This window comes from Cucurbita maxima, unplaced genomic scaffold (genome assembly GCF_002738345.1).
Source record: "Cucurbita maxima cultivar Rimu unplaced genomic scaffold, Cmax_1.0 Cma_Scf00008, whole genome shotgun sequence".
Classification (NCBI taxonomy): domain Eukaryota; kingdom Viridiplantae; phylum Streptophyta; class Magnoliopsida; order Cucurbitales; family Cucurbitaceae; genus Cucurbita; species Cucurbita maxima.
In genome coordinates, this window is record NW_019272024.1 from 5,430,350 (window position 1) to 5,502,438 (window position 72,089).

At 41.5% G+C, this 72,089-nt stretch overlaps 1 long non-coding RNA gene and 2 other non-coding genes across 3 annotated transcripts; 2 read left to right on the forward strand and 1 right to left on the reverse strand.

Annotated features, from left to right (window-relative positions):
• The first annotated feature begins 3,969 nt into the window (after positions 1–3,969).
• LOC111483334 lies at positions 3,970–12,965 on the forward strand. The gene is made up of 3 exons (XR_002718344.1): positions 3,970–3,982; positions 8,796–8,799; positions 12,889–12,965. It is a non-coding gene; the product is annotated as an uncharacterized LOC111483334 (long non-coding RNA).
• Positions 12,966–25,336: 12,371 nt separating this feature from the next.
• Positions 25,337–25,409, reverse strand: TRNAK-UUU. The gene has a single exon. It is a non-coding gene; the product is annotated as a tRNA-Lys (tRNA).
• A 14,421-nt stretch (positions 25,410–39,830) lies between these two features.
• TRNAG-GCC lies at positions 39,831–39,902 on the forward strand. The gene has a single exon. It is a non-coding gene; the product is annotated as a tRNA-Gly (tRNA).
• The last annotated feature ends 32,187 nt before the right edge of the window (positions 39,903–72,089 follow it).

Below are 72,089 nucleotides of genomic sequence, written 5' to 3' on the forward strand. Positions count from 1 at the left end.
GCTGGTATAACAATCCCTTCTAGCTGCTTTTAGCAAAATCAAGAATCTAACTATACGCTTCAATTTCTATGAGTTAATATAGTGGAATACCAGGGTAGCATATACTTAGAAAAGAATACTACCTGATAACACCCATGACTTTAACATGAATGAAATGACTAAACATCAATCTAAAAGTCTTATTTATCTGGTGACTAAAATGTTCTAGTTTTTTTCCTTAAGGATTCAATCATAGGAAGTGTCATAAGCATGGAAAGCTGCTAGAAAGTCGCTTTTGAGAAAATCCCTGCAATACAATTCTAACCAAGTTTTATTGGAAACGATTTTTGAAGTGGATTCTCTCACCGACGGGCAGACCTCTCAAGATCCCGTAAAGAAAGTTGGCTTGAGACTGGATTAAATCCTTTATATATCCTATTCTTTCTCATTTCTGATTGGGATGTCAATTGAATTCCTTCTATCTTACAAAATCCGCACTATTAACTTGAATCTGGATAAATTGACTTCTTTCTCAAATTGAAATAAAGGAAGAGGTGATTTGTAGAAGAATGAATTCCTCCTCGAGCAGTGACATATCCTAGAAAGAGGGCTTTTACTGGTCGTTAAGATAGACGTTAAGATAGAGTCGGTGTCGGTAGCGGTTCTTGCAGGATCAGCAACAAGAAGTTTTCCTCCGCTGTACTTCAAGGAGATGTGATCTTTCTTACTCATATCTTGCTGGTTTAGTAAGCCTTTATGATTATTCAAAGTAATGGATAGAAAGAAAGCCCCCTCCTTTTTCTTGTTCTTTGTGTCAAGATAGGAATGGGAGCTATTTGAATGGATGCCTCCTTCTTGAATCAGCCAAGTCAGTAGCCTTTCTACGGGATTGCCTTGTTGATGCAAGGAATAAAGGGCAGCTTTCTTTGATGCCAAGAGAAGTGGAGGAATAACTGCAGCGAAATCATCTGCAGCACATTTCTTCAGGGGCTCGCTCTCAAAGGTAAAGATTATTTGTCAAGGGCAAAGAAATCTCCTCCTTCTTCAGGCGAGATCTAATAGAGGAATCCTTCCGAAGCCCGACTAGAATAAAGCGCTTGTGTCATATTATTATGATTTATATAACATAGAAAGCAAAATCAAGCAATTTGATACATTTTTTCTCTGTATTCTGTATTAGGTATCTAATCTAATATGAGTCACCTTTTATTGGATCTTCTTCTATTATTCTTATTATTCTATTATGTTTTAGTTTATATAATTTATACTTGATAGTCGGAATTGTCTTTTCGTCTCTATCTTCTTTTTCTTTCAGTTCATCCTATTTAAGTTTGTTAATTAGACCCACATAAGTCTGTTATTTCTTTATTTAGGTTGAGTATTAACCAAAAGATAATTCTGATCAAACTAATTTGCTTTTTTTCTATCAACAAAGAAATTACGCGTATATGTAATTACTTCACTCTTGTTGGGTTCATTGTATTTTGATTGATACCACTCACGGCTTACTAAGTCTTTAGCTGGACCTTTGTGTTTAAGTAGAAAAGTATATCATCATTTTGACCCACTAATAGATAGGATTTAGGTGCTAAGAAGTAACCAGTCTCTACTTTATACTCATTCATTTTTTCAATTCAGTCGATGAAAGCTCTTCTTCAAGTATTGGACTTACTGGAACAGCTGAGTCAGTATAATAATAGTATTCAGTAATAGTTTTCTCTGAAAATATATTTGTAGATATGAATAAGCTGTAATAGCAGCTGACATTTGAACAACTAATTCTAGGTGGATTCCAGTCAATGTCGTTAACATCAGCAGTCTTTATCTTATAAGTCAAAAGTAATGATCGCCCAGATTCTTAATATCGAAGAAAGATTGACTCTTTATCAATTCTTCAAATCTCTCTCTAGTGCGTATATCTTATCTCAGTTACTCTACTTTCTGGATTAATACCTAATCTCCCATATAGTATAGTGTGTTCATAAGAAGAAGAATTCTATATAAGACATAGCTTCGTCACCTTTCTTCTTAGATTGATTAGATTTTTGTCCTTGCAGTGATGAGATACATTTTGAGAAAAGGACTAGAACACTTTTCAAATCAGAATCTCCGGTATTACCTTGTAACCCAAGTTTTTTGCATACTGAACCTCTTTGCTATAATAGATCCCCACAAATTCGCCTCTTGGGAATAGTCAACTTCCACCCTCTTTATTCTTTTATTCTTTGTCTCTAGAGGGAGATAAGAAAGATATAATGACAGAGCCAAAGCTTCATGCTCACTTATTAACTAGATTCCAAAGCATGACAAACCTAAATGCCATTAACTAAATGCGTACTTCATGCCAAGCAAGCTTGAATTTAGTTCACACTTTCCCAGTTTCTGATTTTCGAGCATTGCGCTTAGTCAGTGTCCAGTTTCTGATGATTCAGCTACTATTCCTTCCTACTAAAAGAAAAAAAGAAAGAACTCCTTCCTTACCCGCCTCTCCTACTCCTACCTTCGTACTACAAACAAGCCTTTTCCTCGAACTCCCGTTACCGCTGTCCATATTGGCTTGTCTTTGCTTTCCAGGATTGTGCCATCATATTAGCCTCCACATGTTTACCTTCCTTTCACTTCGGCGTATAGCCTGTCTTGTAATTCTTAATTGGCTGATTAAGATCACTCCACCATTGGTTGTTCTTAATCTAAATCCCCTAGGTAGGAATGCTCTTGGTCTTGAGAAAACCAGATCAGGATCAATTGCTGCTATCACTCCCTATGCTTCCGCGTCCCGTACCCCAACCACTTAACCTTAACTAATAGATGCTAGTTGTTGGTAGAACCGCTGCTTGGATTATCTAAGAATAGAATGATGGCTGGAGACAGAGAGGAAACGAGGCTTATCATGCTAGGTAAAATGGAGAGTTGAGTCTTCTCCTCACCCGTGAGCCTGATGAGTCGACCAATTCCTCCACCCCCTTTCCTTCTCTTTACTCTGACTATTTTTTGATAGGGGAGACAGCCCACACTGAACACCAAGCCAATTTCACCTAAGAAGATGTGCACTACATTCGATCAATCCAGGAACATGAAACTTATAGTAAGTGCGTAAGGTACTACCTATCGTAAGAGCTAAGAGCAAGGCTAGCTTCCATCCCTTGCTTCGTACCTATCTTCCATAATTTTGCCTAACAAAAGTTGTATGACTGGTTCAGGCTCTTGTGCTGAGATTGACTTTGTGTTAAGGGGTTCAGGGTCTTATTCAATATTGTCTTAATGGACACTTTCGATAGGGAGTTTGAAAAAAGGCGCTAAACTGCTTTTCTTTTCATAGTCCCCATTGGTGAATTATCGGTGGTCTCTCCCTCGCTAGTACTACTAGTCTAGGTTTTCATTCTTTCTAGTGTTCCACTATAAACATAGAAATTAACATTGACTTCCTTTCGAGGAGCGAAAGCAGCTCTACTGAATGAGTGTAACGAAAAGATACGTATTGAAAGTAATACCTATCGTTGATAAACTCATACGTAGCCTCTTTCCTATGGACGTTATCACAGTCCTATAAGTGGTTGGTTTTCTTCATATCTAATGAATTCCGATTTAGTTAGTCTATACCTACCTTAATGGAAAGGAATCGAAGAAGAAGAGAATATAAGTGAATAAAAAATGAAGGGAAGACAAATTATCATTTCTTTCGAGCGAAATGGAACTAAGAGGGGGTCGGTGCTTAGCCCAGACTTGATCCTTATAATCCTTATAGACTATACAGAAGGGAAAGCCCATGGCCACACACATAAGAGAAGAGTAGACAGTCCGGGTGATCTTTTCTTCTTCTCCCTGAATTTTTTCTTGAACTGTAAAGATAGGTTTACTCTCATTAAGCTTGTCTTGTTGAATTTCTTCTTTCTCTGTAAAGGAGTTAAGCTAATTCATTTCCTATCCAGTCAGTAAAGGTGATTGAGTATAAGGTTCTGGAAATAGAGGTTCGGGTTCAACAATAGCTAATTCATTTATTCTTGTTTCGACTTTCCTTACTGTTCCGGAGCAGTTAAGAAGGAAGAGGAAAGAAGCCAGCAGTGAGACAAGGAACCGGGGACAGGTGATTGAGTTCCGGAGCTGATCTTTCTTTCATTCATTTCCTCCCATGTAAAGGAATAGAATATCTTATTCTTCTTCTTTCTCGTCAGGGTTTCGAGTTCAGTAGCGTCTTCATTAATTTACTCTTTCTTGAAAACAGTTAAAGGATAGGTTCAGCTTTCTTGCTTTCGGCTGGAAAAGCTGCTAATTCAGCATTTAATATCCCTTCTAGAACTGTCAAGTCTGATTAATGTGTCATCTCCCTTTAAAGGCTATTAGTGGGATAGGTTGAGTCTAATTAATGTGTCATCTCCCTTCTTTCTCTACTCTATCTCCTGTGAAGGTTCAGTAGTTCAGTCTCTTTCCTCTCCCTCCCTTATTTGTTCCGGTTCTGGTTCAGGATTTCATAATGATTTATTTCCTTCCTTGTTTACAGTTCAATCAGTTAAATAGATAGGTGAAAGAAAAAGACAAAGAACAGATTCGAGACACACCTACCTTGTTTACTGTTCAATAATAACTCACAAGAATTAAGGAGAAAGAGAAGAAAAAGAAGAAATAGGGACAGGTGAAGAAGATTGGGTTCCGGTTCCAGTTTGAGGTTGAGTCTGACAGTTCACTCTCATTCATAAGCAAGGAGTATTGCTCTTAGTTTACCGTCTTCTAAAGAAGAAATAGGGACAGGTGAAGGAGAAAGAATATGCTTTACCTAGTCTTTAAAGGTGAGAAGGAAAGAAAAGATTCGAGACACACCTTGTTTACAGTTCAAGAAGGTGAAGGAAAAAAGATAGTGAAACCCGAGTTGGATAGGTTCAGGAAAAGGGTTTCGGTTGAGTAAGTAGTGATTGATTGAGTTTACCGAGTTTACTGTGAAAGAATAACTCACAATAACGGAACAAGTAGTTTAGTCGAATGAATCGAGAGTTGAGTCTGAACTCGAATGAATCTTACTTGAGTTTTGTCTTTCAAAGCTGCTAACTCCTGAATTTCTTCTTTCACTGTAAAAGATAATTCATCTTTAGTTGAGTCTTTGTTTACTGTGTTTGAAGGAATAAATAGGGAATATCGTCAAAGGTGAAGGGAAGGTTAATCAATAAGGTAACAGGTTAATCATTAAGGTAACAGGTCGGGGAATAGAGTCAAAGGTTTAAGGTTTCGTCTTTCCTTCCTCATTACCGAGTGTTGGAATAAATAGGCAATGAAATAGCTTTACCTTGTTCAATCTGGGAGGGAGTTAAGGAGAATGAATCTTATCTTGTCTTACTTTCGGCTTTCCTTATTAATTACCTCGTTCAATCAACCATCTATTCTATTTACCTCCTCATAAACAAAGAAGGTGAAGGAGAGAAGCCTATTTACCGAGTTCCTTCAGTAGTTCAGGCAATGGAATTGCGAGACCGAGTTACATCAGTCGAATTAATCAATCTTTTTCTCTTCCATCTTTGAATTGGATTTGACCTTATTCAAGAAGAGAAGGTTCAACTTTCGTCTTTCAAAGCTCCTAATGAATTTACTCCCCTATAAAGAAAGCAACTAAGGATTGAATGAATTGACTCTCCCTACTGTCAAGGAGAATGCGTCTTTCTTGTCTTGCTTTTGTCTCCCTCAAACACAGTAAAGGAGTAAGGAATGTTTCGTCTTGACTCGAAACAAACACTTGAAGGTGAACGAGTGAAGCAGTTACAGAAGGTGAAGGAAAGCAAAGAGAGAGAAGAGACAGACCGACCATATGTTCTCTTAATTAAAGAAGGTAACAGGTAAGTAAATAGGTAAAACTGTTGCTAATGAATGGACTCTCCTTTACAGTCTTTGTTTGAAGGGAAAAGGTTTGATGAGGTTGAGTATTGACTTGTTGGAGAGGTTCAGGAGAATGCATAGGAAAGGTGAGAAGCCACAAGACCTAGTTTATCTCCATAATGAAATAATAAGGGATCAGGGAATAGAGTATAAGGAGCGGATCATACAGCCTATGTTTACTGTTCAAGAATAGGGAAAGGATCCAGATCAGAGAAAGAATAAAAGACCTAGTTACTGGGTTCAAGCAAGAAAGGATCAGAGAAAGAATCAAAGAAAGACCTAGTTACCGGGTTCAAGCAAGAATAAAGAGGAGAGCGAAGCAATGAGAGACCGTAAAATAGTTAGTTCAACCCTTCAGTCGTCGAGTAAATGAATTAGCTGCTTTAGCTGCTTTACCAAAGAGTCAGTCAAAGAGTGAAAGCAAGAAAGGAGAAAGAGCTGTTCCAGAGGGTATAAGTCAGGTAATATAGGAAAAGAAGAATGAGTAAGTGGTTCCAATGAATAAAAGAAGTATTGATATCTTTTACAGTGAATAAATAAATAGAAGTAATTGAGTTCAGGAGTTTCCCTACTGTTTAACGAACCATACATAACTGAATAGAGGAAAAGGTTAAGGTTTTCTCTTTCGTCTTTACTTCCTGTTCACTCTCATTCGTAGTTCAATTAGTCTAATTCATCAATAGGTGAATATCGGTTTCTTTTCTTCTTTCGTTTCATCTCATTCTTGTTTCGTTTCTTCTTTGTTTGGTTCCGGTTCATCTTTCTTCTTCTTCTTTTCTTTCACTCAGTCTCTCATAGAAGTTCTCTTCTTTCTTTTTCTATTTCTTCTCAATTCCGATTCGCCTTCCTCTTCTTTTCCTCTTGTGACTTCTGAATAATCAACTATACAAAAGTCCCTTCATTATCTTACTTTCTCTCTCCCTTGAAATGGCTTCCTCCCCTGCTATGAGTTCTTCTTTCGACTGGTTGACGCTTAGAGCTAAACTACCACCTAGCGCACTAAGGCACCTCATAAGGCTGGATCAACTGAATCCGATAGTAGTTGTCTCTGTCCACTAGAGTGGTGAATGAAAAGCATATTCTCCTATTGCAAGAGTGCCTGCGGAGGCACTTGCTTAGATGAGAGTGGAGTTCCTTCACCTTCAATTGCTTTCCTCTCAACCTCGAACAGCCCCACAGCCTCTCTCTCGTGGGCTAACCAATGCGCCCCTACTAACAGCTATCTAATGCAAATATCTCATTTATGAGCCATATTCGCCTGAATTAAAGGCAATTGAGAGCCAAGCAAGCAAACCTTAAGGCCCACTCGACCTGTATGGATTCCGAAGAACTATAAAATCAAATGAGTAAGCAGTATACTTTCAGTCTAAAGTTTCAGATATCAATAGTAGTGAATATCTATATTTTCCAATATTCAATTGATCGTATGGAAAGATGCCTACACAGAACCTATACGAAGGAGTAAACAAGCCCCGTACTCTACTTGAATTTGACTAGGCATTGATTCCCATCTCGTTCAATCAATCGGCCCTCCTAGGACTGTTGTTTCAAGAATCTGACATTAGCAACCTGAAACGTGAGTGGGGAAGCTGACTACACCTTAGCCCTTTGACTTGAGTTTGATTTCTGCAGTGCTCTATGAGCCGACTGCAAGCACATACCTATGGATCTATGTCACCAAAAACCCCCAGCAAGTCTACCAACCAGCACAGATCTTCCCAAGCAACTTCCAACTGCGCCAACTAGACATGTATCGAAACTTGGCCTATCTCCTCGTTCGCCGCCCCAGAAAGCCTTCCCCACCAACTCTATCTTCACTTCTTGTTCTGATTATGAGGGAAACGGTTTGAAACCCATAACTAGGAATCCGCACTCCCACTCCACTTTGCCTTCGTCCAAAAGAGCTTTGCGCCTGTGCGTGAAGGAATAGACACGCTGATGCTAAGGAAGAGATTGAAAGACACTTTTCCTTTGGAACGGATACGACTATTAATATCTTAATATAAATTCTTCTAACTCGAAATAGAAGCAACAAGCTCGCCCTTTTGTTTTGAAGATTTGGCAACGACAGCGCTACCTAAGCCCATTCTTTCTTCACTTGTGTGACAAATCAAGAAGTTGGTTCAGTGAGGAAAGATAGGGAGAATCTTTCTTGTTGTGGAAAAGCAAGGGAGACGAATATCGAGATTGGGTTCGCGCTCCATAACTAATAGAGAATTCCCTTCTCTAACAGATACTTGGCTTAGAGAGTAGCTAACGTCCTCGGCTGAAGCAAAGATAAGCTAAGCCTTGGCGCAACTCTGCCCGAATCACCCTAGTCTATTGGAAAGATCTGCCAGAACCCTCTTCTCCTTCAGACTCGACTACACGTAAAAGTTGTCTCGGCTGAAGCTAACTCTCTTTCATGAGTGCATAGATGGATGATTTCTCACTTATCACAGCTTGTTGAGGCAACTTCTAAGTTGGCATACCTTGCATACATTGAAAGAAGGACTGCTCCTTTCTCTTTCTTCAGACTTTCAAGTGACATCCATCCCATTCCCGCTAGTGCTACTCTGCCTTCTTTCCCGGCATATCTGCTTTCTTGTCGCATATGCGCTGCTACTAGTTAGAATAAGCAACTAATATGGTAGACTATCGCATATCTTCTTGAAGCTGGTGGTATACATGCGCATATCAGCTATAGAAGGAAGCGGAATAACTTAGTCAGAATCAATCTCCTTTTTAGGAAAGGAATGGCACTAGACTCAAATAGAGCAAAGCTTGCAATATGAGTGTTTGTTCTGCTTTCACAAATGGATCAGCAGTGATCTCTACGGAGTTTTCCTGCACCCGAGCTAAGGGGTTGAATGTCGAAACCAACCATCCCCAGAGTGCGGTGAAAATCCAATATCAATCTGTCTTCCGCTTTGTTAATACATTGATAGCCTGATTAGTAGAGGATTCGAACCCCATAGAATGGTATGGGCTAGATGCCTTCTGATCGTTAGATATAATACACGAATTTATCTATGCATTCATTGAATACTAAATCTCACTAAACCTTCTTTCTAAGTAGTATGATAGAGGTGACGAATGGAGAAAGTTTGATCTCTTCCGACGACAAAAGTGATCAATTGTTGGGCTTTTCGAGGTTCTCTTATTAGGTAAAGAGGTCGAATAGCAAAAATAGCGGGGAAAGACAAAGATCTCGCTTCAGTATGGCTAGGCAGTAGCAAGGAAGGTCTCTCTCGAATCTACACTTTCGAAGCTCGTGCATAAGAGCTTGAAGTGATTCCATTTCTTTGTTTCGAAGCACCACTTGTAAAGGAAGGTCCCAGTCTAATCTTATCCTTTCTTTTATTGGTTAATCCATTTTTTCGGAAAAGGGCTATACTATAACTATAGGATGGGGTCCTCTAAGAAAGAGAAAATTAGCATTGCCTCGTAGTATTGTCCTTATTCTGCCTTATATCACACCTTATCCACCCGTTAAAAGGGGGCCGGGAGTGGAAATAGAGCTCCAGCCTAACTACTAAACTACTATTGGTAGACGAGGTCAAATTCCTTCGATCAAGTGAAAGCGGCAGGATAGGCCTTTTGCTTTTGATAACCGATTCTAAGGAAAGGCAAACTAGGACGCGTTAGAAATAGCAGGTTCTAGGGCAAAAAACGAATGTTGTTCCATCCCCTTTCATCTTTTGCTAGCTCTTTGTCAAGGTCAAGTTCTCTTCGCTTTCTACTACCCTTCCTGTTGAAGTGAAGTTCTAATTAGAAAGGCATATATTTCCATGTAAGTTGTATGCTACCCGGTTGGAGTGGCCTACAAGGTAGGGATATGCTGGAAATGGAACGACATAGGTTGTGGGAATTGGATCAATTTGAACTGATCCAAATAAAAGTACCCCTTACCTCACGTATTGGCTCTCCTTATTATATTCTTATACTTTTAGTCTAATTCTCATTCTCAGCATCAAGGGGCTCTCAACTATAAGATAGTGGCTAGTAGTCGATTCTTCGGAGTTCACAACCGTAGCTGCATCAAGCCCTAGCCTACCATCCGAACTTGTTGAATCAGCATCGTAATCAGCAGTTGGAATTGAATCAGTGCTTGGTCTATTCCTCCTACTCGTTATTCCTTTCATTTTGCATTTTGACTTGTTGATAACCTTCGCTGCTTCCGAAAGCCGCCTTGGAGTGGATAAAAAGAAAAAAGAAAAGCCTGCCTTGCGCCCTGTTTCTCCTGAAAGGTCAGTTCAAGCACATAGCCTGAACTACACCTTTAAGCTATCAATTCCATTCGATCTCCAGAACTGTCACCTACGAACAACCTTATTCATTGACACTGATACAGTAAACTTTTTGAAGCAGTATGATAATAAGGCTTCCGTCACCTCTGATTGCTAGGGCTAGTTCTATGATGTTGTTTTCTCTGTATCGTATCTTGCCCTCGTTCCCCGGGCCTACTGCCAGCAGACGCCTTCCCCTCCGTTTGATAGTTCCGTTCTGTCTGCTGCCCCCATTTGCGTAGTTGCTTGTTTCATCTTTCTTGAAAAGATATGTGGTTGGTGTTCAGAATTAGCTTTATAGCCTGCCGGAACGAAATCTAGAGACAATGCAGCAAGAGCGAGACCCGGAAAAAGAGCAAAACCCAGATAGGAATATTTTGTAGCCATGATCGTGATAAAGATCAAGCCTGCTGTGTACCCAGGCAAAGGACATTGAGGCTGACGCTTCTAGAATACGGTTTAAATCATAAATCAAGATCAAAGTCAAGAAATTGATGCATAACTATTTCAGACCCCTCCTTGAACTTGTATCCATGGCAAATCCCTGATTCACTTCTCACTCCCAAGGAAAGCAGGGCATAGTGTGAGTGATATCTTTCTTTCGTTGAGGAGACTGTAGCCTGAACTGAAACCTACACTCTTTTCTTGTGTGTAATGCGTAGCTACTATTTCTAATTCTAATTCATTCTTATCGGTTTTTAACACCTCTCTTCTTAAAAAAGATTAGGGCGGGGAACTGAGGAATCAAGCACCTTCGAACCGCAAGGGCTAAGACTAGTGATCTTCTTCGCATCGAGATAGAAACTCATTGATAAAGGATCTCACCTTACTCTAAGAAGGTAGCTTTCTTACTTCGGATGTTGCAGAGGAAAGACTAGAAGGAGGGAGAGTTGGTCAAGTCTTAAGACAAGGCTCGAATAAATAAGCTCTTACAGTTAGGAATGAAACAGACTAACTAAGAGTAGGAATACAGGGAAAAGAAGTCCCCTCCACTCTGAATCAGTGGTGGATCAAAATCAGTCATTCACAACCATGAAGGGTTCCTCGAAAAGGGAAGGATTAGTCATTTTAGAAAGAGAATGGATTCGGTCTTATACATACGCGAGGAAGGTAATAAAAAAAGGAAGGAAAGAAGATGAGTTCTTCTTTTCCATATAGCTTAGGAGTTGTGCGAGATAAAAGTCTGATGCACGGTTTTGAATGAGAAAGAAGTGTGAGGAATCCTCTTTTAGACTCTGACTCTCCCACTCCAGTCGTTGCTTTTCTTTCTGTTACTTCGAAAGTAGCTGCTTCAGCTTCAGCCACTCTAATTTTCGATATTCCTTTTTCTTTCTCATCAAACGACATCTTCTTCTGGAAATCCTAGCTATTCTTAGCATGATATTGGGGAATCTCATTGTTATTACTTAAACAAGCATGAAAAAAGGTATGCTTGCGTATTGGTCCGTCAAATCGGATATGTCATTATTGGAATAAGAAATTGTTGGAGACTCTAATGGTGGACAAGCATGATAACTTATATGCTGTTCTATATCGCCATGAATGATGGAACTTTTGCTCGCATTGTATCATTTGGTCTACGTACCGAAACTGATCACATTCGAAATTATGCAGAATTCTACACAATCCTCTTTTGGCTCTCTCTTTAGCCCTATGTCTCTTATCCTTAGGAGGTCTTCCTCCACTAGTAGCAGGTTCTTTCGGAAAACTTCATTGATTCTAGTGTGGATGGCAACCTATATTTCTTGGTTTCAATAGGACTCCTTACGAGCATTGTTTCTATCTACTATTAGATCAAAATAATCAAGTGATTAATGACTAAACCAATAAATAACCCCTCACGTGCGAAATGATAGAAGATCTCCATCCTTTAAGATCAAAAAATTCCATCGAATTGAGTATGATTGTATGTGTGATATGATAGCATCTACTATACCAGGAATATCGATGAACCCTATTATGGAAATTGCTCAGGATACCCTTTTTTCGTTTAGCTTCTAGAATCTATTTCTTAGTTCAAGATCCCTCTGACTAACTGGAATCAAAGAATGAGTAGATCTGTTCCGCCCAAAATGGGAATGGGCTAGGGGGGTTATTTAGAATCTATAATCTGATGATCGAGTCGATTCCATGATTCTAAGTTCATTCCATACCGGGCCAGAGGAATAGGGCTAGGTTATATACATTCGAATTATGAGAAGGGGTCATCCGAGCGTATTGAAATAGATACTATGTATACATATGGATCCCTACGTCCTTCCATTCCATTTAGGATTAGGAATAGGCGTACGGACCTTTTACATATCTCTCGTTATTTGGGACCCTATTCTTTGGGCTTCTATTGAATCGAGAAATAGGGTTGATTGTCCATCTTTTTGATATAATAGTAAGGCATCCTCCAGATAATTCAAATCGAAGCAGTTGGATGTCCGCCTCGGACCTATATGACATGACCGAGCAATAGAAATACTCTAACACTCTACCTCATATATTCCATACATCACACTAGATAGATATCATATTCATGGAATATGCTTGAAAGATGCCTTGGTGGTGAAATGGTAGACATGCGAGACTCAGAATCTCGTGCTAAAGAGCGTGGAGGTTCGAGTCCTCTTCAAGGCATAATGTTGAGAATGCCCCTTGAATTGGAAGGAATAAGTTCGGCAGCGGATCACGAAATCTTTGCGATCTTCTCTTGAATGGGAGTCAGCTTTGGAATCGTCCGCCCTGCACCCCCGAGTGTATGTAACTTCTGGGAAGATGCCCACCCGTAACCCAGAAAGTACATTACATAGTCCGTTTTAGGGATTGGCTACTTACCCATTCAGTGACTTTGGCACTGGACGTTCAAAAAATGGGGTAGGGGTGGGTGAATTCATCTCCTTTCAGGGCCTACCCGATAGAGAATCCAGTATTTCTTGGTTGTGAATATCTGAATAGGACGAACCAACCGCGGCTCGTTGAACTGAAATGTGTATTCTCCATATAGTAGGGGAAAGGGTCTCGTTGAACTGGAATGTGTATTCTCCATATAGTAGGGGATCTTTCAATGGAGAAGATCCGAGATCCGTCGACCTAAGATGGTCTATTTGATTTAGTTATTCAGTTAAACCAATGATTCGTTATTGTAACAGATTGAATCCGGGGATCATTTGATCCAATAGCGTTCCGTTAGATTTGATCCGAAGTGCTTTTCTTGCATATTCTTGATAAACCTGCCTTTCTATATACATATAGGGTAGGGGGATCTGTTTGGGAAGTCAGCCCTTTTACATCTCTTCGTCTGCAAAGAATTCTCGATGCGAAAACATAGAGACAAAAGGCTGATCTTTGAATAGGAAAAAGAGTGGATCTGCGGGATCCCAAATGAATTGGCTTATTCGAAAAAAGTCTTGTTCGTTGGAAGGCTGATCTCGTGTCTGGTACTGCACGGTTCCACTCTGCAAGAACTTCGAATCATTCTTTGAATCAGAAATGATCTGCTTGCCCCGAAATGACCTAGCCCAATAGGGAAATCCCAATGAATTGGCCCTTTCGATACAATCAAATGGAAAGAAAGCCCCAAGGGCGCCATATTCTAGGAGCCCAAACTATGTGATTGAATAAATCCTCCTCTATCTCTTGCGGGTCGAGGACACCTTCCCCTTCTTTCCGATTCGTATTATTCATAGAGAAATCTCTTATCAACAATAGAACAAGATCCATTTTGTATCATATCTACGGGTGATTCCTGGGTTCGGGCCGAAGAAGCAATCTCACTTGATCATTATCAAATCGACTGCAATCTTTTTCTGTCTGGGAGGATCCCAATCCCAAGCCTTTCTATATGCTATGATAAGCATCTTCCTTGTTCTCTTTCGAGCTGGTTCTACCCTTTCAATCCTGACTTCCTAAGTACCAACTGGCTGAAGAGGGGCTTGACTCACTCTGAATATCCAGAGATGATGATTGAGTAAATGAAGTAGTGGCAAGGAGGTTGTTAATATACACTTTATTCACTTGTCTGGCTATAGCGACTGTTTTTCTTTGATAGCATGCTTGACTTACCACCATTGCTTTCTGAACCTAACCCTTAGAAACCCCTCCATCTAATTCTCTTTCTCTAACCGTATGTCTAGTGGCTAGAGCAAAGAATCAATCAATCCGCTTTAGCCCCAATTCCCTAAACATTGATCTACTTTCAAATAAACAAACAAAGGTCAATCAAGCTATATAAACCAAAGAGAGACCATGGATGCCTACAGCTAGCCTTTCAGCAAAGAAAGGGATTGGCCCATCCAAACTCAAATTACCATCCTTGAACCATCCTCACGCCTGAAATTAAAGAAGATGATGGATTGTGTAACGAATGAGAGTTGGTTCTTGTGGGGCTTAAAGGAAAGCTAAGAAAGACAACATAAAGAGAAGCGAGCACTCCTTAGAAGGGGAAAGACCAGGATTGAGCAACGATTTAGACCATCCTCCTAACTATGCCTGAAATAGCTAAACAAGGTAAGAGGACTGTCTTTCACGGAGCTGCTGCTACAATAAGGCCTTCGGTAGCCAGAGGTAGAGTTCTTCCATTCAAAAAGAAAGAGAATTATCCCGCTTTGAACAAGAGGCATGCTTACTGGTCTTATTCGATGATTGGATGTCCCAAAGGTGCTCTCCACGGCGAGAAACCTAGGGAGTGATGAACGGCTTGTTATCAACAATTGAAGAATGGCTTTGCTTGATTTCCTACCCCTGACTTCTGCTGTTCTCTTTCTTTGAGTGGAAAAATGAATGACTTAGTTCAAAGAGAGGTCAATGTCAATTGATCACCTCGGTCGGTAGCCAAATGTACTTGACTTTACATACACGTTGTTGGGGGGCACTCTCATTTATTTGAAGAAAGCACTTCCAAGAGGCAGTCCCTTGACCTTTACCATACATGGATAAGTCATTTGTCGTACAACGCTTGCCCCCTAGCTTCTTGACGCTAAACTACAAGATAGCCTTCCATACCTTTTGAAAGAAAGGAGAAGAAGGAGAAGTAGATGAGAATTTGATAATAGCAGGCGCAGGGGAGAGTCCGAGTATCTACTACAGGGCCAAAATGAGATAACAGGGCTCTCCCCGATGATAGCTCTCCGATAACGTGGAAAAAAGAGACTCGACTCCCTCCCAAATTCAACTTGCTGATCTGAATTTGTGCTATATTTCCCGGATGGAATTCGCGTGGAACCAACATCACACGGTCTCTCTCGAGAAAAAGAATATGTTAATTGGCTACGCCCCTTCGAGAAGGCTAGCAACCTTTACTGCCCACAAACTTTGCACCTGGGGATTAGTTATAAAGGACTTGGAGACGGGGATTGATTTCTGGCTGTCCTAACAAGCCAAATAGCGTAGCGTATAGAAGAAAAAAAGGTATCCCAGTGATCGCCTATGCCCTTTCTTTGGGTTCGTTTTGCCGAAAAATCAAACAAAGGGGTAAGATTACCTACCTCTCGCCTATGCTTCTGCCCAATGCCATTCAAGGATAAGAGGACGCCCTTACCTTACTAAAGAAAGAAAGTCATGCAGACCATTAGTGAAGGGCCGGGAATCAGTCAAAGCTCTAGCAGGAGGGTACGAATACAGGATGGGGGTAATTCATTCTCTTTACCCCAGTGGCTATTCTAGCTTTGTCTCAGAGTTTCAGACCGGGTTGCTGTTCTACCAAGCCTTCAGCCGAGGGCTTCAAATTCAACGCCGATGAAAAAAAGAACAAGTACAACTAACCATGCGCGAATACATTTCTTCTTTTGTTCTATATATAGAGAACAAATATCAGAGCAAGCACCAATAGCAGTAGATCGGGAACAGAGAACTCCGTGGGAACAAACTGCCTTTGGTCTTAATCTTAAGCTGACCTTCGTCGAAAGAGTTGAAGACGGTAAGGTAGAAGCGAGTTTATCTTGACTAGTTGCCCCTTTCTCTTAGAAGAGGATATCCACCCGGATAGAGGGAATACAAAGATAGTAGGAACGTAGGGAATTCCAGAATGAGGGAAAATAGAAGATCGAAGAAGCGTAACTTCTCAAATCAAATAGTTGGGGCAAAAGCCTTAGATTCTCTTATGATTTCCTTTCGGCTCATCTCCTCTCTTATCCTCCTGGCTATTCCCCCTGCTAAATCAGATCTAGTAGTTGTAGGCAGTGTTAGAAGGCTAAAGCATTACGAAGTTTGATAGAGCATTACTAAGTAAGAAAGACAGACCGAGCTAGCTGTCTTAGACGCCTTAAGGCTGAAGGTTAAAGCCTGACTTCAGTCATTCCTATAGCTTTCTGTTAGCCCAGACTTCCCATTGAAGTTAGTATTTCAGTGTTCTTATACAAAGCCCCTGCTTCATCTATGTCGGCAAGGCATAATACCAAAAAGGTAACTCGGGAATAAAGCCATTAATCAGACTTAGGCAAAAGCCCTTCAAATCCCTTATCTTGGAATTCCATTACTAAACCTGGTGAAGCAAGCCCTTACTTTGATGAAAGAGTTTCAAGATGCAAGTATGATTATTAGTTGAAAACCTAGTCTTTATAAGTCCCACGGTGGGAAAGAAAAGCCATCTAAGGTAATAAGCTACTTTATCAGCTAAAGGATAAGCAATAAAAGGCTAAGGATCCTATCTAGCTTCTTCTTCCCAGATCTGCTATATCTAGCCAAATCTCCTTATCTGCTAAAGGATTTCCCCTATCTGGGGAACATACGGAGGATGCTGATTTTTCGGGTCTTTACTTCGTCATGTCTCGTCCTGTAATAAGAACCATGGCATTCGCAACCTTGATCTAGTTAGTGTTAGTAGAGGCCGTACTTGGAATAAATAATAAATAGATGGGGAAGGATGTCTTTTACGGGAGGAAGTTTGAATCAATACCTATTTTTGATCTCTTTCCTGGCGAAGGCATTAGAGCTAGAAGAAGAAGCCACATGAGGACAAGAAAAGGCCTTAAAGCACAGATTTACCACACACACCCTGCTATAGAATATAGAAGAAGATCAGCTAGAAGCTAACATCTCAGTAGGCTGCTCGGAAAGCCTATTCTATTATCTGGAAGAACTCATTATAATAATAATACTTGAGGCTAGGTTGTTAGGAAGTTCATTCTAGTCTAGTAAGGTTAACGAGTTACAGGGGAGCTCCAAGTAAACCTAACTCACCACTTTCAGGTCTGGGCTATTCCCCCAGCTTCCTCCTCAAAGGAAGCAAGTCATCGTCGATCTATTGCATTCCCGTCTTTATTAGTCTAAAGTAAGGAAGTTGGAAAGTGTCAAGCTAGGGATTCTCTTCCCGTCTGTCTCTGCTCCTAGTCCCTTCTCTATTGACTTAGGAAAGGCAGTAAGAAAGTCGTCCGTCTCAGGGCCTATAGCCCCCAAGATCAATCAATCTTGCTATTGAGCTTCCCGTCTCTTATCTAGGAGTAAAGGAAGTAGAAAGAAAGTTCTCAAGTCGGAGAAAACCACTCATTCTAAGACTTATAATAAAAGGTACAAGGCCAGATTAGTCTTATAGCTTTTTCAAAGTCCTCACTTCAGCAGATCTTCTAGGCTCAAGGAAAGAAGAAAGAATCGAAGAAGATCCTTCTGAGTAAAGAATGACAGTTTCCGGTGAATGATTTCCTAGAGTTTACTATGGAATTGGAATTTAGGCTGAGCATTACGAAAGAGATTGAGCTTGCAAAGCAGTGACTTAGCTTCCTCTTTCGTTAGGGATAAAAGACAGATCTGGCCTTTCTCCCTCCTAATAACTTCAAATACCCAAGAAAATAACTGCAAAATACCTGAGGATGCATACAACATTAATGGAGCAAACTCTTACGCATACAACATTAATGGACCGAACTCTTACTCTTAAATAAGACATCAATTAGTGTTTTAACCCTTATCCTATAGAATCTCATCCAACACCAAGATCAGTCAGTTACCACAAAAGGGAGCTGACTGAGGAAAGAACAACCATAGAACTGAAGCCCAAGAGCCTGAAAGCATCCTCTTCCTCAAGAGTTGAGAGGGGGTATGTTGTTGTAGTCACGTCTGGAAGCTAAGAGGAACCTGAGTTGCAAAAAAGGAAAGCACAGCAACCTTATATAGAGGAGCGGGAAATAAGTCATTCTAAATAGTAGTGAACTTCTCAATCAATAAGAGTCGGGGATCTCGTAAGCTAAGGAATTGTATCAGTCGAAAGAACATAGATAGAGAGCTCTAAGATTGATAAAGTGCCCTAAGACCTCTACTTGAAGCTCAGCGGTATAACGTAACCCGAGACTGAAACGGAAATGATAGTTATAGAACTTTATTCCCAGAGGATGCGCTTGCAGGTGGGGATAAGTAAGATTCTTTTGTTACAAGCCATACCGACCCAGGTAAATGGGCTAGTTTTGAAAAGCCCTATGCCTTAAGGTACTTACGATTGACTTACACGGGAGCTAGTTAGGTTCGAAAGGAAGATTATAGCCTTCGTGATAAGAAAGAGAAGAGTGATAGTTTCAGGACTTCTAGATGAAGATTAAGTCTTTACTACTTAGCTTGAAGCTAAAGTAAGGAACTAGAGCATTACGACAAGAGCAGTGTTAGGAGACCATAGCATTCTGAAGTCAGCAGCAGCAAGCAACCTATATATATATATATATATATATATATATGTTTTGTTCCATGCCAGAGAGTGAGACATAGAAGCCATAGATTCACTTCCCAAAGCCATTATCCTAGTGGGAGTTATTGATGAGGTAGCATTCTTGGAGGATGATTGCAGGTCTTACCACTTCGCTCGCCCTATAGTAAAGTCCAACTTCGTCTTCAAAGGGAGCAACAATTGGGAAGTTAGAGTCCGTAGAAAGATAAGCAAGGAGAATATTGATACAATCCCAGCAAGTAAAGTGAGAATATCTGTTTCTGTTTTCGATTGAGATTTGAGGGCTAAAGCCCGGCATCCCTAATCTTCACCCAGAAGTTAGATTGTTGCCTTCCTCACTAAAACAATTTGGCACTAAACTAGACTTTAGGAAAGAGAAGGTTAGAAGTATTAGGATCCTTTTCCCATGTTGCGGAGATTAAGAAGTTGGAAGCCCGCCCTTAGAAAGAGTCTAAAGTCTAAAGCTAGTCAAGTATGTATAGTAGGATTAGTTGTTACAGGTTTCCCTATAAAGGATTTCCAACTTCCCCGGTACTTTCGAATAGTTTAGAGTTAGATCTTTCCAGTCTTCTTTAGATAAGCCCGAGATTCCGTCTTAGTTGCTTCAGGACTTAGTTATCAGTTTCAATTGACTGACAAGGCTGTAAAGAGATTGAATTAGTGTAGTTATCTTTCCCCCCGAAGTGTGCATGAGTTACAAAAGGCGAAAATCTTTCTTTCTCCTTAGCTTGAAGCGGTATGAATTCTAGGCTAAAGTGAAAGTTGGAGGGAAACGCAGGTAGTATAGGTATTCAAAGGCCTTAAGAGATCGGGGAGTAAAGAAATATCAAGGCTTAGGCAGGCGTTAATCTGTAGTCTTGACTTTAGTGAGTAATCCTGTGAATGAGAAATAACGGAATTGATTACCGATGTCAAGTATGTCACACTGCTCGTCCTGCTTCGGCGAGATCTTTGAGTGGAAAACCTACTTTGCTTTGATGGCATCATATTGCATCTTACATGATGAGAAGATAAGGCCATAAAACATAAAAAGGCCTCTAACAAAATATAACGAAATCAGAATCTTTCCTTCTTTGATTCCTGTCTTATCCCACCCTAGGAACATACTTAGTAGAGTGAAGAGTTACAGTCTCGACATAGAAGGTCCGTATTGAGAAGGAGAAAGCAACCTATCTTAGTGGGAAAGATACAAGTCTTATTTAGTTATGAAGGTAGGAGCTTCTTATTTAGTATTGAGTTATATGCTCTCCCGAGTTCGAAAGTAAGAAGACTAGGGTTATTAAGTTACAGGGGAAATAGGTTGTATTGAAAGCAAGGAATTTCTTACCCCCATCATTAGTATGGCTCTCTTCACTCTTATATATGACAGTTAATAGTCTCAGGCTGAGCATTATGACTTAGATTATATATTTCAATACCATCTCTAGACAGAAGAGCTGAAAGAGAGTATTCTATCTTACTTTCTTTCTGTCTTCCCACAGAAGTCACTACAGTACTATATCGGACAGAGTAGAGTGGATAAGGGTGAGACAAGAACAAGAGCACTACGAAGGATGTCAGAGCTAGCGAAGACTAGAGCATTACTAAGTAAGAAAGAAAGACCGAGCTAGCATCTTCTAACTAAGTCTTTGAAAGACCATAGTTCATCTTTATTTAAAGTCAAGTCAGGCAGTTAGAATAGTAGGCTTATATATTATTATTATATAGTTAGACGGCTTGAGGAAAAAGATCGGTATTAACTCTTTCTAAAAGAAGACATGCTGATACAGAAGAGAGCTTCTACCTCCAAGCATCCTGAGCTGCAGGAAAAAGGCATGATATTCTTGTTGCCATCAAATCTGAGAAAGTATAAGAACGAAGAGTCCTTTGATTCATCTCTATTTTTATAACGACCGAGCGGAGAAAGAGATGCCCATTTACCCTGCTTCAATAGATCTTGTTGTAGGCCTGGAATAATTGCTAGAAGGTAACTAAAGAAATGCCACTAATAAGTATAAGTTATAAGGATAAGTCTGCTCTGACTTCATCTTATAAGGTAGGTAAGGCTCTTTTTAAGCCAGAAATACAACAATCATTCAGTCTGAAAGACGAAAGTCTCATATTTCCCCTCCTGCTTCTGATCTGGCAGCAAGGATGAAAGCTACTAATAAGGCTTATGCTAAGGCAAGGCCTGAACTCGTCCTAGAACTAATTCAAGTCTTTCTTAACTTCCTCATCCCCTAGACCCAGGAAAACTGGCTTGCTTTGAAAAGCTCTATGCCTTAAGGTACTTATCTTTCTCTTTCGATACTAGCCCGATGGGATTTTCATTCATCTTTAAGAATCTTATCCCAAAACCATGAAATACAATACCCCTAATCCAAATTACTAAGTCCAGTAAATCACTTTCAAAACCGAGGGAAGTTACAGAGTCAATAAAGTAGCAGATTCTCTTCTACAGATTCTAGTTACTCAAGCCGTAAAGAAGGCAGAGCATCCTATTTCTATTATTGCGCATTCCTGATCAGGTAGGATAGGATGTCAGAACCCGAGCCAGTATTGGTTATATTAGAAGTTAGACTTCCGTCCTTCAATTATGAGTTCTATTTAGGGGTGAGCACTACGAAGTCGGAAATAAGGAGAAGCCAAAATCCCTATCCCCGTGAACTCACTATTGAATCATATCCTTATGAGGAAAAGCCTATAGAATGAAGTAAGGGAGTTCCCTTCGTCTCAGGATTTCATTTCTTTAAGTCGAGTCGACCCGTAATCAGTCTAGGAGATGATCTTCAAAGTTACCAGGGAGCTAGCTTGTAAGGAATTTAGCTCTGTCAGTCATTACCTTATGGTAACCTACTTTATCTATTTTGAGATGCTTTTAGTGTTCCTGGAAGCTCAGTCTATTAGGCTTAAGTCTTAAGTACAGAGAGGGAGAAAGAGCAGCAATAAAGCTAACTCAATTATTAGTCCCTACTTCTCTACTCACCCTAACTCTACAGAAATCCAATAAGCCTTAAGGCCATAAGCCTTAGAAAGAGGTAACAGACTAACTGATAGTCTTTGCTTGGTAAAGCCCTGACTAAATCAGTACGGTAGGCAATGTTCGAAAAAAAGTGTCATTGAATTAGATATAAAGGCTTAGGCAAAGGCTGGCCCTACTTCATCAGATAAGCAAGCAAGGAAGTCTGACTGCGAAGGTAAGGAAAGCTAGAGCTCTGACTTCGTTCGTGAGGAAATATCAGACTGTCAGCAAGAAGAGATTGAGTTAATCTTTAGGTTTTAATACAGGCCTGAACTGCTTACAAAGAGCGGGAGATAATACATTCTATTTAGTAAAGCCTTTGTCAGTTAGGAAAGAAAGGCATTTGACTTCGTTCGTGCCCGGTGAATCTATTCCTAAACCCTAATCTTACTAGTCCTGAAGAAAGGCTCTTCAAGCCTATGATATTCCAACCCAGGTAAGGAAGATAAAGACTAAATATTAGGATTCTCCGATTTCGATCTCCTTTTCTTTGAAAGTCCCGGTGGGATAGTAAGTAGTTAGATAGTCAAGTAAGGAAGTCCTATTCTCTTTACCCAGAATCGAGGGATGAAATTCCACTATTAAAGGTTAGCTTCCAGGAAGGTCAGTCAGTAGGTAACCACCAAGTTCTTCGTTCCGGAGTTAGTTTCGGAGGGCTTGCTTTGATATGAAAGAGGAAGTGGGAAAGGTGGTCTAAAGGAAAGCTAGGACTCTTAGTTCCCGCTCACTGAACTAGTCTGTCGGAAAGCAGCAAGTAGTTCTATTTAGAGCCTTCTATTTCTTTCTATTATGATTGACTTTCTGTCCTTCGATTAGTCTTGATATTGAATTTCTTTCATTATTGCTCACAAACGATAGAAGACTTTATGTTTTCCCCAGCAAACGAAAGATCATGACTTCTTTCATTTTCTTACTGACTTGACTCTCTTTTTGCATTAAGGTCAATAGATCGAGGAAGCTTGCAGGTAACCTCCTTCTCTATCTTCTCTTTCTGGCTTCTAACTCTTCTCGTTCGAGCTATTGTCTCAGGCTTCTGCCTTACTTGCCTTTCTGTCAAGGGGAATGAAAGAGCTACTTCCTCAATGACTTTCCATGGAAGAGCCCAGAGGATTTTATTCAATAGTATTCGTATGTTCCAGGGAATTGATTAACAGGGGGAATAGTAAGAGGCTGTTAGAGCCTACTTCCTTGCTTACCTTTTCAAAGTCAAGTCGTGCAAAAGATGAATCCAGTACTGCTTTTATCAACGAAAAAGTCTAACTAAGTGTCACCTCCTGCTTAAGGGATATCAAAGGATAAGAAATGTTAGCTCTCCGGCTTCTAAGTATCAGGAAGGGCTCGTCTCAAAAGAGGAAGCTCAGCCTTTCGAAAAGGATTGCAACTAAGTCAAGACAAGATTCTGTAAGAGCCAGCACTGACTTCCTTCTTGGATTTCAAGAACAATAGTAATTCAATCGAAGGACGGTCTAGTATTCTAGGAGAGTATTCTAATAGTACTAGCTTTCTCTGTTTCAATAGGAAAGACTGAAAGGAATTAGCTCTTATCACACATTATCAACCTATTTCCCGGAAGGGATTGTATAGACCTGCAAGCATCCTCAACATAATCTGACTTGCCTAGCTTTCAAGATAAGGGATTTCACAAAGGCGTCAAGAGTGGTTGCATTCGAACTTCTCCTGCTTTCTTATAATTCCAAGTAATGGGATTGCTACAAGTCCTTGCTAGCTGCAAATTCTGATTTTGTAGTGCTTCTCCATAACTAAATATCAGTCTTTATCTCCGCATATAAATAGGAATGAAATCACCAGGTGTAGGATGAAAAGCCTGGAACCGGTTAAGATTCTATTTTACAGCTTATCTTTAGCTTGAGTATGCTCCCAAGGAGCTGAGAATAGATTCAATGGTATGTTCCCAGGGAAGATCTAGGAATAGGGCTGCTCTTTCCTCTATAGTTATAGTAGTTCAGTGAGCGAGGGAAGGCTAGGAAGAGTTGATGCCTTGCAACATTTCTGTCTTTAGTGGGCATTAGAATATCCATACTTCAATCTCAAGACTGATTTACGGTATATCCATACTTATTTCACTCGGTTAAAAGGCGGGAATTAGCAGTGATTAGGAAGTGAATCAGACTGAGTAGGAACTGAATCTAAGGCATTAGTCAGACTTCCTGGCTCTTTATGCTCCACTGCGAAAGAAATGAGTCCGAATCTTAGCGCTAACTTAACACTTGACCCGACTATGCTTTGACCATCTATGAGTCGACAGGAGAAGCACCGCTCAAACGCGGCCCATTGAGTCGGTCATTTTGACCTTGTTTTATGAAAGGAGTGGACCTGACTCGAAGGAAAAACCCTCGAACCGAGGCGGTTGATGGGGAGCTTGTAGCTTATGGTGCTTCCTTCCCTGCCTACTATGTATATCTTTGACGATTTTCTTTCTTTGTTGACCTTGTTTTCCAAAGGTAGCTGAAATCCTCCTTTTTTCCAAAAGTCGATGAAAAAGTGGACGGGTATTGTTTTGTTCTTAGCTTGGCGCGCTTGCTTCCCTCTAAAGAAGCCCAACCGTAACGCTTTTCAGTCTTAGGTGAGAATCACTCAATTCTATCTGTAACGCCCTCTCTCGCAGCAATATTTCCCTCAGCAGCATATCTAGTTTATTCCGAACATCTATCTCATTTGTCTCCTGAACCAAACCTTTTATCCCGCTCCGCCCGAATCAACATCAAATTTGAGCTAGGTCAGTCATAGGGTTATTTCCAGTCTAGTCTAGAATCAAGCAAGACCAAACAAAGTTGAACCTTAACTACGTACAAGGTACCTCTGAAAGCCCTGACCGTGGTGGACGGATGCACTCGCAACCCAAAAGGAAAGCGAAAGATGCCCCGCCCCTTTCTTTCTTCTTTGAAGCTGAATCAGATTATCTGCTATGCTATATTAAGCTGAATTGTTTAAGATTCCGGATTTGGAACTACAGCCTTAGCCCGGGAGGAGACTGAAGACTTTGGATTTGAACAAGAAACTACGTCCCCGCTTTAGGAAGGGCCTTAGCATTAGCTTCAAGATCTCAGTTTGCACCCACCAGGATTTTCGTTCTCACCAGGAGCCGATTGCTGGAGAAAGCGATGGAACAAGATAGTCGTTTCTTTTTCTCTCTCTCCCGATCAGGTTTCGGTTAAGTAATTTGTCTATCCATCTGGTTAGGTTTCGACCAAAGTATGGTTGGGGTTCTGCAGTTGAGGATGAAGATTTTGGGGAAAAAGATTAACAGAATTCGGGCAAACCTCTAACAGGATAGGGAGGAGGAGTATACCATTGAAGATTAGGGTTGGTTATTTACATCCGAAAGGTGAAATTGCTGTAAATACTGGTTGTTAACTACATGATCGACCAACTTTCCTGTAAACTATTATGAGTTCGAGCTTGAGGACAAAGGGATAGGATGAAGATTTGATTTTTTCTATCACCTTCGGTGCCTCTCTACTCTAACAACTATTCATCTGCTAAGATCTCGCCAGAGAAGTGAATCTAAAGGCCAAAGAGTGATCTTTGAACGCTACTACGCATCCTTAAAAAGAGTCTCGTGTAAGGTAGGTTTGGGTATAGCAGGTCTTGAACCTGCGACCATTAGGTTAAAAGCCCAATGGTCTACCAACTGAGCTATACACCCCAAAAAAGAAAAATAGGTGGGAGGATTGATGCAGAAAAGAAAAGAGGGCGGCTCCTCTTCTTCTCATCATATTCAAGGGGCGCGGCTCCATATGAGGCTCGTACTGGAGAGCAAGCGAAGAAAACGTAAGGGTGCGTGTTAGCACTCCCGCAAGAAAACGGCCTCGCTAACCCTTTATTGATTTCAAACTCAAGGAAAGCCTTTCTCCCTCCATATGAGAAAGATGCGCTCAAGCACCCAACCTATACAAACAAGGGGCTTGGGCTCGAAAGCCGGCCTTACTCAACAAGCACCTTTATTAGTCAGGTTGCTTCTTTCTACTCATTGAAGATTCTATCCACAAAAGAAGGTCAACGGGGGATACTAAAGTGGCTCTCACTGACACCATCTACGATAAGGTGAGGTCGTCTTTCTTTCCAGCCGCCATCCGGTTCTTAAAGCCTTAAATAAGGGAAGAGGAGGAGCTATATGTAATTAGGGTCTTTGTTGGCCGTTGTTCTGGTTTAGCACTCTCTTTTCTTTGTCAAATTTCGTCTTACCAAAGAAGACTTCTGCTCAACCCGCGAAGGCTTGTGAAGTTGGACCAGGTACGAAGAATGAATCTATCTCTGGTACGGAAGTTGCTGGCCGCTCAACTGTTTGAGCGTTTTCCTTTCTCCTATTATTAGAGTGGGGTGGTTGGTTCCGATTCGAGAAGGGTAGAACTGGTCGAAGGTCCAGTACTGTAGGTAGCCGGCATTTTCGTTTTGGCTCCTGAGCGAGAATGAGAAATAGGTGATGCACCATCCTTGCTGCTACGTACATTGACCTTGACTTGACAGATTCATCCAATGGAACCCACACTAAAAGGAGGACCACAAGCTCGGGGCTCGACGAAAGGGCAAGTATCAGCATGTTGAAACTGATTGGGGTTAACAGTGAAAGAAAGAGCCCGACATTCATTTCTTCATTCATATTCATAGCTTAGTCTACTAAAATCAAAGGGGGACCAGCCTCATCGTGGTAATTAGAGGACATCTTTGATCATTCACCTCTAATGTGACACGTTCCCTCCCAGTTATATGATTAATGGGATCAGTCATCCAGCGGGGCTCTTTTTCTTCCGGGGAGGCAAAGTAGTCCCCTCTACTGATCGAACCCCCTTTCTATAAGAGGTCTTTGTAAACATGTTAAAGGGCTCCTATCTTCGGCGGGTCACCATTCCAAGACTGAGAAGAACATCTGGGCAAGGGAAAGCATAGTACGCCTGGTGCAAATGGCTTGATTTTTTCATGATATACCAATCAGAATGGAGGGCCCCCGTACATGATTGATATAATCACTACGTAGTGGTGGGGGTCGCTTGATGCGAGAGAGGCATGAGTTTCGATCTTGTGGTGTATTCGTTTGTAGTGAGTAGGGCCTCTTTCTCGTTGATCAGTTATTCTCCGCTCGAGGGAAAGGTCTCCATTCCTACGGCAGTTTTGTCAACGAACGCGTCTCGGGCCGGGAACTTGATCCCCCAAAAAGGAAGGGGTCTCTTTCCTCGCCCAATGATAGAGGGCCAATTCTCGTTGCACAAGACGGTGCCCTCTCACTTCGAGTGCCTTCCTTCGTAGTCAAATATGATGATACGCTTTGGCGATGTTACCTACCAAATCAAAGGCCTGCTAGGTGATCGAAATTGCTCAGGTCAGTGAGGACTAACTCACCTACTCCAACTCTCTTGTTTTTATCTCGATAAGAGTTTCTTCTATTTCATTCAAAAGGCGACCCACCGCGCTATAAGATGAGATACTGCTGTTGTACTACTTGACTGGTAATAAAAAGCTTACGTAAAAACGGGAAGACTCTTCTACAGTAACCCTCTCCTATGCTACTGGTGGACTCTTGCACAGAAAGGCCGATAGAAAGAAGCAACCATTCTTAGCGCGCTTTTCAAGTGCTTAGCTTCTGCTAGCGACGCAAGGCCATAAAGTCAGTTCAGTTGGAAGCCTGAGCCAAGAAGGTACGAATTATGTGACGGGCCCTTTTAGAGTTTGAGAGATAGGGTAGGGGGGGGGCTTGATTGTGAAAGTAATTTTGAACATCTCTCCCCTTTTCTCTTAGCGTGCACTGTTTGCTTGCATGCCGCTTTAGGCACATCTCTCTTTCTTAGTTTCACGCTGCTAACGTAAGTCAGTCTTTTAGTAAGCGTATAGTTGTAGCTATTTAGTGTAGAATCAATTCTTTAGTGGACGCACCGAAAGGGCAGGATAAGACAAGGCGGTGGAGGTTGGTTGAAGATGATGTTACGCGGCGTTCAGAACCAGCCTTGAAGTGAATGAATTTGAAAGAACGACGAAGTTAGGAAATGAGACGACTCTTTCTTGCACTATATCATAAACGGATCTTCCCCTCCACACCAATCACGAGTTTTTCTCCATTCCTCTCGTATATCGTCGTAACGCCCTTAATGCTAGGTTTTGAAAAAGACTTTTCATGTCATTCCCATTTAAGTCCGATTTGGATCCCTTCGTTGTTTCCTTTTCCTCCCGCACCCGTTCCTCGAAATGAGAAAGAAGATGGTACACTTGAATTGTATTATTTAAGTGCTTATTGCTTGCCAAAGATCCTACTTCTACAATTGGTAGGTCACCGGGTTATTCAAATCAGTTGTGTTTTCTTTAGTTTTCCCATGTTCAAACTTTCGTACCAATTCGATCGATCCGGAATGGATCGATTTAACATTCTATTAGGGAGCCTGGTCTTGACTCTGATGTGTGGTATTCATTCTCGTTCGACTCTTGGAATCACATCCAACCGTGGTTGGAACAACTCGCAAAATCCAACCACTTCACCTACTTCATTGCCCCCAACCCTTTCTCGTACCTCTATTGAAACAGAATGGTTTCATGTTCCTTCATCGATTGGTTATTCCTCCCCGTTCGTCTCCCTTTTTCCAATTGCGGTCTCGATTAGTTTACAAGATTGAATGGCTAATTTGCCTCCGGACCCTAGATTCGATTGTTATACAAGAATGTTGAGCGGGGTATGTAAGCTGTGTATCTGGGAGGAAGTGCAAATCTGGGCTTTCGCTTTTTTCCACCGAATAAAAATTGAATATATGTCCGATCTCTAGTGGTGGTGAAAGCAACCAAGATGTATGTCGTCCGACCCGACCTCAGACTCTTTCTTCCCGACCTATTTGACCCTCTACTGTTATTTAGGTGGTATCCCGAGTTAGAATTCCTCCCGGGAACACACGAAAGAAAGATATGAACTGGGTAAATAGAAATGGAAAAGATATGTTTCCAATTCATTCAAATCTGAAGCTTTTTCTACATTCATATGATCTACTAAAGTCGATCGATATTGCCCATATAATGAAAGCAGATCTTGGTCTATAGAGTCCCAAGAAGGTAATAACTCCAACCTGTCCGATGCTTCTTCGGCCAAATACAATATACAAGTGAGACCTGCACTATGAGCAAGCTGTGAGTAAAACCGCTGATTTTTGCCGGCTTCGCAACAACTTGGTCGAAATGGGGTTCTACTGGGAAACCAGGGATTTTTGAGTTTGCGCCATTAGTTACTGGTTGAGCCACTGGAATGGAATGAGATCAGAATCTCTGGAGATCTTTCCTCTCCACTTACTCGTAACAGGCTTTCCCTCTGTAGAAGACGGATTTCGAATGGCATAATTGTCCGATTTCTTACTAGATCTTCAAAGAAGACTTCTCCTACTCCTCCTTCTCCTTTAGGATAGGATCGTCGTTGGTCCTTCTTTCACTAATGAGATCATTAGATCACCATTTGATAGTAGTTCGCGCGAACGCGCGAGGGACGAGACTTTCTATCGCTTGCTTTTCACTCTCAAGACAATGGTCTCTCTCTTCTATAAATAGAAAGCGAAGTAAAGCGCATGGCGCTGAAGTGAAGAAAGCTCAATAAAGACAGACGAACACGATGCAGGGCATAGCATAAATGAGACTGCTGATCATTTCATAAACCATATATGCTTGACCTTGATCGATGCTTTTTGGGGGGTGACTCACCAACCGACCCAGCAGTGATCGATGACAGAATGGTACGAACAAATCCAATGACTTTGATTTGGGAGTTCTCCATTTTCTTGTCTCTTTACCCCTTTTGATATCATGCTAAATGGAAAGGGGTGCACCTGCAGATGGGCAGGGACTTTGCTAAGCTGTTCGGCCACATTCTATTCCGATTGCCTTGAGAAAAGCATCCATTTTGTCATTCCCTTTTCCTTTCTCTCTTCTCCGTATCCTTTTTCTTAATTACAAGGGACTTTATCCAGATTGTAGACAAAAGGTAGTTTGTAAGGGATAATGAGTGGTTGTGGTACAGGCAGGGTGAGGGGTTGAGTCGGGATTTGAATCAAAACTCTATAAAATGTCGAGAATCTAAGAGTTTTCCCTACCTAGGCGACAGTATAAAGAAGAGGGAATCTGAGAATATGCGAGACTGTAAAGAAAGGAGAGGGAATCCGACCCCGGCTTCGCCCGAAGCATGCGAAGGAAGGAGCCTTGTCTACGAAGCAAGTTCAGTCAGCGCAGAAAGAGTCTACGAGTGTGTAGTTGACTAGTAGTACCATTAGCCTAAACGCTCCGTATCCTTTGCGGCCGCCATTCTAATTCCTTCGCTATTGGAACTATGACTCCCGCTCCGTAAACTACGCTCGCTGCCTCCCGGGTCTCGTCTCAAGCTGTGGTATAGACGGAGTTTCCTGCCTCCCGTTACAAATCCAGACAAAGAAAGGGTAGCTAGTGCCCTTAATCGAATGACTTGAAACACTTCTCTGTAAGAAGCACTATTGGATTGGTTGCAACCATACCTACTCTTAGTCAAGTCTTGACCGACCTGGGCTTTTTAGGGATTACCTAAAACTGGAGCATCTTGTATTCCATCAAAACTAGTTGGGCAACCCCAGAATCTCGAGCCACGTGGCGTTCCAACCCAATTCCAACAATGAATGCAGCTTCTCCATCAATTGCAACAAAAGAATGGATTAATTAAGGTAAGGTGACATAAGGGTATCAAGAGACGAAGGAGCGAAGCAATGAATGAGATAGAGTTGCAGAGGTTCAGAAGTGAAAGAAGGTGAAGGAGAAGATCAAGAATGAATAAGAAGGAGTATTGTATTGATCTTTTACAGTGAAAGAATAAATAGTCAAAGGAGAAGATCAAGAATGAATCTTTCGTGTTTACAGTCTCGTAAATTCATTCAATTCGGTTCAAGAGTTCAGTCTCAGTCTCTCTCTTGCCTTTAGTTTCACTTTACCTCAGTCTAAAATAGCCAAAAAAATAGGGGAAAGCATCGATTTTCTAATAAATGGTCCTTACACGAAAAAGAGTGAACGAAGTAGGAGTCTTTGTCTTTCTTTCGTCTCCCTTTATTCTTTCACTGTAAACTCGTTCAATCAGGTTCCGGATTTCATTCATGTTTCATCTTTCCTTCCCGAATTTCACTGTAAAGAAACGATCATTAATCTTTCGTCTTTCGTTCTTCAGTCTCATTCATCTTTCTTCTTCTTTTCTTACATACAGTTCAATCAGTCAAAGGTTTAAGGTTTCGTCTCATTCTTGTTTTGGCTTTGTTTACAGTTCTTCAAGTGATTGAATTTACCTCGTTCAATCTGGTTCGGTCAGAAGGAGTTTACAGAATAGGTGAAAGAAGAAATAGGTGTAGGTCAGGTAATATCGATTCCGGTTTAGGTTTTCGGTCTCTTTCCTTATTAATTAATTACATCTAGCCAAAAATAGCCCAAAATCCCGGGAAAACGTAAATTGAATTTATTTCAGCAACTGCTGTTAGTGAAAAAGCTCTGACGAAACTTGACAGTTATATGGAGCATCAAAAGAATGAATTTCCTATGCAGCTGTTAGTGAAAAAGCTCTTACGAAACTTTACAGTTATATGGAGCATCAAAAGAATGAATTGAAACAGTAGCTGTTAGTGAAAAAGTTCTGACAAAACTTTACAGTTATATGGAGCATAAACTAAATCATAAATGGTCTTTACAGGAGAAGGAGTCTTCGTCTTTGATTTCCTCTCCCTGATAGTTTGTTTCATCTTTCCTTCCTGTAAACTCTCATTCTTCTTTCGGCTTTCCCTTCTTCGAATAACGAACTCGAACTGAAAGGTCAGGGAATAATAGAGTCAAAGGAGCTTGACCTTATTCTCAGCCAGCTTACTTACCCAGTTTAGTTCAACCCTCCCTCGTTCAATTACCTCAAAAATAGGGAATATCGTCAAAGAGTGAAATCTATCTCATTCATCTTTTGTATTGATCTTTGACAGTGAAGGGAGAGTCAAAGAGTGTTTGAATCATCCTCCATCCTGTTTACCTCATTCAAGAATCAATAGGTTCAGGGAGAGTACATTAGAAACTTTCCCGAGTGTTTGAATAAATAGGAGAATTCTTGCTTGTTTCTTACAGTCGAGTAAAAGAAAGAAAGGATCAAGATCACTTCCAGAATAAATAGGTGAAAGAAGGAGAGAGAGTCAAAGAGTGATAGTTTACGAGGTTCATGAGTAAGTAGCTCGAGCTCGAGGAGAAATATTCGTTCAAGAATAACGAACAAAAGAAGAGAACGAATGAATTTCATATGCTTTACCAAGTGAAAGAATAGTATAGTTCAGGCGCCCGAGGTTCAGGACTGAAAGAAGGCAAGGTAATGAAAAGCTAAATGAGTAAGTAGTGAGAGGAGAAAAGGATAGGTTCAGTCTCATTCATCTCTCTCTTTTCGAAAGGTTCCAGAGTTCACTCTCTAGAATCTTGAGTTTCGTCTTGACTTAATAGTTAATTACCTATAGCCCAAAATAGCCAAAAAAAAAAAAAAAAAGGGTAAAGCATCGATTTTATCCAAAAAAAAAATAATAATAAATAGACCGAAGATAGAAAAAATGAATTAATGGCCTTTATAGAAAAAAAGAGTGAAATCAGTCCCATTTAGCCTATTTTGAACGAAAATACAGGGAAAATGGACGAAAATGGCCCTAAAAATAGACAGAGGATAGCATTTTATCCAAAAAAAAATAGACAGAAGATAGAGTTTTTTTGATTAATGGTCTTTACAAGAAAAGAGAAAAATCTGGGAAAATGGACTCTTTTAGCCCCCAACAATAGGGGAAAATGGCCAAAAATACCTCAAGTACCTAAAAAATATCCCAAAAAATAGACAGAGGATAGAATTTGATAATTAATGGTTCTAAAGAGTGAAATCAGTCTTGAACAAGGGCCAGCTTCTTTCTTTCGGGCTGGCTTGCTCGGTCTCCCGCCCCTTCCCCTTGGCCGGCTGGCTGGCTGGATGAGAAGAACCTTCCCCTATTGATTCAAACACAATAAAGGAGAATGAATCTTGTCTTGCTTGAGTATCCCTTCAGTCTTGAACAAGGGCCGAAAGAACTTTTTGACCTCAAAAATATCCCTAAAAATAGGCACAAGATAGAATTTGAGAATTCATGGTCTTTACAGGATCAGTCTAATTCATCTTGTCTTGTTGTCTTGCTTTCGTCTTTCAATTCTCTTTTCTTTCTTTTCTTTACTGTAAAGTTCAGGTCAGGTCATATCGGTTCCGGAGCAAACAGACCTTCAGAAGGGAATGAGTGAGGTAATCCCACCCAGTAGCTTTACGCAGATCGAAATAGATTCCGAGCACGTCTGGTCAAAGTCTATCTTGTCTTTACCACGCCTTGGCTAACAATGAATTTGATTGAAACTGGTATACTCTATTTATCTGCTTATTGGAACTTCTTCTAATGTTTATCTGCTTATCGGAACTCCTTCTAATGACCTATGCATTATGTTATCATTTCCAACTGGACGAGATTAATCCAATTTAAGGAACTCTTTCCATTTTATTTTAGGGCTTGGAGCAGATTCAGCCTTCCTTCTTTCTTCTCGGTTCGCTTCTTTGTCTCTTGATCTTGAGCTCGCTTTTCTTGGCCTCATGCTTGGCTTCTTCTTGGAGTCCTTGCCTTTTCGAGACTTTAGGCCCTTGCCCTTTCTTTCTTTGCCTGGTCTCGACTCCCCCTGGCTAAGTACTTTCATTCAATCTAGCAGGCTAGCTGCCTGTTCTGCCCCTCCCCTCAGTCTTGGCCATTTTGGCGTAGGTTGTAGCCTGTTTGCTTGAGGCTCATCAACATGTCGGACCACAACCGGAACCCTCCCCCTCCATTCTTCCTGAAACTCGTCCTCAAAATGGATCTAATTGCACTTTGCTCCACCTTCTTTATGTCTTTTGGTCCGCCTAACCAGCGCATCTTTCTCCGGAGAAGCAACCCGCTCGCTCGAAATCTATCCCTTCTGTTTGTTGTGTAACAAAGCGTCCACACAATTACGAGTCTGCTCCCAGCCTCTTCGAGGACACTAGCCTACGATTTTTTTCCCACTAGCCATGGCTTGGCCGAACCTTTGGCTCTGATACCCCTTGTCATGGCGCTAAGTCTTTCAAGCCCCCAAACCGGGGTACCCTGCTAACCTAACGGTCCACTGTAGCAGAGTAAGCTTCAAAAGCCCTTTCGAGATTCTTAGTCAAGCCTCAACGCCCTGCAATCTTTCTAAAGCGCTAACGCCTTCACTTTCGATTTAGAAATGCAAATGAAAGAGTCAGGTGTATTCTCGTAGCTTTCGCGCTGCTCAATCCCTTGCTTTGTTCTCGAGTCAGGGGTCTTTGTTTCCGCCTTCATTTTGTCCTGCTGCTATGATGTAACGTGCAGTCGTCTCGAGGCAGCAGGATGTATGGTATAGGGCTCCCTCTTTTCTCTTCCAACAAGTCCTTGATGATTTCGAGTCGGGAATAGAGTTGTGGCTTATTCGGCGCTATATCACAATTTATTCATTTTCGGAGCTGTTCACGAAAGGTGGCATGGGACATCTGTCGGCAGCGGGAGAGTCTGACATCCGAGCGAGAGGTCAAACCAATCAAATTCATCCTGATCCGATCCGAACGGATCTTGTTGAATGAACTGATCCATTGTAGTATGCCCAATTAGTTCATTTATGCCTACTTGGACCCGCCTTCCTTTGACGACTCCTGAGATATAGTGGAAACATTTTGTTATGGTGGAGAGTGGGGAGTGAAAAGATGAATGCAGCGGAGAACGATCGCATGAATCGGAATCCACATCGAGAAAGACAGACGACCGAGAAAGAAAGGCTCCACGTTCTCCAAGTGGTTGATCTTAGCGTGCTAGCCGCAGCTGAATTTTGGTATAGTGATAATGCTTTCTTTCTCTTTCTTAGCGCTCTGCTCCCCCTTGTATAGTAAGGGGAACTCTAGGTATAGTATAGTAAGGGGAACTCTTGATGCGCGACTTTCTCTTATCTTATAGGGGTCTATTTTCTCTGACTTTACTCAGCTTGACCTACTTGACTCAGCGGTTAGAGTATCGCTTTCATACGACGAGAATCATTGGTTTAAATCCAATAGTAGGTAAAACCGGCCGAAACCCCAGCTTTTGCCAGCATGAGAGCAAGCACAGACTAGCAGCAAGAAAGGTGAATGACCAAAGCATCGGTGGCTTCCACTTGTGGCCTTCTTTTCTTTGACCGCCTTGATTCCTTAATATCAAGGAACCACCCCCCTCTCTTCTTCTCTTCATGTATGTGGCTGCCCCGTCCCGAATAGACGAACAGGAACAAGCAAGGGCACGAGAGAGTGGATACTCAACTCACCTCTTCGACAATTAGGTGAAGACCAGGGGAGGGGGGCCGGAAACCCCAACGTTCAACCTTTCACCACGCCACACGATTCTTTCGCCAAGCGCTCTCTCAGACGTTTCCACTCCTGCCCCCGCAAGCAAAGAGGTTTCATTCAAGATACCAGGCGACCAAATGAAAGTGAACAGCCCTGAGCAAATCTTCGTTAGAGCGTACCCTTTATTTCGACTCTTTCTCTCTTACAAAGGCAAAAGAATATCTGATTTTTCTTCTATGGACCCCTTGGACCAACGACCAATTAGGTTATGATGCATGCGTGCACATTCACTTCTCAAACGTGGGTTCCAAACCTGGGTGGCACTATGTAACTCAATCCATGAGAGGTCGTTGGGTGGTTTTTTTTATTTCAAAATAGTCGAGGAGACTTTAAGGGGATTTTGTCGAGATAAGGACTTGCGTCGAGTAGTCGTAAGGTCTCAGACTCGCAGAAGACAAGTGAAAAGTATCTCGAGGTTTCGCTGCTTTGAACTATTTTCTAAATCTCGCTAAAATCGTGGTTTTTCTCTCAAAACTCGGGAGGTTCCGCCAGAAAGAGTTTGGGATTCAATCGTTTGGTCTTTTGAAGTTCCTTGAGAACCTAATTGAAGAAAACCCGCATTTTGTAATACACGTAGATCTGCAGATCCAATCTTTGAAGTTATTCGTTTGTGTTTCGATTCCACAGTTCAGACGGAGGGAGACGTTGTTGAGTATGTGGCTTGACTTACTCCAAGGTGACTCAAGTCTTGATTGAGCTGTCATTTTTCATAGTCACGGGTCCTGCTTTAGCACCATTTCCCATTAGAAACTGTAGAGGGCGGTTTGTGACCTTCCAATTTTCTAGGGGGTCGTGAGAGATAGCAAAAGGATGCATCCATTTCTAGGCTAATTGTCTTGTGGATGCTATCCATGAGGTAGTTAGACACGCCCCTTGGGGGATTGGGTCTTTTAAAAGGACTCCATCTGCAGGGCACAAACAAATTTAGGGAAAGCATGCTGTTTTTCTGAGGTTGGGTTTTGAGATGAGAGTAGGATACACACAAGAAATTCGTTGTCTAGAGAGAGTAGAGTGATCTCAAAGAGTTTTCTATTTTCATATTTGAAACACTTAGATATTTCTATCAATATAGATACCATTTTTCGAATCAAATCAAACTCTCTTTCTCATTTACTGCCACTCAACAACAGCAGGTCTCAGCTCTGCACATTCCTATCAATTTGTTCTTTCTTTCAGCTAAAGATGGTTATCATCTGGTATGAGAGTCCAGGTTATGCAGATATGGTAGCGATACAATCTTTTGGATCTATAGTTGCTGATATGATTACTGCATTAACGCATACGATTGTCAAGGATCGCAAAATGGAATGGAATCTCTAAATGTATATGTTTGGAAGATGAGAATGCAGTTGCTTCTCAAAGAACAGGATCCTTTTTTTTCATTCTTGAGAAAAGAGACGCAGATTTGGCGCTAATGGCTTCTTCAATCAAGTGAGTGATGTTGTTGTAGCCAAACAACAAAAGAAAGCATATGAACAACATCAATAGTTGTAGACAAGAAACAAAAAGTTCTTCGAAGCTGTGCTAATGGTGGTCAAGGATAAGGTACTCGTTTCAGTGGGAGACATTGAGTCCGCATGAGAAAGATGGGAGACTCCCCTGTACCTCTTTAGGGGAATGTATGAGTCAGTGACAATGGTAAACATTTTGTTCGGTAACGGTTTTTTCCAAGCAAGATGCTTGAGGGGACGAGTGTGTATCAGCACTTAGACAAGATGAAGAAGATTCTCATAGAATTTATAGGAGAGTCAACCCTATACAAAAGAGTGATAAGTGATCGGGAAGTTCGCTTCAGTCATTTGAGTCTTTGACAACCACTCTCTCCTGTGAAACTCCTCCTTGTTCTATGATTGATCCTCCCATTTTCTTTAGGCTCCGGCTGAAAAGAGATTTGAACAGCAGTTTGAAAAGACTAATGCTGCGCAAAAGAATATGTTTCAAAACAAAGAATAAGCACTGAGAAGGACTAGAAAAACATAGATAGAGTGTTGGTCCTGCAAGAAGAAAGGTCACTTGAGTTTTGAGTGTCGGGTAAAGGGAAACAAAAAGCCATGATGATCAGAAAAAGGTAGTCTTGGTCACTACGTTGGCCCTGTTTGCCAACATTTCCAGATAGTTGGTGGATCGGGTCCTCGCATCAGATTTTCTTCCGAAAGGTAGAATTTGGTACAGATATGATTGAAGAACTAGGTTCTTCATATATGGGCAATGGCACTTCGAATGTAATCAGAGGCCGAGGGAATGTGTAATTGCTGTTGGAAAACAAAAAGTCAGAAGACAAATGTTGATATTTTCTATCTTTTTTGTATCTGAAAACTACTCTCGATGATCAGAGCCTTGACTTTGTTATTAGTAAAGCACGGGAGCGTTCTAGCAGCTTCCTTCAAAAAGCTTGACTTGACTTTATTATTATTTAATCAAAGGAGAAAGGCTTTTTTATAGATGTTGAAGAGGTGAGGCAGGGGCTGCTTCTTAACGCTCCAGGAAATGAGATTCCGACCAAGAACAAAAGCCCGAGGTAGAGTGTCGGTCGTCAGGGCAGCCTGCCTTTTTAAAAGTAGGGGCTAAATAGTTTCATTCTAAAGGAAAGCGAAGAATCCACCTTTAGTCAATAGGAGCCCTACTTCCCTCTTTGGGACCTCATCACTGAAATGAAAGTGCAAAGAAATTGCTTGATGAGTTGTCGGGCGTAGTGCAGGGCAGTCTCGACGAGATAAGAATTCCATTTTTTAGTATACTTTGTTTGGGTTAGGCGAAGTTCAGAGGTAGAGCGAGATACCTCTATGCCGAGAAAGTAATACAACGGATGAAAGAGAGAGAGAAATTGGTTGTCAAGCTCCTTGATGAAATTGAATCAAAGAGAAGAATCATTCTTGGTTAGAATGTTTCACGTATAAAAGAAGGATGAGGCAAGGACCATGACGTCAACAAACAAAATCTCAGAATCCCCATGGTTCTACTGTAGCCGGAACCCTTTATCCAAAATCAAGCAGTGAGAAACAAGCTAAATTTCTTCAAGCAGGGCCCCCTTCTTAGCTCTTGGTGCCTGCTTTAGCCAATCAAAGCATATAGATCCGTAAATAGCTTTCTTGAGCTTGCATACCAACAAACAAGTTATAGGATTCCTAGTAGAAGATCAGCCTGGAGTTAGAGGAGGCTGAATAGAAATATATTCTTGTGGATCCCCGCTTCCCTTATCTTGTTGAAAGGCATTCTTCACGTCAAGTTGATTGAAATCAGGGCATTTTGATTGCAGCCAAGGCGAGAATGCTACGAATGGTGTTTTAGCGGGCAAATCTTTCCCCTATATTTTAAGGGGGTCGACTCAAGATTTTGGAAGGAATCCTTAAGCTAGCTTTGTATCTCTGACGCGAGCCATATGCTTTATGCTTGATCTTGTAAATCTACTTGCACCCAATGGCTTGTTTCCGGCAATAAGACTCAGTTCAGTCTTCTTTCATCTTTTTTTCCTTCTTCCTGCATAGCATCTCTCCAACAAGAATGATTTCAGGCTGAAGCAAATGATTCAGGTGAATGAGAAGATTGAACTGACATGAGGTAAGCTCTCTTGGGAAAAACTCTTTCTAAAGACTCAAATTCTGCAACGGGAAAGGTCGAGAGGATCGAAGAACCTGAGAGAGGGATCCAGAATCTGAGGAAGCGACTGGAAGGGAAGCAACTCGTCCCGACTGCTGATCTTCTGGAGTAGTCCTAGTCTGGGCAACAACATAATGGTTTCGCCGCCGAGAAGAAAGATGTTGTGTCGGGTGACTGGAATCCTCTGAGGTCAACTGAACAGGCTGACAATCGGCAGAAGATGCTGAGCAAAGTTGCTGGCCTAAAGAGTGGGGCTGATTCGTAACATCAACTGCAGAAGAATGAGGTGAGAGTTGATGAATAGGAGAAGGCCGCAATACATCTCCATCACCATTCTCCCCCGGAGCTGATTAATTAGGTTAAAGAATATATGAGGCGACCTCATTAAAGAGAACATGAAAGGATAACCAGAATCTCTTGGATGGTACTGCCTCAGTCAGAAGTTCGTGAGGTGCCGTTGCTGCCTACCTACCTATTACCTCTCGATTCACCCCCCAAAAAAGGAGAGAGATGTCCCGTCCCTTCTTTATGCACGTCCATATAAATAGCCAGACACAAAGGTGTATAATCTGGTAGGTAATAATGGGTTCTTCTTGTTTATTCACTGATTGTTCTCTTACTTGCTCTAGTGGCTGGCAAACGCCAACCGAGAGGGGAGAACGAATGGCTCAGGAATCAACTGGTTCCGAGTGGACTCATGGAGCTGTTGGATTATCGTATCAGTAGAAGAAGAGGATTTAGATTTCTTAGCTTATGAAATGATTGAACTTTAAAGACTGCCGCTGGGAGGCGAGGGAGTCACTTGTCTGGTCTTGCGGTGCACTCACTCTCGTTACGAGAATGAAATGACGCCCCAACTCGACTCGAGAACAAGACTCCTTACAACTCGCACCAGGTCGGTCTAGTAATTAGGGGTCGGCCTGAGATTGATTGAAAAGGCAGTCCAGCCGCCCCCCGCCTACCTACTCGTGCTCGTAGCTCGATTGAAGACGAGTGTGGTCCGGCAAAAAAACATAAGTCGTCCCTCTCGACGTGATACGTGAATTACTCAGTAGTGCTTCGCCACTACCGTAGCTGGCGGAAATAGCTTAATGGTAGAGCATAGCCTTGCCAAGGCTAAGGTTGAGGGTTCAAGTCTCTCCTTCTGCTCAAGGCTTCGTCGTTTAGTGGTAACGAGTAGAGTGCATAAGCACCCTTAGAAATGGGGGCGAGACCCCTTGGATAGGGTTACAAACCAATCAACCTAATAAGAAGAAAGAAAAGTCCTTTTTGTTTTAGCGCGCAGTGTACTAGTGAATAGGAAAAGCAGATTGAGATTACTAATGACAGATGGAGGTTGAGTCTCGAACATCTTCGGTGCCTCGCCCTTGTCTCCTTCGCCTACGACTGCTTAGACGTCTGGGGACCCTCGATCACCCTTCCCTTTCACCTTAACTGGTCGAGAGAGATTAACCCGCACCACATACATTTTCTAACCTTCGAACCGAAACCCTCTCAGATGGAATTCCAGAACCTAAACAACTTCGTTGAGAGCTCCGTGACTGGGTAAAGGGAAGGTCCACCAATGATTGATAGGACATTCCCACCCTATCCGTCTCTTTCTACCTCATTACACTAATTAGTTGTTACTGATTCATTCAATCAAGGCATAGACCCCCACCCACTTCTTTGTCTTATTAGCGCAGGTGTTCGTCAACGATGAAAGCCGCTGAACTTCAGACTCGAGTTGAGAAAGAGGGCTAGGCTCTAGAGAGGAGGGCTTGATGGGACTAGGGAAGACGACTGGATTATAGAGCTAGGGGCAGGCAGATCGGATCGAAGGGTTGTCCATTGGGATTGGGCATGGACGAGCACTGGGCCAGCATTGATGACAAAATGAGAAAGAGTGAAACTTCTCCCATCGCATCATTAACCGGTGTAGGATTAAAGATCAGGTCCAGGATTCGAGTCAAATCGACCTTACCTCTCATCTCAGGATGAGGCAAGGAATTCCATTAAATGTTCATTGTTCAATATCTCGGCTGCTCAAGAAGTTGGACTAGAAGCTCCGCCGACCCAGAGTGGATTCTAGGAGAAGGGAAGGGCGGGCAGAGCCTTGCAGTAGGAGGGTTTTCGTTGCTGGAATGGGTTCAAACAGGACTGAAGCGAGGAGGAATTCCATACTCCGATCTTACTTACTAGGGATTCAGGCTAGGGCTTGAGAATCAAAGCATGGGCATCCGCAACTAAGAAGGAGCAGTAGATCGTTGATTGAAGATCCAGGCCAGTTAGTAAACTTCTATTGATGAGAGATTCTACATCAGGGACTCCTAACAACAAACTTGTATGAAGGGCCCCCATGGAGACGCAGGAGATGCAGGAACTGCCAGCCGGATCAACCCAACAATGAATGATAGGCTAGATAGAGGGATAGGTTCATTCGACTAATTAGTGATCCCTGGCCCTACCTAAGATAGAGATGCCCCTGAAATTAGGGGATTGGTTGATCGGAAAGCTCGGGTAGGAGTAGGACATTCCATCAAAATCTTTCCTCCCGTGGTCCTCTTTATTCTTTCACGAGGTAAAGCATATTCAGTAGCACTTTGATTGAATTTGATTCTGCTTTCAGGACGAAACAAATGAAAGAAAGAGAAGCTCATTTACCTTCCTCTGAACCTATTTATTCAAAGACTAGGTAAAGCTGCTGCTGAGGATTGAATTGACTCTCTTGTCCCCGGAACCTGATTTCACTCTTTTACTTGACTGTAAGAAAGATGAATGATCCTCAACCTTAAACCTTTTCCTGATTGAACGAGGCTTGGTAAAGCAGCTTAGCTTCTCTCCTGGACTGATTGAACTCGATCTCTTTTCTCCTTCACCTGTCGGTCTCACAGCATGGTTGGTTCTTTCTCCTTCAAACACTCTTTGACTCTCCCTTTTTCACTGTCAAAGATCAATACTCCTTTCCTTATTCTTTCTCTTCTCTCTCCTTCTGGAACTGTAAGAAAATCTGACTCAACCTCGACCCTTCACCTCGTAAACTCAGTTTCACAATTCCATTGCCTGCCCATCTACAACTCTGTAAAGCAATTAATTCCATTTCCTGCCCCTCGACGCTTCGTTTACCTCCTTCTTTATTCTTTCCTTGAACTGATTGAACAAGGTAAAGCATATTCAATTCATTCTCCTTCACTCCTCTCCCTTCGGTCGAGCTGTTTCACTCTTCTCCCTATTTTTTGGTCCATTTTGGAGGTAATTACATTACATAGGCTGGATGAGAATGAGGTCAAGCTCATTCACCTATCGATCTCATTGCTTCGCTCCTTCACCTCTCCCTTTCACGAAACGAACTGTAATTGTAAACACTCTCGATTCATTCGAGTTAACTCCTTCACCTATTCTATTGGTCTCACTGCTTCACATCTTTTCTATTCATTCTCCTTTTCCTATGAATTTACTCTCCTGTAAAGTCAGGTTTCACTATTTGACGGTCTCTTCTCTTTTCTTTCCTTTGACTCTGCTTTCAAGACTCTTCAGATTCAAGAAAGATTTGCTCCGGAACCTATTGATTGATTCTTTAACTGTAAACTAAGACTCAAGAGTTTACAAACTGAACTCATGAATCAGATTGAACTCGGGAAAGCCGCTAATGAATGGACTCTCCCTGATGGAAGAAGGTAAAGCTCCGATACCTATTTATTCTTTGACTGATCTTGATTCTTAATTCTTGTTCCTTATTCTTTCACAGTAAACAAAGACTCCTTATTTATGAATGAGAGCATATTTCATTCTTCTTTCACCTATGGACTCTTGAATGGATCTTCCTCGTCTGGCTATTACTCCCTCCCATCTCTCTCCTCGTAACCCTGCCTGCATTGAACTTCTTTCACTCTTTCACTCGGTAAACTGGAGGAAAAGAAGAATCAGCCTGAACCTCAGCCGGGCCCATTCACTATTCTTTCACTCAAGATGAGAGAGAGTTTACGAACTGAACTACTGAACCGGATTTCACTGTAAGAAAAGAAGAGGAAAGACTGAACTCAAGATGAATGAGACCTCACTTCTCTGCTGCCTACTTACTCAACCTTAAGCCTTTTCCTGACCCTTCAAACATTCTTTTCCTGTAAAGAAAGATGAAACGAAAAAAAGATTCATTCATTCGACTTAACTCCTTGTTCTGTGTTCGTTATTCGAAGAAAGTTCTTGTTCACCTCTCTTTTCTTTGACTTGGTAAATAGATAGTAAGTAGTAGTCTTTCTCCTGTCCCTTTTTTCACTCCTAAACCTAAACCGGACCCTGACGAGAATGAAATCAGGGAGACTATTGATGAATGAGAGTTTACAGTCAGGGCTGAAGAAGAAGAAAAGACTAATCTGGCCGGTAGGAAGGAAAGCCGAAACTCAAGCAAGATTCATTCTTTAACTTCTCTCTGCCTACTTACTCCTATTCATTCTCCTGCCCCTTTGACTCTTGACCTATTTATTCCTTATTTCACAGGGTAAAGCCACTAATGAATGAATGAATTTACACTCTCTCCTTGATTTCACTCCTCTCCCTATCGGTCGAGTGGCTTCGTCGCTCCTGAACAACCTCTATTCCCTTGTGCAGTTATTGTGAGTTATTCAAACACTGGTCTTTCTCCTTTCTTGCTTTCACTCTAGTACTCTCCTGTAAGAAAGGAAAGACAAAAGATTAATGAGACTGAACAGTCAGTCAAGACTCAACTAAAGATGAATGAGACTGAACTCTGGCCGGAACTCTTTCTCCTTTTCCTATTAATTCTAGAACAGTAAACAAGGTGTGTCTCGAATCTTATATTTCTCTTTTTCACTCGTTCTCTTTTCTTTCCTCTCGCTGATTGAAGGAGGTAAAGGCGCTAATTCATTTAGTCTCTTTCCTATTTATTCTTTCACTGTCAAAGAGAGGAGTCAATCATCATTTCTTTGTCTCGAGCTTCAACCACTCGGCAATTGAATTGCCTTTTCCTTCTTTCACTAATCTTTCTCCTGCACCTTCAAGCAAGTCAAGACTCAACTCTCGATGAATTAGAGTTTGTTTCTGAACTTCACTCATGAACCTGAACTTTACAGGAGAGTAATAAATTCATGAAAGAAGGGAGAGGAAAGACGAAAGATTAATTAGACTGATTTCACTCTTGAACGAGGTAAATTGGTCAAGTAGCTAATTCATTGACTTTCCCTTCAAACACAGTAAATGAAGAAAATGAAAGATCAGCTCAATCTCCTTTTACTCTATTCCGGAACCTATTAACTCTAAAAGAAGAGAAAGAAAGATCGATCAGCTCAATCACCTCTTTACAGGAGAGTAAAGAAAATCAGACTAAACCTCAAACCTTTTCCTTCACGAGGTCAAGTTGAAGAACCTAACGAGAATGGAAGAAGATATTCATTTCTAGTCGAGTCAATGAATTCAATCCTACACCTATCCTCTTACTGTGTTTGAAAGAATCCATGAATTAGCAGCTTTGAAACAAACAGGAACCGGAACCTTTACAGTGAAAGAAGAAATAGCTGCTTGACAGTCGACTTACTCCTTCACAGTCAGGAAAGACTCAACCAACCAGAATTATCCTTCACTCCTTTTCCTATGGATTCTTTCACGGTAAACAAACTAGGACTCAACTCAACAAACAAGATGAATTCCCCTTCACTCAATCACTTGTCCCCATTTTTGAGGGAATTGAACTCGGGTTTCACTATTCAAACACGAAGAGTAAACAAGGTCGTCTTCTTCCTTCTTTCTTTGATTTAATCGACAGTAAAGGTTCTTCAATCAATTCATTCTTTCACTGTAAAGGAGAATGAATCTTGTTTCGTCTTTCCTTCCTATTCCTAATTCATTTACTCTTTCTTTCACTGTAAAGTCTAATTCTTCTTTCGTTTCTTCTTACAGTTACAGAGTCTAATTCATCTTTCGTGTTTACTGTTCAAGAGTTCAAGGATAGGTGAACGTTCAGTAGCTCAGGGAAGTCAAATGAGTGAAAGAAGGGCCAGACTGAGGTAGTTGAGTCTCATAAGTAGTTCAGTCTAATTCATCAATAGGTTTATATCTCATTCCTCTTTCTTTCGTTTCATCTTTCTTTCGTCTTTCGATACAATCAAATACAAATGGAAAGGCCCAATTCATTGGGATTTCCCTATTAAGGCAGTTCGGGGCAAGCGGATCATTTATGATTCAGAGGATGAGCTTCATTTAAGAGAATAATTCGGAGTTCTTCCAAAGTAGAACCATGCAGTACCAGACACGAGGTAGATCTTCCAATCCAAAGAACAAGGCTTTTTTCGAATCAATTCATTTTGAACCCTGCAGATCTGCTCTTTTTCTTATTTAAAGATCAGCCCCCTGGCTCTTTCTTTGTTTTCACATCGAGAATTCTTTGAAGATGAAGAGATGTCAAAGGAGCTTCTTACTTCCCAAACAGATCCTCCTACATCTATAATCTATATATAAACGTATCATACACAAGAAATGTGAATTGTTGATTAATCGTTAGAAATGGCTTAGAACCAATAGTTCATTATCTAATGGATCTTTCCATTCTAATACTCTATCCGAGAGTGATCAGTATTTATAACTCTCTTCCTATCTAAGTTCCTATCTAACGGAACGCTATTGGATCAAATGACAAAGACATTGTTAAGAAAAAGATGGCCCGATTGAAATGCAAATTTGCTTCATGTCAGATTTCCCATTCCTTAGCCGGAAAGATATGTGGCTATGAAAGAGGGATTAAGTGGAACAGAATTGGCTAGGTGGTAGAGTGGTGGAAACGCTTCTTTCTTCACAGACAGTGTAGTGATAAGAAAATGCTAATGCCGTTGACTCAGATCCAAGCCGGAAAGTGGTTGATGACGACTTTGAGTAGGAGGACTAATTCATCACAAGAAGTTTAATCCCGAGAGCCTTCTTCCCTTGAGTGGCTCCTGAGCCTAGCTCGCCTTTTTCGAGACTTATCACTCCCTCCGACTAGACCATGAAAAATGGAACTTTTCCACCCCACTAGGAGATTAATCTTACGTAGGATAGGCAAAGCATCCGGGACTATTAGCTGGTTCCTCCCCCATTCATATTCGAATCTCTCTAGGTTGAACAAGAAGAATCTACAAGCGCAGGAGAATCATTCGCGGTCTCAGCTAGCTGCCATGTATATCTCTTCCTGGGTAGACATCTACCCTGACAAGGGCGTCGAAGATGCGAACCTCACAAGACTAAGGCTATCAAGTTCTCGAGAGATTTCCTAAGTGCTCACGGATCCATTCTGGTGACCACTTTCCTTCTATTTGTCTCCTACACTGAACGATAGGCCAGACTATGCACGACCAGAGAGCTTGCGTGTCCTTTCCCTCAGTTGCCTTATTGGCTAGCTACAAAGGCTAACTCATATCTATAATGGATAGATAAGAGAATTCCTAACTCTTTATAGTCAGTCCACTAGGAAAAAACTAAGAACTTCGAAGGCAAGTCATCTGGTATGCTGAACTCAAAAGCCAACTACCTTCTATCTCCTGGGCTCATCAACAGCTATAGAAAGAACTCTTAGCTTAGCTACTGAGCTACGAGGAGAGAAAGAACCTTATCCTTCCTTTGTTCGGAATGGAATAGCGTGCCGGTCTTTAGTTCAAGGATTAGTCCCTTGAAAGAAAAGAAAAAAAGGAGGAAAGCCTAGCCAATAAAAAGAAAAACGCACGAAAGGGGGTACTCTATCTGTCCATGAGTAGCCATTCATACGGGAAATCGAGCTCATCCATTAATCGAGGTAGCCGCATCAACAGGTAGCTTCCAAACTCCTAGCATCGAGCTTAAGGAAGTGAGGAATGAAGGAGAGGCCAGCCCAAGGTAGGTTCTCTCGTGAATCCCATGTAGTCATTCATTAAGGTTGAGCATTAAGGTCCTATAGGCCTTAGGTTGTCAGAATAGAGTGAATATGAAGGAAAGAGAAGAAGGTCGATCTTGAATCGAACCTGCTCATAAGCTCTCTTTCAAAAGGACCAGGAGAAGATGAAAAAAGATCCAGATAGAATGTTTGGCTTTCTCAATCACTTTCTCGGCCGTGCAGTACGTACTTCTGTTTGGAGATTCCTTACTTAGTTAGGACTTTGATTGACTAGAGTAGCCCCTATGTATCCGAAGGTGCCCTTTGTTTATGCACCTTAAACGTGATTTGGCTTATAGTTAAGTGGATCTACCCCGTTCAGTAGAATCCCAAAGAAAGAAGAAAATGTCACCAAAGCGGGAGGCAGGAAAACATACCGGCCCAGCGCAATGCCTTTGATGAATGTAGACCGGAAAGGAATAGGACTTTTTAATAGTTCCTTCTTCGAAAGTCTAAACTTTGTAGATGGCTTTAAGGGTGAGAACCAGGAGGTGGGCTTGGTCTTCATTGACACAATCTCGGGCCGTACTTTCTTCTCGAATTCCTCTGTCTTCCCGGAGCTACCTGTCTTTGAGCTTCATTCCTCAATTGATAGATTGAGCTTTCATTTCACACTTCCTCCTAAATCTTCCATATTCCCTACTGGGTGAGCCTCACGACTTCCCTTTCACTCTGGACTGAGCTTCGCCTGCGATAAATTGAACAAGTGACTCACTTCTCTCGAGCTTGACTAGAAACTAGAAAGTGCTTTGACTTCGTTCAGTGCGCTACCTAGAATTCAATTCTTGACTGGTGCTATCTATAAACCAACAATCTAAAGCCTTGGGCAGAATCTGAGCTTTCGCTTCTGTTGGTCGATTTAGCTTCAACTTATTCATTCAATTTTGTTATTGTTTTTCACTTATTTATTTGATTTCAAATTCCTCTTGTTTGTTGAAGATTGTCGGGCCCCACTTTGACTTCTTTTATTCTTGCTTCTATCTTGAGTACCTATTGAAAGTGAGAATTGAATTACCGAAGCTACGTTGGTAAACTACCTGGCTAACACTCGTGAGAAAGGTCTTTGACTAAACCTGCTAACAAAGAGGGTGTGGTTTGACTAGGGGGTAAACAACCTGGAATGACTATGGCTTGCTTGTTATTAAAAACTGATGAAAGTTAGATTGGCTTGCCTCAATGATAGCTAAATCTTTCATATTTAATTGACCAACTATAGTAGACAGACTAAAAATAAAGAGTAGCCCTGCTTCTTCTTCTTCGCTCCCTCTCCTGAGATTCTCTGTTTCATGGCCGATAACTCGATTCGAGAGTAGAAAGCCCAGCTCCTTTGAGCAAGTTCACTATGAATTGCATTACCTTCTATATATCTCTCACCTATTCCTTTCCGTTAACTATTTATTGAGATATCTCACACCATCCTATCACTAGCCTTACTGCAAATATCAAGCAAGGAGAACTATTCTGAATTACCCGACTATCGGCTTACTCTTAGAGTGTAGAGTGACTCTTCTCCGGAAGCTTCTAGCCAGTCTGGTCTGACTATTTATTCTAGATAGGGGTCAAGAAAATATTGAAACTGCTGGCAAAGCAGTCCTTTGTTCAAACACTATTGTGGTAGGAACACATTCTTCGAGCGGTATTCTGACTTGAAAGAAAGTCAAAGCTATAGGCTAGTTGCAGTGCCATCTGAATCTTCTAGTTTGCCGCAGACTCTACTCTTAGCCTTTCTCTCACCGCTAACGTAGTTCTACTTCTATTATTTCATTTTTCTTTCTTTAAACCTATCATGATGTTATTGTTATAATCTGATATTCTATTCATTCGATAATAAATCCATACTAGATTCGTTGGGATAGATATATATAACCCAATCGATATAAAGAATGCTACCATCAAACCTAAACCAACATAAATTTGATAATTCTTATGGGAGTCTTTCTTCAATAAATCCAACCCTATGAAAGCCAGGTGCATAATAGTCCATATTAAGAAATTCATAAGAGAAATACAAAAATGATTTCACCGAGAGAATACCATACGGCGCATACCCGTACCAAAGAGTACAACCAATACCAGGGCAGACAAGAACTATAATACGACCATAGATACCTAATCAATAAGTAATGAGATCAACCAAGCATTTCTGAATCTTAAAGATAGTACTTCTTTCGGTCATTCATCAAAAGGAAACACTTGTTTGGAATTTGCTTAATTGAGCCAAATTTGGGATTCTTTCTTCATTTGAATTCGAAGTCGAGTCTATTTCTCTTTCGTTATTCAAACAAAATCACAAAGAAAAAGAAAATAGATTTGATACCTTGTCTAGAATTCATGTTTGAAAGAAATATTCGATCACATAGAGTCATGAAGTTCAGTGGGTTAATTCAAAATTCACAGTTGATAAATGGCAAAAAAGAAAGAGAGCCTGAACTTCTCTTTTTGATCTTGCATCTATAGTCTTTTTACCCTGGTGGATTTCTCTCTTATTTACTAAAAGTATGGAATCTTGGGTTATAGTCGAATGCTAGTCAATCCTCTTTTCGGACGAAATGATCAAAGAAAGAATATTCGGAGACACATCTACAATCCTATAGCCTATAGGAATCCACAAAGAAAGGATCCAATTAATCAAGATACATAATGAGGGTCGTATCCATACAATTTTGCACTTCTCAACAAATAGAATATGTTTTATTATTCTAAGCGGTTATTCTATTTTAGGGAATGAAGAACTTGTTATTCTTAACTCTTGGGCTCAGGAATTCCTATCTAATTTCAGTGATACAGTCAAAGCTTTTTTATTCTTTTATTAACATTAACCGATTTATGTATCGGATTTCATTCGCCCCACGGTTTGGAACTAATGATTGGTTCTGTCTACAAAGATTTTGGGTTTATTCTGATCAAATTATATCAGGTCTTGTTTCCACTTTTCCAGTTATTCTCAATACTAGACTATTTGCAAATCTTGGATTTTCCGTTATTTAAATCGTCTATCTACGTCACTTGTAGCTTGTAGTTATTTATCATTCAATGAATGATTGATAAATGATCTATCTACCGATATTATGAAAATCAAAGACGAATGTTTCAGACTTTGTAGTTCTACATAAACTCAAATCCTATACGGAGGATTTTCATCGTTTTCATCCTAGAGAAGCAACTGGGCATATTGTATGTGCCAATTGCCATTTAACTAGTAAGCCCGGTGGGATATTGAGGTTCCACAAGCAGTACTTCTGGATATTGTTCAGTGTTCGAATTCCTCTTATGATAAGCTGCAAGTGAAACAAGTTCTTGCTAATGGTAAGAAAGGGGGGTTTGAATGTGTGGGTTGTTCTTATTTTACCGGAGGGGTTTGAATTAGCTCTTTGCGATCGTATTTCTACCGAGATGAAAGAAAAGATAGGCAATTTGTCTTTATAGTGAAATCGCCTTTCCTTTCTATTTTCATTCCCTTCGCTTCATCTTTCCCTTACCCTGACCTTCACATGAATGGATTGATTGGGGAAGGAAGGCCGTCCGAGAGTCTGATTCTGCTTTCACTCTTCTCAAGGAAGGAGGCCACCGAACAAAGGGGAGTGCTTGCTTTTCCTGTTAGAGATGCTTAATAAGACCTCTGCATATCTTTTCATGATAGAGGAAGGGTCCGAAGGAGATTGCAAATCCGGACCTAGCATCGAATGAAAGAACTTGCTGACAAAGACAGAACTGAGAGAGAGTGAAAATGATTGAGTTTATCTCAGGCTAAGGCCAACTAAGCTGCATTCAGTCAAGGTTCAAGCCCTGGCTGACTTGACTTAAATACTGAAACAACTCTCATTTTCTTTTGTTAGCTCACTTAATAGCTCATCGGACCAGGAGACCGGTAAGCCAAGAGCAGAGAGTTTTTGATAGGCTTAGGGCTGATTGGCTTAGAGCTCCTACATTCACAAGGGTTATTCCAACAAGACCAGAGAACAGCTGGACTAGGCCCGCCCGCTTACTGATTCAACAAGGCTTACTGATATGCCATCATTATGTATACGATCACTCTAAGAACGGTTCCTCCTCCAGCAGCCCTTAGACCACTCTCGTCTTTTTGCCTTTGCTATTTCTGCTATTGAATTTGAACCAGGGATTCATACTAAGTAAGGCATGCTTTTGAATTGATCTGCAAGCTTAGAACTAGTAGCAAGTTTTCAAAAAGAACCTAGAATCTGATTTTATTTCACCGAATACGATTAGAAGTTGTTTGAACTCCTACTACTCTTAGATTAAGTAGATTAAGGCATAACGTTAACCTTGTCCTATTCCATGCTTCTGATTCAATTGCTAATAGTGGCAAAGAGCCTTTTTCTATTAGTTCCACAGCAGATTCTGTAAAAGTGTATTCGATTCCCTCCATCCATCACATCTATCGTCGGTTTTGATTGAGCAGCTAGGTATTTCACCTTCACGTTTCCGCCAGGCTCCCTTACTTCTTGTTCTACCCGGTCTAACCTAAGAAGATGTGCCAAAGAGCTTATTCGAGAACACTTCTTTCACAAACAACCTATCCGCTCTTCCTGGTGCTCTCACTTCCTTGCTTCGAGGAGCATAATGCTGCGTAGTTGAAGGGGACAGAGATGTGGAGATGGCGAACCACTACCGCTAGGTGCTAAGGCTTCAACAAGTGAATGAGGAAGACCGACGAATAGACCGCCTTTCCCAACAAAGAGAAGGGGGAAGAGTTCTACCAAACAATGGCTTACAGAAAGGAAAGAAGAGCTACTTGCGCTGAAGGACAAACTAGAGGAAATGAATGAGTATTACCGCTGTGAAGAAGATCAATGGAGAGACTTCGAAGCCAACGATTATAAGTTTTCTATTCCACTTCGTATTGAAAGAAGGAGTCTGGAAGATCGTACCAAGAAGTATAAAGAAATACTGAGCAAAGGTATGGCTCCCTTAACGCAGTTCCTTAGAGAGGAAGAAAAGCAAAGAGTAGATCAAGACTTCGATCGCCAGTGGCAGGGGAGGCACTATACTTTGCTAAAAAAAAATAAGGTGCCAAGGAGCAATAGTGCCCGCTAAAGAAAGAGTTCTAACCAGTGATTCCGGGTCGAAAAAAGGTGAAAGGACAGTTTGCTAGGGTCCGAAGGGGCGGTCCAACTAGCTATTTACAATAGTAGGAAGGGCATTGGGAAGGCCAATCCATTTATTCAGGTGAACTAGATCATAAGGAAAGACTCTATAAGCTCCTAGAAGAGAATGGGAACAAAAGGGCCGAGCTAGGGGACCACTATAAGAAGAAGATTGACTTCCTGTCGAATAGAGAAGCTAACTGAGCATGGCGCAAGCAATCGACTAATCAAGGAGCTATCCTCGCAGAAAAGGGCGCTGATAGCGGAGTTTCACCGTAGAGTTGCACCGCTTGTGGAACAAGAAACTGAGCTCCAAGAGCACACTACTGAAAGAAAGAGCACCGAAACCTATACCATTCAGTCTGCTCTTCTTGTTTGTTGAGTTTGGTTTCATGTTCACTGGTCAGGATAATCAGGCGGGTTTGACTCATGTGCGAACTCAGACCAAGGTTTCCATCTTCTTCCGTACCTCGGAGGGGAATTGAATTGAAATTGATCATTGCTTCTATTAGTCCTTCCCCGGGACTTGACAACCAAGGTATCAAACCAATATACCTCTAATCCACCGATGTATTGATGCCCTAGGGACCTTGGCACAAACCTGTTGAACAAAGTCCTATTCAATTCTATTCGACACGAGCTAACAAACCAAACCATAGGCTGCTGTCTAGCCTTGTTTAGGCTGTCCTTGTATTCTACCCCGCTAACTCAATCCATCCAATACCAATAGTAGTAAACCAATCTCTCTTCCGCGAATCCTGCTTTTTTACAGGTTGATACCATACCACAAAGAGTATTCGGTAGCAAATAAATCATACTCATAAAAAGAGAGTACAAATCTCAACTAACTTGAACTGGCGACTGAATAGATGTCTCATCATTATATGCCGTTGCTTAATAGAAAAGGATACCTAGGCTTTTATTTTAGCTGCATCAGATGTTGAAGCTGCCTCGGATGTTTTGGTCACTTAACCCTTTTTCTTGTAAAAAATGGCTCATTGGGAGGAGCGCTTGGGTATGCAAGAAGGGAAGATAGTTATCTTATATGGAATCTTGTCAGTAATTGTCTGAAGTAAGCAAAGAAGCCTCTACTCGTGCACGGGATTCGTAGTAAGGTCAAGGACTAAGTTTAAGTCGCGATCTTTGCATGCTGTGATCGAATAACTCAGTCCAGAACTATTCGCTTTATAGCTTGCCAGCTTTTACGCTTTTCTTGTTCCTACTTCCTTGGGTTTTCTAAGAAGAAGGTACTTTTAGGCGTCAGATTCTTTTGCTTCTCCTGAGATGGTTATTAGTCAATCTAGTGAAGAAGTCAGATGTCTACCTAGATTAGTCCACTGAAGGAAAGAAATTTGACCGACGCACAAGCGCTAATAATCATTCCTGAACAAGAACTCTAACTCATCAAGAATAAAGGAGTTTGATTACGCTCCAACAGAAGGAGTTTATCCAGAGGTTTCAATAAACTGGCATAACCCCCTTTCCTTTATCTTTATAAAGGAGTCCAGCTATAGGGTGTAGGGTGAAATCCACTTCCTCAGCTCAACTAGCTAAGCTATCATAAACCTTAGCACAACTATTTGAATCGACATCAACCTGAAGAAAAGGGACGGGGACAAGGAATGGCCTGTCTGTGAGGGAGTCAATGTAGACTGTTTGCGACGTGAATCGAGGATCTTTCGCCTAGGACACTAATTCCACTGCATATGAGGGAGGTTTGTGCAAGTGAAGATTTTGTAATAGTTGAGAAGTAGACAAAAAAAATCCACCATTGGAAATAGTGAGCAGTTTCTAATTCTTCGGATAGGAAATAGAAATTCAGCCATTTGTCGACAAAGAGTTTAGTTAATGAACAATAAGCAGGGATTGAAGAAATGTAGACCTCAGAGAGAAAGAGAATGGGATCCCACCCTTTTCTCTCCTTGATCTATTCTTGCTTGTCCTCGAGTTCAAGTAGCTATGAGCTACAGTTGCTATGAGTTAGTGAGCTATGGCTGCTATTGAGCTAGATCTATTTAGTTAAGGAACTCTTGAGTCTGGCTCCACTTGAGCTCTGTTTCAAACCCTAGTCAAACCTATTTAGGGAGTTTCGGGTTCCAGATTTAGTGGTTTATACCTCTGACGAACCCGGGTGGAATTTCAACAAGGGATTCCCTAACTGATTTTTCCTACTATACTAGTCTTTCTTCTTTTCTTTCAAAACCCGGACTGAAAGCGGCCTTCTATTCATTGCTTGAGAAAGTTCTCTCTTCTTCAGCTCCCGATATCCTTCGATATCCTTGCTTTGCTACTCTTCCTCCTTGAGACACAGAGATTAGATACTTGGCATACGACCCGGTTTCGATTAAAAGAGTGGGATTCTAGCTGCTTTCCTTTGACTAGGCCCTTGAAAGATAGCCGGCCCAGGAGGTCGATGGTCTGCATTGGATTGAAGAATTTCCCTCTTTCTATTGAATATTGAATAAAGGATAGATCATATCTGAATAGGTAATGAGCAAGCGAAAGTTGCAGGCTGGATGCCTATTTCAAGAAGTGGAGTTGCAGATGCTCCTAAGTCGCCCATCCTATTTGATTCTCTTTTTTTTAGCTAGAGCCGACAACATTCAATCGATTGGCTTTTGCAGGGGTCGGGTCTGGGCTCAGTGATCGATCTAAGGGAGGGAAGAGACTTTTCCTTCTTTGGCCTTTTGGGATCTCCATCCTTGACTATAGTCAATAGAGATGGATCAACGTAGGATTGAACTAGATTGGGCAAATACATCTATAAGAGATCTTTATGGGTAGGACATCAAAAGTCTCCTTAAATCGGCCTATTCAAAGAAAATAATGGGCGCACTCGACGACAAGGGCAGATCCTTTAGCTCGAGACCTAAGCTGATTGAAAGTTGATAATGAATGAGCTAACAGTTGAGCTAATCTTTCTCTACATCGGCCTATATTCTATATAAGAAGAATCTCTAGCTTTCTTTTTCCTTTTTATTTGCAATTTTGAGAGGCCGGTTCCTTACCGGGCCTGTGAGAAGGAGTAGGGGTAGAATCTTCAGGGCCTTCCGTCACTTGATGGACCTGTTGAACTGATCTTGATGATCAGGCAGAAGTAGGGGTTCGGGGGGCAGAAGATGTTCAAAAGTTGCGGGCAGGCTGCACTAATCATATGCTCATAATGGGATGCCCACCAAACTTGACTTTAAAAGCCTCGCTTGAAGAAGGGTCCATTGGCGCGCGAACCATCTCAAAGCTTGCCAGTCACTCTCTCAACAGTAGTGGAATTGGCTTTGGTACTATCTTACCTATTCTAATGTTCTAACTCAGATCGAAGTCAAGCCTCTTGCATAAAGTCCACCCTTCTATGCTTGCTCGCGTTCACCTATAAGAGTTGGGACTTGATGAACGAAGGAATAAGCTTATTATGGTATAGGCAGAAGCTTAAGAGAAAGTTAGAGGCGAGATCAGAATGTTAAGACCACCTTTTTCTTGTTAGCGAACGTTTTCTTCTATTTCATTTCTATTCGTAAGGACTTAGGTGAGTGAGGAATACGTGGTTTATGGGGCGGCTCACCCTCTTCGATTAGTTGAAAAAAAAGGCTTAGGTACCGTCCTACCCTATTCGGGAAGACCGACTGCCCTAGACAACTTTTGAATGAAATGAAATCAATCAGATCAAATATCCACAGCTTGACGTCTGAGTCCATCAACCAAAGAAGAAGAAGCTTGATCGTTCTTGTCCCAGGGTTTCTGGAATCAATATAAATAATAAATAAATAATCTAGGGATCGTAGTTAATTCAATTGAAAGAATCACGACGCGGGATCTTAGGCTGTTGAAGAAATTGGATTAGGTTCAGATTCTGGGATGAACGATCCGAAGGAGGCTTAAGAAGTCAAAAGCTAGCCATCCTCGAAGGGAAATGTGTAGAGAAGTCAATGCACGAGATCCCGGTGCTTTTGCCACCTAAAAAAATGGAGTTGAAGGAAATCATACCGGACAGCGAAATTCAATTCAGTTTGGTTTGACAACTGCTTAACCAAAAGGGGGCGGTCTTGCGCGGTCTTCTATAGGATCTTGTGGGAGAGCTCTGATAGTGGAATTCATTTCTCTATAGAGGTTATTAAATCCTTCGCGAAGAGTCAAACTCCTAAAAGGGATACTAGCACATTAGTCGGAAGAGTCAAGCGAATTTCTGTTCCGACAAAAGAAGATTCGGGAAGTGTTACGACAGTTGGAAGAAAGAAAAGGTTGATCCATAGCAAGCACCCGCACTAGGCGCCTAAGGGTCACATCGATCTCTCATTCATCTTGGGATCAACAGACTAGGTCATCGATGGTTAACAGAAGACTTCTCAGGATTGAGCAAGCAATTGGATATAAAGAAATCACACTATATCTCTTTGTGGGACTCCCCCGAAAGGTCTCGGGTACGATTTTAGCCGCATCTATAGCACCCAGAATACGAATAGAGGAGTCCAGTTAAACCACTGGTGGCATTCCTTCTCTAAAGCACAAAGGAAGAGGAAGCCTTACTCCGACCCCCTATATCGAACACTTTTATAGGCAAATTAGCCTCTACCTCTCTTTGTTTACGGCCTGCTTCAACCATAACCATGGATTAGAAAGCAACTATTTTATACAAACCGGTAGCTGATGAATCGATGTCCTCTTACAGTAACTAAGTAGCACCTCTCCTATCCTAACTCTTTGCTCTTGTAGTCGAGCAGGAAAGTACTTCAGTTTTTCAACAGGTAGATCTTTACTCCACATAAGGAGTCCACTCATCGAAAGGTTTGATTTCTCGCTTAGTGCTTTTGAATATAGGAAATCTATAAATCTGGCTAACTTCAGGTGGGGAGCCCCTCAATATAGAGCAAGTAAGCCTAAGTAGGGACGAGCTTAGACTAAGAAAGTAGTTGGAGGTTGGCAAAAGAATCGATTCATCGGTATTCTGACTTTATCGCTAAAGCGAATACCTTCATGTAAGAAGATAGACGTTATCATCGTTAATTCAATAAGTCATTGATAAGTACTGGAATAGCTGCTTATGAGAAGACTATAAGGAACGGAACCCATTGAAAGCTACAAGGCGTTTACTCTCTATCTAAGGGTATCACCAATAGAAGGATCGACCCAAGGAGTACCCATCTTTGATTTGAATGAAGATCTTTTGAAGGTCTTCTCTGACTCTACCTACGATAGTTACTGAGCTGCTGCTATTCCTTTCTTTCTTCCCTTGATTGGACAAATCCAGGTAGTTGGGCCTCGTGGAGTGGGGAGAAGTTGTTTCGTGTGAGTACCTTATCTATATCTATTTTCCCGGATCTAGAAATGAGTTTACAAAAAGAAGAGTGGATATCCTGCTTCCATAGGGCAATCCTCAATGGATTCAGATTTACGAACACAGAAGACATGAGGAATAAAATAATAAAAGCATCGAGCAAGCGAGGAGGCAAGAGCTGGGCCTAAGGTCCAGTCATAAGTAGGGGGAATACACTGATAAGCGGGCTTGTGTCCTCCTTTCCATTCATTTCCTTCTCCACAACACACTGAGTAAGATAGGGCGAAGTGCCTGTCTTTCTTGTCGATCTGCTAACTGATCGTAGGTTCTTTAATTGGAACCCTGTGGCAGTTCTTCCCCTTTCTTTTGGAAGCTGCTCAATGGGCACGTTCACTTTACGGAAATGTCAGTGTCTCATCGCTCATTTATAGTTGTCATACACATACAAAGGGCTGGCTGACAGAGAGACAACTTTCTCTGATCAAGGGAGCACAAGGGTCCTGGTACTACCACGGTGCGATGAATCCTGAATGCAAGGAGAATCACCTACAGGCCTAAACGACGAGCAAACATTCAAACGTGAGAGCAAGGGAGAGGTGCAGGACAGGAGTGAAATCTGGTTCATGAGTTTACAGTTCAAGAAGAAATAGGAGAGAAGCAGGGAGAGCCAATCAATTAGCTACTGATTTACCTTGTTCAAGAGTGAAAGAAGGTTCAGGGACAAGTGATTGAATCTTGAGTATTGATCTTTTACACTGAGTGAAGGGGAAGAAGAATTTCTCTTTCGTCTTGACTTTCAGTTTTCGGAGAAAGAACAGAGAAGAGACCGTCAAATAGTTCAACCAACCCGAGTGAAAGAAAGGAGAAGATTAGACGAGGGGAAAGAGTTTCCATTTACTTTACGCTTGGTAAGTCTATTTGTTTAAAGCCTCTTTACCGAATGAAATCAGTCAAAGAAAGGGTTCCAGTTAGGTAATTGAGGGAATACTGGTTCCGATTTAGTAGTTCAGGGAATACCGGGGAAGGAGCTTGACCTTGTGAGAAAGAACGAAAGAAGCCAAACCGAGTTTACTAGTCAATCAAGGTGAGGCAATGAATTAGTATAGTGAAAGAATAGGAAAAGGAAGAAGACGAAGACAGAGTGAAAGAATAGTGAAACCCGAGGTCAATCTGTCTCATTCATCTTTCTTACTTACTTACAGGAGAGGAAATGAACAAGAACTGAAGGGAAGGTTCAGGGGCAGGTTCAAGTGAATGAGCAAATCTTGATTGAATTCGTTTCGTCTTGAAAAGCTGCTAATGAATGGACAGACTCTCCTTTACTGTTGAGCATACTCCTCTTCTACTGTAAAGTGAAGTAGCGAAGCAATGAGACCATACAGAATATGTGCAGGAGCGAAGCAACGAGTCAGACTGATAGGGGAAAGATCAGAGAAAGAATAACTCACAACCACTGACCTTGTTCAAGAATAAATAGGGTCAGAAGTTTACAGTTAAAGAAAGTGAAGGAAGAGGAAAGAAAGGGGCCAAGCCGAGGTGATTGAGTTAAGTCTTATTCATCTCTTTGTTTACAGTTCAATCTAGTTCAGGTTAATAAATAAGGTAATAGGTAAAGCTGCCCGCTAATTCATGGACTCTCCTTTACAGTCTCACATACATATTCCTCTTCTCTAAAGTGAAGGCGCGAAGTCGAGGAGAAAGATCAGTGAATGAATAAATAGGTTCAGTAATTCAGGGAATAGAGTCAAAGGGGCAGGTTCTTCAAATAGCTTTACCTCCGAGTCAGTCAAAGAGTGAAAGCAAGCCAGCCAGTTCTATCTCATTCAAATCAATAGGTGAATCAGTAAGTAGTTCTGTTTAATTCATCTTTCGGCTTGACTGAACTTAATCCAATAATTGATGGTAATACAATAAGAGGCTTAGTAGCGAAGGGTTGAGCTTTCGTCTTTCTCTTTTGCTTGCTTTTTCCTTTACTGAATAAGTGTAACCAGCTACAAATATTGCTCTATAAAGTAGTAGAGTGGAGTGCCCTGCCCACCTGAAAGATCTCCTTCAGGGCTTGGACAAGATTTGGATCTTGCTCTTGTCTTCTATCTGGTACACAAGAAACAAAGCCAATCCCTTTTTGAGCTACCTCTGAATCCAAATCCACTGGCAATGAGAATCCCAATTCATTTTGAATAGGTAAGTCAATCTTCTCCAAAGCTAACATCATCTTTATCACGAGCTGGGACCGAAGGGAATAAAAGAAAGCTAGAAAGGCTAAGACAGAGATGAGGTAACCAACCAGCTTTTGAAGGACCGAATAGGGAGGGAGGAGGGGTACTTGGCTACTAAAGAGATTGAATTTCACCTTTAGCTTTAGCAAAGATCAGGGATTCCCAATAAGCAGATAGTGAAGTTGGATGGGAAAGAAGTCATAGTTAGGCGAGGTTACCATATGCTAACTAAACTTAAGACTAAGCAGCAGACGCAAAGTCAGCACTCGATCGCCCTAATTCTCTTGAGGTAGCATACCTCAGATTGTAGGAATAGGAAATTGGGTACTCGACAGAAGGTCGGGAAGAGTTTCCACCTCAACCGAAACAGAATAAGGAGAAAGAGAAGGGGAGCGAACTACTCGATCGACTAAGGCCGTTGCAAGTGGCTTGAGAATGACGCTAGGTCACTTTTCCCGACAACAGATCGGAGATCGATCTCAAGTCATACGTCTTTTGTTCAGCCAACAGTGTTCCACTCTACCTACTTATTATTACTTACTAGCGCCCTTCACTGAAAGTCATACGTCTTTTGTTCAGCTTCTTTCCAAATCAAAGCTACTTGCTTATAAGAGAAGAGCAAGGTGCGTAGCTTACTTGGTTGGTAAAGGACTCCAGTTGCGGAATATGTTTTTGTTTGCCGCTAGTAATTAAGCGTCTTGCCCTACACTAAGCTTCCTCTCCTTGTGCTCTGCTTCCCTTCTTTCGTTAACTCACTGTTCGCCTCTGAAACTTGGGCAAGACCTTGTGACTTCACTGTGCTCCTATATCAAGCTATAAGAAAAGAGAAAATCAATTTCTTAACGGAAGACGTGGCATGGTACTCGGCTTCTTCTTTCTGGATCAAGTCCCAGGTCAGATCTGAGAGCGAAAGCAATAGGTAGGGTTGGAGACCCACGAGGCTGGAGTTGTTCTCGATCCGGCCATGCGAATATAAGAGAATAGAATAATCCATTTTCCCCCAAAATCCTCTGGTCGTGGGCTGTCTTCTTAATAGCGAATGAAGTAGAGTCAGAATGATGGGGTGATGATCCGCCCACACAATTGGTAGTATGAGAGGCTGCCACTTGGGGCCTAAAGATTTCATATCCAAACGCAACTCAGAATGCTAGGAACGAAGAGAGCATAGAATGAAGATTGCTGAATGAAAGAAGAAAGATTCTCTGTCAAGCCTCTCAAGAAGGGGAAAACGGTATTCTAATTTGACGAACTTTCACTCTTAGGAAGATCTTTCTCAAAAAAGCCCTCATAGCCGAGAAAATCAAATCTCTTGGAAGAAAAGAAGGGACAATTCGTCGTTGGGAATAACGAAAGATAAATCCGTCACATATCCTATTTTTGACCGCTACGCCCTCTCATACCCTACTCCAACTTTGCTCTCTCTTCTTATACTCTCAAATAATCAAAGAAAAATGGAAGCAGGGCTAGTCGAATTGTTGACTAGGGCCTTTAGGCTCAAAAGGTCTAATAAAGAAAGTATATCCCAAACTCTTTGAACATTAGACTCAACTAACCTTACCGAAAGGAGCTTATGAAAGAAGATCAGTCTCTTATTCTTAATCAGACTTTCCTCCTTTCTAAGCAAGAGAAGGGCTTTATGGCTAATGAGATAGATGAATCCCTTGAATCAGTTGACAACTTTCTTACGAATGCTTTCTGACTGTGGGATGATAAGAAAACTTTCGTCCTCGTATGAAGGAATTCCAAGAGTATAGAGTTGATGGAATATGAATAGCTAAGATTAACTAATGCCTTTTCTTTCTATTGCTTTTTAGTGGATGTAGGCGACAGACAAAAAAGGGAGCATGGTTGAAGTGGAATAATCAATCCTCCAGTCTAGTGAGCGTATATGCCTCCTTCGCCTCCGGCTTCTAGCCTTCTTAGCTTCGCTACCCCTTCCCTGTGGTCCGTCAAGAGAAAGAAAGAAAGAAAGGGTTGGCCCATAGGGGAAGTAAAGAAAGAAGATAACCTTACCCAGTTGTGCGTTAAGCAATTACCATTCCATAGCGGATTATAAAGAAAGAAGATGGATTACCCTCTCGAAGATCAGTCAGCTATCCTGCTTTCGTCCCGGGTTGACAAATGCAAATCAAATCCTTTCGTACACAGCTGTTAAAAAAAACCTCCCTTTGGACAGAAGAACAGGAAAGACGAATCCGATTCTGTTCTATCCATAAAGTTCTACTACCTTTGATACGTGAGCGAGAAAGTCAGATGCTTGCTTCCTTCTGTCAGCTCTGGGGCTCTTAGGGAATTCTCTTGCACTCCCGTAGGATAGCTATCTTCTTACCGAGAGGGAAAGGAGTTTAATCAATTATCTTCCTTGTAAAGAGAAAAGAACTATATATGCTCTTGCGGTAGTCTTGATCAATCGACTCTCCTACCTAAATCATCTCAATTATAACGCTTATACACTCCAAACGAAAGAGGTTATTACCGGGAGAGCCCGCGTACTGCACAGTACTTTAGTTGACAGTGAAAGCTATCTGAGTCAGATTTCAAATGAGTATCCTCAGCGGTTTCGTTGCAAGCGGGTGTCGGTCCCCAGATGGTCTAAGTCCTTTTCTGACTTGAAAAAGAACAACAAAAAGTAGACAGGGGAAGGTCGGATGATATAAGAAAAATCACCCATGAAGCATGGAAGGGTGTTGAGCGGGAGGAATAAAGCAGACAGACGTTCACTTGAAGTTGGGGGCGGGAAGCCCATGTAGCGGTATTCACTAAAGAAAGCATTTATGAAATCGGTTCGTATCCTCGGGAATGAAACTAGTGCCCGCGGAGGGACATAACGAAATGAATAAAGATTAGATAGAATACTAGACAAGCTATATCTATAGAAGACTCTCATAGAACATAGAAGAGATCCGATAAATGCCTACAGTGATTACAAGGCTAAAACAAGAACCATAGAGCACCGCGGCTTGGTTTCTATTCTATATCTCTCCTTTTCATTCCATTTGTGTTGTGACGAAGACTCGGGTTGTCTTAACTAGGTGCTACACCTCAAAGCGTAATCCGATCTAAAATGAACTGGCTTGGCCGGCCTTGGGACAGTTAAAAGAACGAAACTAGTTACCCTACCTTCTCTGCTTTCTTCTTTCGCCCAGATTCCCCATGGGTGAAGAGCTAGAATCAATGTTTTTATATCTTATATGAGAAACCTGATCCCTTTCGAGTCTTTCATTCCACGCTTTCTGTCCATGTCTGGTCACTTAAAACGCTTTCTTCTCCGATGATAGAAAGAGGTAAGAAATAGATAGGGAAAGAAAACTAAAAAAGAATCTTAGCAAGTAGTGCCTCCACGTCCTCAGGCAATGCACCACGACGGTCATCTCTTTCTCTGTCCCAAAGGAGAGCTGCTTTTAAGCAGGTAAAGAGCTGGTAGTGAGGGTCTTCCATCAGTTTTCCTATGGCTTGAGTTCTGAGACAAAGATTAGGCTTGACTTTGAAGGGACATATAGAAGAACGAGGCATCTACGATGCCGAGATCCAGTTGTGCTTTCTGCCTATCCACTTGGCAAGGCAGAGGCTCTGTGCAAGAGTGGAAGGTATTCCTTGTGCCTTTGGCTGCTCTTCTTAGCCTTAGCCTAGCCGGTTCCTTAAGTGGTCATTCAATTCATGATTGGCTTAGTCAATCCGTTCACTTGCCTGTGGCTTTCCCTACCCCTTTTAGTTTAGTAGTGCTTTAGTCATCCCCGAACCCCCTCCTCCCTCTTCTTTTCAGTCGAGACTGATTCTGAATCTTTACATGAGAGTAAATTGTTTAGAATCAAACTTAACCACTTCAGAACCTATTTACCGAGTTCAAGAAGGGAGAGGAGAGAATATGTGAGACCGAGTTTACAGGAGAGGAAATTAATTAGCTGCTTTACTTTTGACTCTATTCCCCTAGAAGGAAGCTTACAATTTATGCCTTTGGGTTACTCTCGACAAATTCTTCTTTTCTTACTATTACAAATGTAACAACTTAGAATAAGACAAGAGCTAACAGGTGACGGTCAAGGTATCTCCACATTTCCAACCGATAGGGAGAGGATTGATTGAATATGATGCAAGACTGTAAAGGAGAAGGAAGCGAACAATTTATGCCTTTGAGGTTACAAGAGACAAATGATGATTTGCTTACGAGCATCTTCTTTTTCAGTTCAATCAGGTGAATGAGGGAATAGGAACATGAGTAAGTAGCTCAACTCTAAAGGTGAAGGATAATTAATAAGGAAGAGTATTGATCTTTTTCTTTTACCGACTGTAAAGGGGAAGTAGCTCTTTTTCGGTTTCTTCTTCTTTTCTTACTGTAAAGGAGAATGAATCTTGTTTCGTCTTCTTTTCTTTAAGAAAGGTAAACTCTAACTCTAAGCTTTCTTTCCTTTGATTCTAGAACTGTAAGGAAAAGGGTTGGTTTCGGTTTCTTCTTCTTCTTTTCTCTCCTGTAAAGGAAAAGGAGGTGAAGGAGAAGGTTTTCGGTTTAGTCTTGAAAAGCAGCTAAGGATTGAATTCTTTTACTCTCCTGTAAAGCAGCTAATGAATGGATTCCCCCTTCAAACACTGTATAGATTCCAGAGTGAAGGATCATTAATCTTGTTGAGTTGAGTCTTTCAAAGCAGCTAATTCATTTCTTCTTGTCTTGCTTTCGGATTGACTTCCTCTTCACAATCACTTCTTTCTAATAACTCACAATCACTGACGAGGATAGAGGTTCAGTCGCTTTACCTGATTCTCATCCTATTTCCCTTGTTCAAGAGTGAAAGCAAGCCAGCCAGCCTGTCAGTTCCTTCCAACCCAACCAGCCCAGCAAGAAAGAAAGAAAGAAAGGAGAAGATCAAGAAAGAATGAATCTTGCCTACCGAAGTCTTGCCCTTGTTCAAGAGTGAAAGCAAGCCAGCCAGTTCGGGTAATTGAGTTCAGGAGTTTACAGTCGAGTAAATGAATTAGTACAGTGAAGGGAGAGCTCATTCATTGAATATGCTTTCCCTTGGTCAAGAATAGTTCAACCTGAGGGAAATGGCCTAAAAAATAGGGAGAGGTGAACAAGAAGTTAAGTCTCATTCATTCATTTACAGGCAGGCAGGAGAGGAAAAGAGTGAAAGAAGGTTTAGGGAAGGTTAATTAATAAATCAAGGTTCAGGGGCAGGGGCGAAGAAGCTCCACGAGAAGAGGCGCGAAGTGGCTCGACTGTAAAGGAGAGGAGAGGGGCGAAGCCACGAGACCGAGTTGGAGAGGTGAAGGCAATGGAATTGAAGCTGCTTTACCTTGTTTACTGTGAAAGAATAACTCACAAGAATCATCCTCCAGTTTACCTCCTGAAATAAGGGAAGGGAATAGAGGTGAGGGAGTGAAATCTGGTTCGTGAAGTAGTGATTTCGTTTACCGAGTGACAGAGAAAGAATAAGGAACAATCACTGAAGGTAATATCAGGGAAGGAGAAGAGAAAGAATGAATGCAATAGCGGGTCGGTCAGGAGTGAAAGCAAGCAAGAAAGCCAGCCAGTTCCGTAAACTCTCTCTCTCTCATTCATCTTTCGTCTTGAAAAGCAGCTAATTCATTTCCGACTCTCTCCTCTTGAACTATAAACTCTCATTCATATTTCGTCTGTCCTCTCCCTTCCGGTCGAGCACTTCGTTCCTCTCCTGTCAGCTAACTCCTGAATTTCTTCTTTAACTGTAAAGAAAGGTTAGCTTTACCTCTTGTCTTGCTTGAGTCTTTCAAACACTGTCAGCTAATTCCTTCATTTCTTCTTTAACTTCTAACTCCTTCATTTCTTGTTTCGTCTCCCTATCACTGTAAAGGAATATAATATCTTCTTCGGATTCTTTCTCAATCAGGTTCAGGGGAAGGTTTTCTCTTGAGTCTTTTCTCTCATTTCCTATATTATTGATGGATAGGCTGGCTGCACTCCCTTTAAGGTAAGAACAGTTCCTTTTGATTCAATTGCAAGAAAACAACCTCTTTTTAGAGTTTGATACGAAGACTAAGCTAAACAGTCTATTTATACATACGGATTCCTCAAAAATGAAAAAAGAGACTATCATCATATATGACAAAAGCATCACTACCACTCTGTCTGTAGGCTGTTGGATGCCCTTCTTCCTGGCAAGAAGATCAGATCAAGAATAGCCAACTAGGAAAGCACAGTCAGACTAGTGCCACGCCCAAAGCACCAAGACTGCTTATTCTGCTAAAATAGTAAAGAGACAAGACCTCTTATGCCGGAAAAGAAAGTCAAGTGCTAACATGCAGCTCCCATTTCTACACCAAGAGAAAGCCTAAGAGAAGACCATGCTACCAGTCCTAGCTGGCATCGAAGCCAAGGGAAATGAACAAGAGGAATGAAAGAAGAGCTTAGCCGTATTCAATGCGGGACGACCCAGCCTCCCAGATCTGCATCAGCGAGTGGTGTGACGATGACCATCTTGATTGAAAATAACAATTTGAATGTAATTGCCTCGGGAAAAGAGAGAACAAGCAGAACAGCTTTATCTGTTATATGAGAGGACGGCTGCCACTTCCGTATTACCATTTATTTAGACAATCCCCGATCCTTACTAGACTAGATAGGGGTCAGGAGATTCTAATTAGTGTCAAATAGCCAAAGCCTCATTCACTCCAGGTGAAATAGCAGCTACGCCTCTTGGTCCCGAGCGTTTGAACAAATCCCAGTCTCTTGAGCTCTTTATGTATGGCAGCTAGTCTAGATCGATTCCTAATAGGATTGGAAAATCTTTCTTTGTTAAGACAGAGAAGAGATTGGAAATTCTAGAGAAAAGAAAGGTTTGTAACTCCCTAACCCAGACAAGGATGCGCCTTTCTCCCTAAGCTTAGAAGCAAGTCAAGCGGTAAGAAAACTCATATCCCTTGAGTGCGTCTTTTTTTTATGGTCTCGTTTTCTCAGATAGGACAGGCCAGGGGCAGGTGTCTTCGATATGCGATATCCGAGACTCTTTCTCAAGTGGGTATGAGATATATGGTATGCGATGCGAGATGCGCTTTCCGAACAGGCTATATTGCTTTATCTCTTTGTCCTTTCTTTCTGTCCTCCCGGGCTGGGCTCTCGCGTGTCCTGGGTCCAATCAGATCAACCAGCGACCGGTTTATAGAACAAAGAGTGAAGCAAGGGGCAGGAGATTGATAGAAGAACCCGACTTAAGCTTGACTAAAAAGGGCTTGTCTTTAACTCCGGGGGTTGGCTGGTTGGAAGGGATTGCTTTCTGCCGTCTGTTTTTCCCTTTGAGATCTTCTCTTAGCAAAGTAGGTTCAAGTCACACTTTTGGCTTGCTACAAGCTGGGCTCAGGGACTGCAGTCAGCCGCTTCCCCTATAGTCGTCAGCTCGTTCTTGACAGATCCGATCGGGTGTTCATAATCTAGAGTAAAAGGATTCGAACCTTTGCATGCCGATACAAAAAACCGATGCCTTACCACTTGGCTATACTCCATACGGCCTTGTTTTGGACGGTAGAAGGGGAGAGGGGAAAGGGAGAAGCATGGCGAGAGTGAAGGGAGAAGAGCCGTGCAAGAACGCGGGGATATAGCAAGTAAGCAGCAAGATTCTCTCTTGTTTGTTGGACCGACTACAACAAGCTCGCGACTCTAATAGAAAGAAACGGTAAGCTCTACCTGTTCAATTTGCTTGCAACAATGCTATATCTATCAAAGTTGGCGAACGCTTCTGTAACCTTAGACTCGTTACGCTGTTCGACTGAACTCGTTGGCTCCGCGTCCATCGAAAGTAGGTTACCTTCGTCATCGTCAGCATTTGGTACTCTCTCGATAGCTTCTCTCTTTCACTTCAAGCCTTTGGTGTAATGATGACCCGTAAGCCCTGAAGAAAGAAAAACATCAAAAAAAGAAATGGTTGCAGGAAACGACGTTCCCTTTGTAAAGTCGACCTTTTTCTTTTCTAACTAATGTGAGTTTACATGAAATGGATCACGGAAGAAGACGTATCCAATGAATGAATGATTCAATCCCCTCCCACCCACACGGGTTCTTCGATTCTATTGAAGGGGTTCCCCTTCTTCTATGTGAGGTGGGGCATACGTTAGAGCGGAACCTATCTCAAACGCGGAGCGCCGGCTCCGACCTTAGATACAGTTACCATGCTTACCAGCTCTGACCATTGCCATAGATATGGGGGGTAGGCGAAGGTAGCTTGCTTCTCTTCTCCTAGGCTACCAGCACGTGTGACTCGGGAAGAAAAGGCAGCGAGCGGTTCTTTGCTTTCTTGTTCTCGCCCAACTCTTTTTCTTTTCTTATTATTTATTATTTCCTAGAAAAAAAAAGAAGCTCCTAAATCATCACAGGGCAAAATCAGCTGCAGGAGAACTGTAATAACCTGCCGCCGGTGACTTGGGCTCCGTAGGAGAAGAAAGAAGGTCCGGGGAAAATTGATAATGAAGCGAAGGTCCCCCTTACTCCCTATTCTCTCTTAAAGCTTTAGAAAGCTCTAACTAAGATAAAGGGTTGGTTAAGAACTATTTACTGTAAACCATAGTAGTGACAGTCACTCGATGGAAATGTTCGCCTTTGGAATGAAGATGGATGAGCACTTGAACCTAGAACTGATGAAATTCGGGGGAAAGATGGAACCGATCACTATACTGGGGGGGCGAGACATGATCGCGACTGAAGATTCAAGTACCGTTGAAAAGACCAAAGGAACGGGGGGAATGACTACCTGCAATAAAGCACAGGCTAACAGACCAGAAGAAGCAAGGCTTAGATTACCAGATCCTGGACACAATCTTCCTAGAGAGAGCCCCTTGCCTCGCCTTTTCTAGCCTCTCTCTCCTTCTTGCTTGCTTACCTAGCTCTTGTCTTAGTGACTCTTCTTCCTCTTTTCTAGGGTTTTTTCTGGTTAAAACGATCTATTTTTCATTTGCCAATGAATTGGATCCTCCCCGATTTGATCCATAATGGGATTCTTGGCTAGAAGAAAGGTTCTGTGACATGGACGCCCTGCCCAACTAACTCGGTCGGTTTTCCCACCTAACAGATGATGAGATTCTCGATCGATTTGAGAGAATTTGGAAAAGTCTTTCTCACTATTCATTCTATTCGAGATAGGGGGAGCTTTCGATCAAGATGTTCTCGCCTCCACGGGCTCTCGCTCAAATCGAAACCTTTTTGCGTTGTAGGCTTTCGACTCAATCTATTAGCCTACTGGGCGACAATCAAAGAGAAAGTTGTCGCATGGGCTCATCAGATGATGCAAAACAGATTTCATAACCACCATCCAGCACCAATTACATTCCACATCCCACTTCAAACTTGTCTGTCGATTCCTCGGGGGGACTATTCTATTTAGAGAAAGGCATTTCAGCTTCAAAGGCAGGTGAGCTGGGTTAGGAAGGAGACTGCTGGGATTGGATCAGATCCATCCTACTCGAAGCACTCCCCACGAATAAGAGTCAGAAGGTTGGATAGGCAGTCGAGATAGGAACTCCTACCTATAGGGCGGGCTTTCAAGACAGAGATGCACTACTCGATCTGAAAAGAGCTTTACCTCGTGGAGAAAGAGAAGAACACCTGATTTAAAGTCAAGGCTAGAAGGGAGTAAAAAATCAATAGAAAAAAGACCTTCCCGGCGGGACTCTACTACTGGGTCTTATTCCATCTCAAACTCAGATTAGGAAGAGTGCCCTTGAACTACAGATCAATCATAATACACAATACAAAAAAGGAAATCGATTCTCAACGAGAGAAAAAAAAGGGGGAGGGGAAGAGGAGATTCAGGATAGTCACTCCACTCCATATCTCAGGAACACAGATTCTTCTTTCATTTGCAATTCCTTTCTTGAGTGCATCTTTGATGATCTCTTTTCTCAGATAGGACAGGGCAGGGGTAGGGAGAAGGGCTTCTTCCGCTTTACAACCGGAATAAGGAACCTTAGAATGAACCCTACCTGCTGTCGATAAAAAAAGAAATGGGATTGGAGAGGTGAATGAGTAAGTAGGGAGAGGAGAAAGAGAAGAGAAAGAGTAAAACACCTATGTTACCTTGTTCAAGAATAGTGAAACCCTAGTGAAATGAACGAAAAACTAGGGAGAGGACAGAAGGATCATTCTTCTTTCTTTCGTCTTGACTGACTGTTCTTTCTCATTAATCTTGAGTTGAGTCTTTGACAAGGGAGAGGAAATGAATTATATTAGCTGCTTTACCTCAATAAATGACCTCAAAAATAGGGAGAGGAGTGAAAGAAGGGTCCGGTTCAAGATTGAATTAATTTACTCAACTGTAAAGGACAGGTGATTGAGCGAAGCAGCTTTACCTAGTTCAATCAGGGAATATATAAAAGAAAGCTAGCTCGACTAAGACAGATAAAAGAAAGATAGCTCGCCTAAGACAGAGAGGAGCGCAGCAACGAGACCCTACGTAAGCTTTACCTATTTACCGAGTGAAAAAAGGGACAAGACAAGTTTAGAAGTTTCTTTCATTTTCTCTCCTGTCAAGGTTCTTCAAATAGCTTTACCTCCTCAGGGCAGGGAATAGAGGAAAAGAGTGTTTGAATCATCCTACAGTTTACCGAGTGAAAGAATAGTTAAAGAATAAAGAGGAGCGAGCGCAGCAATGAGACAGTAAAATAGCTTTACCTATTTCCTTCCCTTGTGTTTGACTGAAATAACCCTAAAAATAGGGAGAGAACAATCAGTTTACAGTTAGGTTCCGACTCAAGAGAAATAATATGTATGCTTTCTTTACCCAATTCCATCAGGGGAAGTAGTTCAGGGAATAGAGGTTCAGTCGCTTGCTGATCTTTCTTTCATTCTCTTTTCATTCATTTACTGTGAAAGAAGGGAAGGGAATAGAGTAGAGGTGAAGGATCAAGAACCAACCAAACACCACCCATTCTATTTACCGAGTGAAAGAATGAATAAAGAGGGGCGAAGCAACGAGACCGATAGGGAGAAGAGCAAAGCTGAAGTTCAGGTTTCTTCTTTTCTGACAGATCCGGTGAAGGAGTGAACTCGAATCAATCAAGAGTCTTTACAGGAGATTTCTCTTTCATTTTCTTAGTTTACAGTGAAAGGAGAAGAGAAAGAAAGAAGAAAAACTAAATTCAGAGAATAAGGAGCACACAGAATAGACTGAGTGTAAAGAAAAGATTAGTGAAAGAATAAATCAAATAGGTGGAAAAGGAGAATGAGTGAAAGAAGGTGAAGGAGAACAAACCGAGTTGGATAGGACAGAAGTAAGTAACCTATTTACCTAGTTCAATCTGTCAAAGGTTAATGAGTAAGTTAAGTAGGCAGAGGAGAAAGATCCGTGAATAAATAGGTGAAGGAGAGAAACCGAGTCTTTGAATAGTCTTTCCCTCGCTCAATCAGTAAAAGAGTTCCATCAGGGACAATTTCAGGAGTGAAGGATAATTCTAGTTGAGTCTTGACTTTTAACACTTTCTTTTACCTTGTTCAATCAGGTTCGTTCATGAGGTTACAGTAAAAGAAGGGACAAGTTTAGGAGTGAAATCAGGGAGAGGTGAACAATCGCTACAAAGGAAAAGGGAGAGGACAATGAGACTAATACAGAATAGGAAAAGTATCTCTTTGTCGGTTTCTTCTTCTTTTCCAGTTCAGCGAGAGTCAAAGAGTGAAATCAAGGCTAAGACAGAAAGGAGGTAGAGGTAACCAACGTTTGAAGGAGTGAAATCAGGGACGGACAATAAATTCATTAGCGACTTTCTTTCCCTTGGTTACTGTGTTTGACTTCTCCTTAATGCAATAAATGCACACTTTGACGTATAATTAGATTCTCAGATCAAATCTTGACTTCCTTAATGAAAGAAGAGAGAGAGACCGGCCAATAAATAAAATAGGTTCAGGAGAGAGAGGGGAAGGATCGATCATTAATCAGGGAATAAGGTAATCAAAGCCTATTTACCTTATGTTTGAAGGGACAAGTTCAGTAGCTCAGTTCGTAAACAAGAATGAATCGAGAGTCTTTCCTTCCAAATTACCGAGTCTTTGAATAAGAAGGAAACAGAGTGAAGTTTGTTCAGTTTCATTCATCTGGCTTGATTCTTTCACTGCAAAGGCTATTAGGATAAGGTTCGGAGTGATAATGAATGTTGAGGATTAACTTCCTAATTACCTCAGTCAATAAAAGAGCTACTTCATGAACCGAGGTTACAGTCTTTGAATAAATAGGTAAAGAAGAATGCATCTTGAGTTGAGTCTTTGTTTACAGTTCCGGATTTCATACTCGAGAAGAGAACGAATGAATTTCATATGCTTTGTTTACTTTGAAAGAATAACTCACAAGATAAGGATCCAGAGAAGAGCCAGAAGGGGAAGGAGTTCATTCATTTAGCTTTACCCCGAGTGAGTGAAAGAATAGTTCAATCAAGGATCAGAGAAAGAATGAATCTTGAGTCTTGCTTTCGTTGAGTCGTAGTTTACCGTTCAAGCAATTAGGTTCAGGAGAATGAATATCTTGTTGAGTTTCGTCTTGAGTTTACTGTCTTTGAAGGAATAAATAAGGAGAGGATAGAAGGATCATTCTTGTTGAGTCTTGACTTCCAGGTTTAAGAGTGAAATGACAGAATAAATAGGGAGAGGAGAAAGAGCAGTGAACGAATCCATAGGTTCAGGTTCAGTAGTGATTCAGTTTACCTCGTTCAATCAGTTAAAGGGAAAGGGTTGAGTCTTGCTTGACTTCCTGTTCCGAATCATTCATCCTTCTTACAGGCAGGAGAGTCAAAGAGTTTAGGTTCAGTAGTTCACTCTCATTCTTGGTGAGTCTTGACTTGTTTATTACGAGGTTCAGGATAAAAAACCAATGAAAGCTAGCTAAGGAGCGTCGAAGAAGACTGATAGATAGTTTACGCGCGAGGTGA